This window comes from Bufo bufo, chromosome 1, assembly GCF_905171765.1.
Source record: "Bufo bufo chromosome 1, aBufBuf1.1, whole genome shotgun sequence".
Classification (NCBI taxonomy): Eukaryota; Metazoa; Chordata; class Amphibia; order Anura; family Bufonidae; genus Bufo; species Bufo bufo.
Window position 1 is genome coordinate 430,031,920 of NC_053389.1, and position 72,089 is coordinate 430,104,008.

Sequence of the window (72,089 nt, forward strand, 5' to 3'; positions counted from 1 at the left end):
CTATAATACCATTTCTTAAATAAATAAAGAAAATCAGATTTTAGTGTCTCCATAGTCTGAGTGTCATCGTTTTTTTATTTTTTGGGCGATTGTCTTAGGTAGGGTCTCATTTTTTGACAGCTGAGGTGACGGTTTGATTTATACTATTTTGGGGGACAAACGGCTTTTTGATCGCTTGGTGTTGAAATTTTTGTAACATAGTAACGTAGTATATAAGGCCGAAAAAAGACATTTGTCCATCCAGTTCGGCCTCTCATCCTGCAAGTTGATCCGGAGGAAGGCAAAAAAAAACTGTGTCTATATCTGGGTAGTTGAAGTCCCCCATAATAACCACCTCATTATGATCTGCCACTCTCGTTTAGTATTCGATTTTCTGTAGACTCTGGTATATTAGGTGGTTTATAATAAACTCCTATTAGTATTTTATTATTGTTTTTAGCTCCATGTATCTCTACCCACAGTGACTCCACATGTTCATGTCCCTCATTTACATCTTTTCGGACTGTGGGCTTTAGACAGTACTTTACATAAAGTCAGACCTCTCCTCCTCTCTGGTTTTGCCGATCCTTTCTAAACAGACTATACATTAACTGCCCAGTCATAGCTATCGTCCAGCCATATCTCAGTTATTCCCACTATGTCATAGTCCTCCTCACACATCACTAATTCCAGTTCCCCCGTTTTATTAGTCAGGCTTCTGGCATTAGTATACATGCATTTAAGAGGTTTATGTATATTTTTTACACTACACCTTTCCTTCTGAACTGTTCTAGTCCCTCCATCCATTTCTCCCCCAGTCCTATTACCTTGCCCCGGGTCTCTATCTTACCATCCTATAACGTAATTACCCTCCCCCACAGTCCCTAGTTAAACACTCCTCCAACCTTCTAGCCATCTTTCTCCCCAGCACAGCTGCCCCTTCCCCATTGAGGTGCAGCCCATCCCAACAATAGAGCCTGTACCTGACAGAGAAGTCGGCCCAGTTCTCCAGGAACCCAAACCCCTCCTTCCTACACCAGTTCTTGAGCCACTTGTTAACCTCCCTAATCTCCCGCTGCCTTTCTTCTGTGGCTTGTGGTACCGGTAGTATTTCGGAAAATACTACCTTTGAGGTCCTTGCCCTAAGCTTTTGACCTAAATCCCTAAAATCATTTTTAAGGACACTCCACCTGCCTTTAACTTTGTCATTGATTCTGATATGGACTATGACCGCAGGATCTTCTCCAGCCCCTCCCAGTAATCTGTCAACCCGATCCGCGATGTGTCGAACTCCAACGCCAGCAAGATAACACACCGTTCGACGATCCCGGTCTTTGTGACAGATTGCTCTATCTGTACCCCTAATAATAGAGTCTCTTGATGTAAGGTGACAAAAAATGGCTTTTATTGACACTGTTTTTATTTTTTTATTTCTTACGTTGTTCATCTAAAGGGTTAGGTAATGTGATATTTTTTTAGAACTGGTTGTTATGGACGCGGCGATACCTAATATGTCTACTTTTTTTATTTATTTCACCTTAACACAATAATAGCATTTTTGAAACAAAAAAAAATATTTATGTTTTAGTGTCTCCATATTCTGAGAACTATATTTGTTTTTATTTTTTGGGCGATTGTCTTATGTAGGGGTTTGTTTTTTGTGGGATGAGGTGACTGTTTTATTGGTACCATTTTGGGGGGCATATGCCTTTTTGATCGCTTGGTGTTGCACTTTTTGTGATGTAAGGTGACAAAAATTGCTTTTTTTTTTTACACAATTAAAAAAAAAAAAATTACGGTGTTTATCGGACCGGGTGGATCATGTGATATATTTATAGAGCTGGTCATTAAGGACGCGGCGATACCTAATATGTGTGTTTTCCTTTTTTTTTTTATTATAAAATCAGGGGAAAGGGGTGGTTTTTTTTTCGTTTTTTACTTGAATCTTAATTTTTTTTATTAAAAACTTTTTAACTTTTTTTTTTACTTTATTTCTGTCCCACTATGGGACTTTAACTTTTGGGGGTCTGATCCCCTCTGCAATGCATTACAATACATCTGTATTGTAATGCATTGCCTGTTAGTGTCCATGCAGAGCAGGTTAGAGCACCTTTACTACTTGAAAGCTGGACTTTGTTCTATCTACATGTTCACTAGTGATGAGCGGCAGGGGCAATATTCAAATTCGCGATATTTCGCGAATATTTGTCATATATTCACGAATTTGAAATTATTTTCTTGATTGCGAAAATCGGCAATGTAATATGTGCATATTACGTGCGCAATACAGGCGTAGGTCACTGTTGCTACATTTTTCAAGCTGCTAGAAGTTTTACGAAGTATTCTTGTGAATGTGTTACATCACAGCACTATGTCTGTAGCATGTATGTATGGACAGCAGAACCTGTCACACTACCTAAAACCCTAGACTATATCACGATCTAACCTACACTGACTATCTCCCACTAACTATCTTTATTATATATATAAGATAACTAACTAATGTAATTAAACAGTAAAGCACAGAGCTCTCTCTCTCAGAACTCCATAAAACTGTAGAAAATGGCTGCTGGGGAGGTTCTTATATGCTAAAGGGGTAGGCAACTTTCCTAATGGTTGCTAGGGATGTTGCTAAGCTCAGACAAAGACATTGCAGCCTTCTCATTGGTCCACAAGCAAGAAGGGAGGTTACTGATGAAAAAAAAACTAGAATATTCGCAAAATGGCCTCATGCACACGACCGTTGTGTGTTTTGCGGTCCGCAAAACACGGATGGCGTCCGTGTGCGTTCCGCAATTTGCGGAACGGCACGGACAGCTATTAATATAACTGCCTATTCTTGTCCGCAAATCGCTGACAAGAATAGGACAGGTTATATTTTTTTTGCGGACCACGGAACAGAACAGATGCGGACAGCACACAGAGTGCTGTCCGCATCTTTTCCGGCCCCATTGAAGTGAATGGGTCCGCATCCGAACTGCCAAAACTGTGGCTCGGATGCGGACCAAAACAACGGCCGTGTGCATGAGGCCTATATAGCACTATATTCTAAATCTTCGCGAATTCTTGAAGTGGCGATATTCGCAATTAATATTTGCGATTTGAATATTCGCGCCCAAGACTAATGGTCACATGTTCCCTGCAGCCAATGATTGGCTTCAGCTGTGTTGTGCTGCTTATTTATTTTATGCACTTATATAGCGCTACTATATTCCGCAGCGCTTTACAGACATTATCATCCAACTGTCCCCAATAGGGCTCACAATCTAAGGTCCCTATCAGTATGTCTTTGGAGTGTGGGAGGAAACTCACGCAAACACGGGTTGAACATACAAACTCCATTGTCGAAGTCATCGCTGAAGCCAGGTATTTGCTGTAGAGGAGCATGTGACCATGCCCATACAGCACCGGATGTAAACTGGAACATGGACATAGCAGAGGACCGGAGCTGCAGGGAAGCGGGTAAAGTATGAATTTTCAGTTTCCGGAGGCAGGCTATGGGAATAAGATAAAAAGTAATTATTCCTGAAAAATCCCTGTACTGCCAGCCTGTACTGCCAGCCTCAGACAGTATTCTCAGCATGGATTTTTGCACCTAAAATCCACATGGAAAATGCATGCAATTCACCTACCACTGATTTTAATGACAAAACCACACTGTAATTTACACAGTATGCCCATTATTGGGCCAGACTCCACTCCAAATCCACATCTAGTGTTCCCATTGAAATGAGTCAGCTCAGAACCACATCAAAAACCTGTCAAGAGTGTGCAAGAAATGCCAAGAATTTTTAAGTGGATTCCACAATTATTATTTTTTTTTGCACAGGAAAATGTCAAAGTGAATGCATCCTTACAGTATTTTAAGTCTCTCCAAAATTGACTAATACTGCTAATATATTATGCACTACTCATAATGCAATTATAAAATTACTGAATTCATTGTGCCCCACTTTTCAATTGAAAATGTTGCTTGTGATAGATGTTCCCGAATACAAATGAATTAAGATGCCAAATGTAACATCTTGTGTCAGTGTGTCAGTGGGGGTTGTGCATCTAATTAAACTTTTGAATAGGGTTAATTTAGATAGGACTGTGTTTTCTTAGCCCAATTGTATTGTCACTCAATAAGGTGCCATAGTCTAATAGGGAGCTCCCTGCTGAAAATTAAAAGGTCAAAAGGTAGAACATCTGCATGTGTGTTACAGTTCCCACTGTACTGGAATAGGAGGGCTTTAATTTTCACAAAACCCAACTTTGGGCTGGTTAAAGTATTGTGGGTGCTAGAAATATACATTCTTTATATTCACGCAACAAAAGTCAATTGTATGTCAATTGTAAAAGATATAGGATGTCATTTATTAAGCTGAAATACACCTATATTAGGCGTAGTTCAGACGCAGATTGCGGCGCAACAGCTAGTTGCTCCACAATCGGCGACTTCTCCCGTCAGGTCTAAAAAAAAGTGGGCGTGGCATGGGCTAGGATGTGGACAGGCCGGAGACCTGTCTCATTTACCATTTCAGGTTACCTGTTTCAGGTGTAGAAAAAGGTCTAAATGTAAGGAAGCTGTCTTACATTTTGAACTGGCGGAAGATCCGCCGAAGTTATGAAGAGACCGGCGCCTCGAACCACCGCCAGGGCAGAGCTTTGTGAAAGGTCCTCTTTAATAAAGCTCATTTTTTCTATGCACTGCTCCGTTCCTTGAGAAACACAGCCATCTCCTCCTCCCTATACCAATGGTATGGATTTACATACAGGGCGGGAAACCAGAAAGGGGAAAAACGGAGCAGCACATATCAAAAATAAGAAGCGATATCAGGTCATCAGTATACCCTACCCTGCCAGCTATTTATATGGTAATGTCAGGACCAGTGAAAGGTCTTCTTCGTCTAAAACGCCGGTCTTAATAAATGTGCCCCATAGAGAGTATATATACAGTGGATAAAAAAAAGTCTACACACCCCTGTTAAAATGTCAGGTTTCTGTGCTGTAAAAAAATGAGACAAAGATAAATCATTTCAGAACTTTTTCCACCTTTAATGTGACCTATAAACTGTAGGGAGTTTTATGTTTTACTATCAGCCAAGATGTAACATCTGGACACAGCATTTTCCACTGAAAAAAAACAATAAAAATGTTGCTAAAAGTGCAGCATTTTTGCAAAATAAGATTTAGTGAGAGACCACCCTAAGCCTTGTTCAAATCGGTCTGTTTTTCATCTGTATGCTTGCTTGTTTGGTCCATGTATCATCCATATTCCACAGACACTGCTCAGCTGAAAATTAATATCAAAAGCATTACCCATCACTGGTCAATGAAAAAAAGGACCAACCATGGATGCCATCTGTTTTAAGTCCATGATTTTCACTGACCCATAGATTTCAGTGGGCACGTTTGCTCCGCTTAACGGACCAAAGTAGTGCATGTCTAAGTGACTTTCGTTACTGACCCATAGTCAAAAAAAACACTGGTGAAAACCAGTGAAATATTAAAATCAGTGGGTTCATGAAAAACTTGGATGGCACACGTCAGTAAAAAAAAAACTGACGTGTGAGCGAGGCCTTAGGATAGTTTTACCACTTTCCACAGCTGAGATTGGTGCTGACATACACCATTTTGATCATGGTGTTTTATGGCCCAAAAAACTAAAAAAACACCTGACTTGATCAGTTGTTTTTGCTGCATTTCTGAGTTGTCTTTGCCCTTATACTATATTTTAGCATTTGCCATTTTTTGCATATTTAACATTTTTAGAGAAGACAGTATGTAACCCTTTATAATGCCACTTCCTTTTTTTGAAGCTACAAAAACAAGGTTTATAGAAGTAAAAAATCAGACAATTGGGGGGAAAAATGCCGGAGCATGCGGTCATTCCGAAATCCTAAATTATTCAGGCTATTGTCTGTAGGGATATTACTTCCATAAATTGTATGTAACGGGGAAGGGTAGGGGTTGAATGAACATGGGCACTTCATCATGCTAATTGCCCACATAGCTTTGGATACAGTGCCTTGCAAAAGTATTCTCCCACCTACATTACAGCCTTAAGTTCAATGTTTTGTTAATCTGAATTGTATGTGTTGGATCAGAATACAATACTCTAAGTTGGTGAACTGAAATGAGAAAAATATATAAATAAAACTATTGTTTAGAAATAGAAAACAGAAAATTTGAATATGCAGATGTATTCACCCCCATTTTAGAAGCCCATAAAAAGCAAACCAATTACCTCAGAATCACATAATTAGTGAAATTGATGTCCACCTGTGTGCAATCTAAGTGTCACATGATCTGTCATTACCTATACAAACCTATATTGAAAGGCCCCAGAGGCTCAACAACCTAGCAAGAGGCATCACTAACCAAACCTGCCATGAAGACCAAGGAACTCTCCAAACAAGTAAGGGGCCATTGTTTGTTGAGAAGTACAAGTCAGGGTTAGGTTATAAAAAAAAATATCCAAATCTTTGATAATCCCCAGGAGCACCATCAAATCTATCATAACCAAATGGAAAGAACATGGCACAACAGCAACCTGCCAAGAGACAGCTGCCAACCAAAACTCACGGATCGGGAAAAGGAGGCATTAATTAAGAGGGGCAGCATAGAGACCTAAGGTAACCCTGGAGACTGAGTTATTGTACATAGGACGACAATAAGCCATACACCGCCATAGAGTTGGCTTTATGACACAGTGGCCAGAAGAAAGCCATTACTTTTAGCTAAAAACAAAAAGATACTTTTGTGAGTTTGCGAAAAGACATGTGGGAGACTACCAAAATGTTGGAGGAAGGTGCTCTGCCTGGTCTGATAAGACTAAAATTTTACTTTTAAGTCATCAAAGAAACGCTATGTCTGGCGCAAACTCAACACATCACATCACCCAAAGAACACCATCCCCACAGTGAAACATGGTGGTGGCAGCATCATGCTGTGGGGATGTTTTTCAGCAGCCGGGACTGGGAAACTGGTCAGAGTTGAGGGAAAGAAGGATTGGTGGCTAAATACAGGGATATTCTAGAGCAAAACCTCTACCACTCTGAGGGATTTTGAGGCTAGGGCGGAGGTTCAGCTTCCAGCAGGACAATAACCCCTGACCGACTGACCGGCACTAAGGGAAGGTAAGCCCACATAGTGGGTGATCACCAGGCGTATTTTACTGCCAATCGCTAAGCGATATCTATATGGGAAAGAGGTAGTCATTTACAATACAAATATTGACTTACCCTAGTGAATACCCTCGTCGCATTGTCTGCCTACATCTAGGACAGAATTAAAGAGGACTTCCTTTCCCCTTTTTTCAGGAACTTATATGTGAACACTCATGGTCTCTTTTTCCCTATAGCGGTCATTTAAACAAAATAATATAAGGACCAACATTGAACATTGGATGTTCAAAGATATGATTCATGATATCAATGTATGATTAGCACAATACTGTGTGAAACCATATAACAAATATTCAGTGCTAGTGTATACTTTTATCTTTTTATTCTTTTATGTATGTATTAATAAACATTGTGATTTGCACCTAACCATATGGTCCCATGTGTTGAGAGTGCCAGTCTTCTAGTTATATACAAAACCTCTACCACTCTGAGTGATTTGAGGCTAGGGCGGAGGTTCACCTTCCAGCAGGACAATGACCCCAAACACACTGCTAAAGCAACGCTTGAGTGGTTAAAGGGGAAACATGTAAATGTGTTGGAATGGTCTAGTCAAAGCCCAGATCTCAATCCAATAGAAAATCTGTGGTCAGACTTAAAGGGAGTCTTTCACCTATACTGACCGTTATAGAACACTAACAATTTATTAGCATTATATTGGAATGCTACTTACTGTTTAGCTGTCCGTCGCTTATTTGCTTCAATATGCAAATTAGGTCTGAATGTGCCCAGGGGCGGCGTTCAAGGGGCCGTTGCCCAGGCCCCTCTCTCATCGCTATACATTTGAAACCCCCTCCCCTTTCACCACTCTGGCCCACCCTAGGTTCTTCAGAAATGCAGCGCCGTTCACAAGATGCGCACTTCATTCCCCATTATGGGCAGAGGTACAAGAGCGTTTAATGTGCATGTGCCAGAATGGGGAATGAAGTGCGCAGGCACGGCGAATCTTGTGAACGGCGCTGGCTTTCTGAAGAACCTCGGGCGAGCCAGAGGGGTTTCATATGGAATAGTGATGAGGGGCCTGGGCACCTTTCAGACCTAATTTGCATATGAAGAAAAGGTGTTTTTGAAGAAAATAATGACAGACAGCTAAACAGTAAGTATGTATTCAATGTGGTGACTACAATGCTGATAATGGTGTTAGTGTTCTATAATGGTCAGTATAGGTGAAAGACTCCCTTTAACCACCTCCGGACCGCCTAACGCAGATTCGCGTTCCGGAGGTGGCAGCGCTGCGCACAGTCACGCATATACGCGTCATCTCGCGAGACGCGAGATTTCGCTCCAAGCCGGCCCGCGCATGCGCATCGCGGGCCGGCAAAAGTTAAAGAACAATTCGTCACCAGCCTGCCAGCAACGATCATTGGCTGGCAGCTGGCGATTTTTAAAAAATCCAATCACAAGCCATATAACAGATCATATTAGTAAATATGATCTGTTATATGGCTTCTCTGCTCCTGTGCTGGTCCTTTTCGTCGGTTGGATCCAGCACAGGAGCAGACTGAACTGTGAGTAGCACCAACACTACACCTTAGCCCCAGATCACCCCCCTGCACCCCAATTAACCCTTTGATCACCCCTTTGATCGCCCCTGTCAATCACCAGTGAAAGGAAAAAAAAGTGACAGTTTACACTGATCACTTTTTTTCCTTTCACTAGTGATTGGCTGTTAGGTTTTAGGGATAGTTTAGGCCCCTTGGTTAGGTAGTTAGCGTCAGTTAGCGCCCACCCCACCGCACCGCAGTCACTTTGATTCGCTGAATAGCGTATCGCCTAATCAGCATTTGTACTTTTATAGTATCTGTAAGTGATCAAAACTGATCACGGTCAGATCTATAATAGTATTATGTCACTTTAGTTCGCCCTCCACCCAAAACGCAGTGTTTGCCCGATCAGGCCTGATCGGTCGCCACACGTGCGTTCACCCACGCCCGCCCCACCGCAGTGACAAAAAAATATATATTTTTTGATCACTGCACATTCATTTACACGCACTTGCGGCGATATAAAAATCTGTTTTGATATTTTTTATCAACCGCACGGCCTTCCGTACTTCGCTAGCCTCCCCTTTGTAAGACCAGGTTTGCTTTTTATCTTGGTAGTCTCAGGGAATACCCCTAAATTTAGTAGTCCAAAATGTCAAACAGGGGTATTCTTCTGAAGAGGGCCTACAGGATTCTGACCCAGTCGGATGAGGAGTGGGAACCCTCATCTGACGAATCTAGCGGGTCAGAATATGAACCTGTAGAAAGCAGTGGCTCTCTGACCCAAAGTTCGGACGAGGAGGGTGGAGGTCCCTGGCAGCACCAGGCGTACCCGCCCCATGTCGCTAGACCACAGGTTATGCAGGATCCGCTTCAAGAGCAGCAAGTGGGGCTGTCGCTGGCCGGATCACCGTGGTGAGGCATACACCAGCAGCGCAGCCCTCCCTGGACCTAGTACCAGCACTGCCGTACAACATGGTGACGTGGCGAGCACCAGAAGGGGCAGTTGAAGCTGGTACGGTGGCACGTGCACTAGTTTACCCCGTCGCAGCCACCGCAAAGACAGGCCTGTAGAGCCCCTAGAATCCCTGAGGTGCTGGCAAACCCTGATTGGCAGTCACCAACTTCCAGCCGCACCTGTAGTTCCGCCCTTGCACCGCCCAGTCTGAGTTCGGGTTGAGACGGCTCAAATCGGTTTCGGCCCTGGGATTTTTTGAGCTGTTCTTGACTGCGGAGCTCTTGGACTTAGTCGTGTGGCAGAGACCACCAGTATGCCACACAATTTATATCCGCCAACCCGTGAAGCTTTATGCCCAGCCTTTCCGGTGGAAACCAGTCCAAGTTTCCGAAATTAAAATTTTTTTTTTGGGCCTTCTCCTCAACATGGGCCTGACAAAAAAAGCATGAATTGCGGTCATATTGTCAACGCACCCGATTCATCACATGCCCATGTTCTCTGCTGCTATGTCCAGGGCACGATTTAGGCCATCCTCCGTTTCCTGCATTTTTAGCGACAACACCACCTCCCGTCCCAGAGGCCACCCAGCTTTTGACCGGCTCCACAAAATTCGCCCCTCATAGACCATTTTCAACCAGAAATTTGCAGATTTGTATACCCCCGAGCAAAACATCTGCGTAGACGAGTCCCTAAATACATTGTTACGCAGGGCGCCTTGGCTTCAAACAGTACATCCCAAGCAAGCGTGCCCGTATGGGGTCAAATTGTATAAGCTCTGTGAAAGGCCACAGGCTATACCCACAAATTTCGTGTCTAGAGGGATAAAGATCAGACCCTGGAGCCGGTCGGGTTGCCTGACTACCTGGGGAGCAGTGGGAAGACAGTCCTGGACTTGGTGTCACCCTTATTCGGCAAGGGGTACCATCTTTATGTGGACAATTTTTACACAAGTGTGGCCCTCTTTAGGCATTTGTTTCTAGAACGGGATTTGCGCCTGTGGCAACCGCGCGAACTAGTCGCGTGGGCTTCCCCCAACGGCTTGTAACCACCCTCTTGCAAGGGGGGAGAGGGCTGGCCTTGTGTAACGAAGAACTGCTCGCGGTGAAATGGAGAGACAAGCGTGACGTTTACATGCTCTCCTCCATTCACGCAGACACGACAATCCAAATTGAGCGAGCAACCCGTGTCATTGAAAAGCCCCTCTGTGTCCACGACTATAATGCGCTCAGCGGAGGGGTGGACTTCAATGACCAGATGTTGTCTCCGTATTTAGTTCCCGCAGAACCAGACGCTGTATAAGAAGGTGTCTGTATATTTAATTCAATTGGCGCTGTACAATAGTTTTGTTCTCTACAGTAAGGGCTGGGAGAACACATCTTTCTCCTCAATATCCAGGAAGATATCATCGAGAACCTCCTTTACCCAGGAGGTTCCGTGGCCCCATCCCCCAGTGTAGTTAGCCGTCTACACGAGCGACATTTCCCCAGTGTCGTCCTGGTACCTCAACCCAACCGTCACCCCGAAAAAGATGTCGTGTCTGTAGCAGGAGTGGAATAAGGCGTGACACCCGCTATTTTCTGTCCTGACTGTGCTGACCACCCTGCCCTATGCTATGGAGAGTGTTTGCTGGGAAGTACCACACACAGGTACACCTAGCATAGGGATTGCATCTCACAGGACAGGCACACAGGGCTATTAGGGGCCCTTTTACTCTCAGCTGCTGCAAACCTCTCCTTTCAACCTGGGATAAAGTGCATAACGTACTTCGCCACATCTTTGGGCGATTTGCGCTTTGCACATTGTCCCATGGGGAAGGAGAGGTTTGTTCTATAAAGGTAAAAAAAACTAAACAAAAAAAAAATTACCGTAAGTAAAAAAGTTTAAAAGTTTAAAAAAGTTAATATGTTCTGTTCTAAAGTTAATAAAGTTATTGCTTTGCGGCCTGGTTTTTTCTTTTTTGTTTTGTTTTTTTTACCTTCCAGGTGGACCAACCGATCGACCAGCTGCAGCACTGATGTGCATTTCGGACAGAAGCATTGTGCTGCTGTCAGATTACACGCAAGTCGTGTATGCGGCGCTGCAAGACGAGATTTCTCCTCTGCAGTAAAAGATATGTTTGCCGAGGCATATGAGCTGAGGAGGTGGCGGTGTTCATATACTTTGGCAAACACTTTGTATATATAAAAAAAAAAATCCGGCAATGATTTTATTCATCCACATCGATTGATGTGAATGGAGAAATCTGGTTTGCCAGGCATACGAGCTGAAGTGGGTATGGATGTTGGGCGGAGCTCCTATGTCCTGGCAGACGCCTTTCCCCTCCTTTTTCTTTTTTGGCAGAGATTTTTTCATCCACATTGATCGATGCGAATGAAGAAATCTGTGCCGTTCATTTTTTTCTTTCAGCCCAGAGGCTGAACGGAAAAAAAAAATCTCATTACCCGTATGCTCAATATAAGGAGAATAGCAGAAACTCCTAATGCTGGGCATACATGTAATGATTGCGGAGACCCTCAAATGCCAGGGGCAGTACAAACACCCCACAAATAACACCATTTTGGAAAGAAGACACCCCAAGGTATTCGCTGAGGGGCATATTGAGTCCATGAAAGATTGAAATTTTTGTCCCAAGTTAGCGGAAAGGGAGACTTTGTGAGAACAAAATCCAAAAAATCAATTTCCGCTAACTTGTGCCAAAATTTTTTTTTTAAATGAACTCGCCATGCCCCTCTTTGAATACCTTGGGGTGTCTTCTTTCCAAAATGGGGGTCACATGTGGGGTATTTATACTGCCTGGCATTTTAGGGGCCCCAAAGCGTGAGAAAGAAGTCTGGAATCCAAATGTCTAAAAATGCCCTCCTAAAAGGAATTTGGGCCCTTTGCCCACCTAGGCTGCAAAAAAAGTGTCACACATGTGGTATCTTCCGTATTCAGCAGAAGTTGGGGAATATGTTTTGGGGTGTCATTTTACATATACCCATGCTGGTGAGATAAATATCTTGGTCAAATGCCAACTTTGTATAAAAAAAAATGGGAAAAGTTGTCTTTTGCCAAGATATTTCTCTCACCCAGCATGGGTATATGTAAAATGACACCCCAAAACACATTCCTTACCTTCTCCTGAGTACGGAGATACCAGATGTGTGACACTTTTTGCAGCCTAGCTGGGCAAAGGGGGCCCACATTCCAAAGAGCACCTTTCAGATTTCACAGGTCATTTACCTACTTACCAGACATTAGGGCCCCTGGAAAATGCCAGGGCAGTATAGACTGCCCCACAAGTGACCCATTTTGGAAAGAAGACACCCCAAGGTATTCCGTGAGGGGCATGGCAAGTTCCTAGAATTTTTTATTTTTTGTCACAAGTTAGTGGAAAATGATGATTTTTTTTTTTTTTTTTTTTTTTCATACAAAGTCTCCTATTCCACTAACTTGTGACAAAAAAAAAAAAATTTCCATGAACTCACTATGCCCATCAGCGAATACCTTGGGGTCTCATCTTTCCAAAATGGGGTCACTTGTGGGGTAGTTATACTGCCCTGGCATTCTAGGGGCCCAAATGTGTGGTAGGAGTTTGAAATCAAATTCAGTAAAAAATGACCTGTGAAATCCGAAAGGTGCTCTTTGGAATATGGGCCCCTTTGCCCACCTAGGCTGCAAAAAAGTGTCACACATCTGGTATCTCCGTACTCAGGAGAAGGTGGGGGAATGTGTTTTGGGGTGTCATTTTATATATACCCATGCTGGGTGAGAGAAATATCTTGGCAAAAGACAACTTTTCCCATTATTTTATACAAAGTTGTCATTTGACCAAGATATTTATCTCACCCAGCATGGGTATATGTAAAAAGACACCCCAAAACACATTCCTCAACTTCTCCTGAGTACGGGGATACCAGATGTGTGACACTTTTTTGCAGCCTAGGTGGGCAAAGGGGCCCATATTCCAAAGAGCACCTTTCGGATTTTCACAGGTCATTTTTTACTGAATTTGATTTCAAACTCTTTACCACACATTTGGGCCCCTAGAATGCCAGGGCAGTATAACTACCCCACAAGTGACCCCATTTTGGAAAGAAGAGACCCCAAGGTATTCGCTGATGGCATAGTGAGTTCATAGAACTTTTTATTTTTTGTCACAAGTTAGTGGAATATGAGACTTTGTAAGAAAAAAAAAGAAAAAATAAATCAAAAATCATCATTTTCCGCTAACTTGTGACAAAAAATAAAAAGTTCTATGAACTCACTATGCCCATCAGCGAATACCTTAGGGTGTGTACTTTCAGAAATGGGGTCATTTGTGGGGTGTTTGTACTGTCTGGGCATTGTAGAACCTCAGGAAACATGACAGGTGCTCAGAAAGTCAGAGCTGCTTCAAAAAGCGGAAATTCACATTTTTGTACCATAGTTTGTAAACGCTATAACTTTTACCCAAACCATTTTTTTTTACCCAACATTTTTTTTTATCAAAGACATGTAGAACTATAAATTTAGAGCAAAATTCTATATGGATGTCGTTTTTTTTGCAAAATTTTACAACTGAAAGTGAAAAATGTCATTTTTTTGCAAAAAAATCGTTAAATTTCGATTAATAACAAAAAAAAGTAAAAATGTCAGCAGCAATGAAATACCACCAAATGAAAGCTCTATTAGTGAGAAGAAAAGGAGGTAAAATTCATTTGGGTGGTAAGTTGCATGACCGAGCAATAAACGGTGAAAGTAGTGTAGGTCAGAAGTGTAAAAAGTGGCCTGGTCTTTCAGGGTGTTTAAGCACTGGGGGCTGAGGTGGTTAAAGATCGCTGTTCACAAGCGCAAACCATCCAACTTGAAGGAGCTGGAGCAGTTTTACAAGGAGAAATGGGCAAAAATCCCAGTGGTAGGATGTGGCAAGCTCATAGAAACTTATCCAAAGCGACTTGGAGCTGTGATTGCCACAAAAGGTGGCTCTACAAAGTATTGACTTTAGGGGGGTGAATAGTTATGCACATTGACTTTTCTGTTATTTTGTCCTATTTGTTTGCGTCACAATTAAAAAAATAAAAATAAAATAATCTTCAAAGTTGTGGGCATGTTCTGTAAATTAAATGATGCAAATCCTCAAACAATCCATGTTAATTCCAGTGAATACTTTTGCAAGGCACTGTATTTTCACACAGCCGTATTCTGGTCATTATTCTACATCTGCATTTGCAAGCCAAAACCAGAGGAAAGTATACTGGCAAGATGTGGGCCTCTTCTACATTTTTGACCCAACTCCTGGTTTTAGCTTACAAATACGGATCCCTAGGGTTTAGCCAATCTACACAGCAATGGGAAGATGCACTTCAAAGACTTTAAGGCTAGGTTCACACATGACTGATTAGCTGCAGATTTGATGTTGCGAGTTTTTGTGCAGAAAATCTGCGCGGCATCGTATAGTACCAGCAAAGCAGACGAGAATTTCAGAATTATCATCCACATGTTACATTTAAATAAAAGTAGCAGAAAATCTGCGCCATTGCAAAATTTCAAATCTACAGCTGATCAGTCACGTGTGAACCCAGTCTAAGGGACTCATGCACACAAACGTATTTTCTCTGTGTTCGTTCTGTTTTTTTGCAGACTGTATGCGAAACCAATGGGTCCTGCATGCACAACTTTTGTCTCCGCTCCAAAATAATCTTCTGAGCGGAAACCTAACGAACCCTATTAGTCTAAAAGCTGAACAGTGATGTGAATGGAGCCTTATGCAACTAAGGGTCCATTCACACGTCCACAAAATGGGTCCGCAATTTTGCGGAACGAGTGCAGACCCATTCATTTTCAATGGTGCCGGAATGTGCTGTCCGCATTTGCGGATCCGCACTTCCGTTTCCGTGAAAGAAATAGAACATGTCCCATTCTTGTCCGCGATTACGGACAAGATTAGGCATTTTCTATTATAGTGCCGGCGATGTGCAGTCCGCAAATCGCGGAATGCACATTGCCAGTGTCCGTGTTTTGCGGATCCGCAGAACACTTACGGTCGTGTGAATGATGCCTAAGAATTCTCTAAGGTCTGTAAAAATATGCTGCATTAGTATAATCACAGATACAGTGTGTATCTTTATATAATACTTTGTACACGCAGGGTTTGCAATACCATAAAAATTAGATAGCCACAAAAGAGGTTTCAAAACCCCACAGAAACTGATGGCTAAACCTCAGCTGTGTTTTAGTGAAATATTCAATTCACAGCATTGTTGGGTAAATCTGTAATCCCCCGCAGTGTAATTGCATGTGTATTTGTAAGGGGGAGCAGGTGTGTGTATGAAGGACTCCTTTCAGATGCATGGGAGGAGCTGCATTAGATAATGTGTAGCAAGAACTCCCCAGGCTACTAAGCCTGTCCTTCTGGACAGAACAATGTACTGGTGGGGAAGCAGTTGCTTCTCCCTCAGGACAGTGCTTGCCTTGCCAGGTATTCAGCCAATGTACAGCATGTATCTCAGTGTTAAAGTTGAAAATGGCCAAAGGGTCTGCAGTCGAGGAACTAAACCCCCCACCCATGCCTGGCTACCTATAGATCAATCACAAGCCCCCTGCTTACAGCAAAGGTTCTTACAGTCAGCAAGTCAATCATTTACTTCCCCCATGGAGACCAAGCAAAAAAAAAAAAAAAAAACACCACACATCTAAAATCAATCAAACTTTTTTCTAACACGTCAACTTTGAGAAACCCTGGCTTAAAACAAAGCCATTTTGAACAAGATCAATTTAAAACGAGCAATAACTATAGAATGAATAAAAAGGTATGTTAAATATTAGGCTATTTTCACACTAGCGTTTTTTGTGCATCCGTCATGGATCTGCAAAAACGCTTCCGTCATGAACGGATCAGTTTGTATTATCTGTAACATAGCCAAGACGGATCAGTCATGAACTCCATTGAAAGTCAATGGGGGACGGATCATTTTTCTGTTGTGCCAGAAAACGGATCCGACCCCATTGACTTACATTGTGTGCCAGGAGGGATCCGTTTGGTTCAGTTTCGTCAAGCGGACAGCAAAACGCTGCAGGCAGCATTTTGGTGTCCGCCTCCAGAGCGGCATGGAGACTGATCGGAGGTAAATCCTCACAGCTTACCACAGTGCCTTCCATAGTGGTTGTGCTTGGTATTGCAGCTCAGCCCCATTCATTTGAATTGGATTGAGATGTTCTAAGGCCATGTGACAGGGCCTTGGAAGAGAAGTGGTCATTGAGCCCTCCCAATATGATACTAATGACCTATCCTAGGGATAGGCCATCAATAACAATATCCCATCTCAACACTTATGACATATTATTGGGATATGCCACAAATGTCAGATAAGAGCAGGACTCAGATGTGGGACCCTTCCCCCCCCCCCCCTCCCCTCTCCAAACAGGCTCCTGAAGAACTTTTAGCCCCATAGCGGTGAATGGATAGCAAGCTAAATAAGTAAAACCAGCTCTCCATTCATCACTATGCGATTGCTGTAAATAGTTGAGCCACTACTTCACCATTTTCAAAATTCCCATAGCGGTGACTGCTCTCCCTTCACTTCGGGTGCCACGTTCTGGAGATAGGTGTGGTTCCTGAACCTGTCTTTTGTGGCATATCCTATTGATATGTAATTAATGTTGAGATGGGACAACCCCTTTAAAATTTGGAATGAACTGGTCTGTCAACTAACAATGAGGGAGAAAGGGAGGGGGAAACACCACACAGGTAATAAAGTGCTCACACACAGGCAATAGTTAGTGTGATATAATTTAAATCTTTATATTAAAAGTAACTTTTTTTTACAATATATAAAATAAATCAACTTGAAACTTTTGGTAAACGGCAAAAGAGCATATTCTGTTTTAAATATATCTAGTGTATAAAAGTATTCTGACTGTAAGAATTCTTTAGAGTCCAAAGGATGTTAATATAAAAATACCAGCGAGATAAATTATATGGCTTCTAGGAGAAAAACCATTAACACAAATACTGAAATAAGACTTCAGGTCCTCACTTCAACGAAATGTTTAAGATGACCTATTATAAAGCATTAAAACAGAAACCGGACATAAATATATTTCTATTAGAAAATATGTACAAGCTCTAGAACTGTAAAAACTCCAGGCACTTTAGGGCCACTTGTAATTCCAGATTGCAGCTTGGCATTACAAATGCAGAGAATCTTAACAGGCAGGTAAAGCTATGTTCCCAGCAGCACAGTGCTTTCCAGTAGCTTCCGATGTCCTTGGAACACGACTGGGAAAGGCATCCCGGCTAATGGTAGTCCTTCACATCCACAACATGGCGTTATACTACATATTCGCAGACATGGCTTGACAGAGCCAGTCAGGGGCTCACAGTGCTTTGAATCCTGAATACCGGTGGCTTGAGGGCAGCACCAACTTATTGTTTTTTCTCCCAAGCATAACAGAAAAGCAGCACAGGGTTTCACCAGTGTCTACAAAACTAGACATGGTTGACGTCTCTTGAATAAATTAGGATCCTAGGGAGGGTATGTGTAGTATTTATAATGTCCATACTACCCCATAACTTTTTCAGGTCCCCATATGAGAATGAACATTGTGATAACTGAAGACGTAGGAAGGAGTTTGGACAGGATCATGGGTGAACACCGAGTCAGAAGAGGAACATGTGCTTGCAGTGTCTTCACAGGAGGGAGAATACTGTTCAAAGGGCATTGATAGGTCCAAATACTGAGCAAAAAGAGAAGGGAAAGACCAGTCAGTGAACCAGGTTAAATATACTGTACATTTAACACAATTGTTATGCTATATTACAGTGAATATGAAGTGGCCAAAACTGTTGCACTCCTGCCACTCAGACATTTGTAAGGACAGCCTCTTCACAATATACCTAGCACAGTGGCTGTGCTTGACATTGCACATCAATCCCGCTCACTTTAATGGGACTGAGAAGGACAAAGGCCATGTGACATCACAGTCCAAGGAAGAGCCTACAGTATTCAAAGTGCTGTAGCACCTTCAAATAGCTGATCAGTAGATGTGCCAAAGGTCAGACCTCCCCACTGATCAGACATTGATGACCGATCCTGAGGACGGCTCATCAATATTTAAGTTCCATAAACCCCCTTTAACTATCCACCATTCCCTGCAACAACACTTTGAGGGAGATTTATCAAAACCGGTGTAAAGAAAAACTGACTTAGTTGTCCATAGCAACCACTCAGATACCACCTTTCATTTGGAGCTCTGAAAAGTGAAAGGTGGAATCTGATTGGCTGTTATGGGCAAGTAAGCCAGTTTTCCTTTATTTCCCCACTATATATTTAGATTGACATAGGAAGGGAAAATGAACATACAGTCTATGAATAATGAAATGTAACCTTACCTCCTCTGACACAGCTGTAAGAATTCGGTCAAGATGTTCTACTAACTGCTTGAATGTCGGTCGTTGTGATGGGACAGCATGCCAGCACTCTCTCATCAACATGTACCTATAAAAGTGGGCATTCATTCATTAATAGGAGACATTCAATTCTAGAAGATAGTTACCAGGTCACTACTTTGTCTTGCGTTCTCTTACGCTTACATTTTCCCACTAAAATTGCACTGTTTTTTACAGCCCAATTTTTCCAATATATATCCACTCTTCACAAGATACCAGAATTGCAATCTGAACATAACATATGTATATAATCAAGTTTAGAAAGTGTGAAATAGTTGCTTACAGTTCATGAGTACAATTTGACGGTTTATCCATTCTGTGTCCTTCTCGTAACAGTTTAAACAGCTCTTCCACTGGAATACCAGGATAGGGAGAACCCCCAAGAGTAAATATCTCCCAAGTTAAAATTCCAAATGACCATCTAGAAGAAAAAAAAAAAAAAAAAGTCAGATCAATCCTTTACATCTATTTAGTGTCATAGTTCACATAAACATATGTAGTTCTATAAGGCTCTGTTCACACTGCAGTCATATTTTGGGTAATGGTTACACATATACTAGAGCTTGCTGCGATTTTCACGCAACGCACAAGTGATGCATGAAAATCACCGCTCATGTACACAGCCCCATAGAAATGAGTGGGTCCGGATTCAGTGCGGGTGCAATGCGTTCAACTCACGCATCGCATCCGCGCGGAAAACTCGCCCGTGTGAAAGGGGCCTAATGGTGTACCATCTCAAACACACACCATATCCGCTCAAAATGAAACTTACATGTCACTCTGATGGGTATAGACACGGTCAAACAGGGCTTCTGGTGCCATCCACTTTACAGGAAGTCGACCCTGTTTGAATAAATAGCTTGGATTAGACTTCAGAAGATGGGCAAGAAAACACCATAATCCAACACAGTAAAGAGGAGGAAAAATAAAATATTATATTATAATATAAATACATATAAAATAAACTTACATTGCTAGTCTTTTTGTAGTAATCAATATCATGAACACCTCGAGCAAGTCCAAAGTCAGCAATCTTCATAACATTATCTTCAGCTACTAAGACATTTCTGGCTGCCAAGTCTCGGTGTATGCACTATATGAAGGAATAAAAACAAATGGTCAAGGAATGCTCAAAAGTTGCAAGGTCAAAATACAAATATACAAAGTATTAAAAGGCACACACACAAAATCCTCTCGAAGACAAACGCATAGTGTCAAAAACAAAGCAAAGGAATTAAAAAGTAAAATTTTCTTCATCAAAAGTGCAACTCTGTGACTTACCTTTTTGGATTCTAGGTATTCCATGCCACGGGCAACTTGATAAGCACAGGACACAAGATCCTTAAAGGACAACAGCTCTTCAGGCACCTTGGTTACATCAAAAGCATCTTCTGGTGTAGGAGGCCGTCGGGCACGCAGGAACTCGCGCAAGTTTCCCTTAGAGGCATACTCCACAACAACAAAGAGAGGACCTGAGCAGAGACATAGTAAAAGTTTACATTACTAGAGCTTAAAAAAAAAAAAAAATCCATCAGTCCACATACCATATTAGCAAAGTAGGCTGACACATGATGTCCCACTTACCTTCTTGAGTACACACACCAAGCAGGTTGATTATATTCTTATGCTTTCCAATAACTTTCATCAACTCCATCTCAGAGATGAGATCAGACAAGTCTTTGTCATTGCCGTTATCTAAAAGAAAAAAAATGTAGATTTCGCTAATTTTTTATTTAATATTAGGTCTACAGTATTTTTTCTGACAATTACAAAAATAAAAGACTGCTCTGTCATTCAACAGATACACATCAATATTAAAAGAACGCATTTACTAAAACGATTGGGCAGTTTGCGACATTGCATGTATATTGGCTCAAAGACTGGTTTAGGTTATGTTCTTTGACTTCCATCAGTTTTGATGGCAAGAATAAGTGCTGTATGCTGTGCTTTTCTTACAGTCAAAGCTATAGAAACTCTACCTCAACATACCACTCTTCTTCCATTATAAATGGCAGCCATGATGCCAGCGTGAACAGTCTTACTAGAAATCTAGTAATGAGCCCAATACGTAGAAGGGGAGGACAGGACCAGATCCCCATGAGACACCATGGAAGTGCTCTCTTGACCTCACAGGACTGGATCTGAACTGGGTGTAGTCTCTAAATATATGGTCATGTGCACTGAGCCTAAGGCCTCTTTCACACGGCCGTTTTTTTTTTCCCGTTTACTGGCCGTTTTTTTGCGGTCCGTATACGGTCCGTATACGGAACCATTGATTTCAATGGGTCCGCAAAAAAAACGGAATGTGTTCCGTATGCATTCCGTTTCCGTTTTTCCGTTCCGTTTTAACATAGAACATGTCCTATATTTGGCCGCAAATCACGTTCCGTGGCTCCATTAAAGTCTATGGGTCCGCAAAAAAAACGGAACGGATACGGAAGTGCATCCGTATGTCTTCCGTATCCGTTCCGTTTTTTGCGGATCCATCTATTGAAAATGTTATGCCCAGCCCAATTTTTGCTATGAAATTACTGTATACTGTATTTGCCATACGGAAAAACGGAACGGAAAAACGGAACGGAAACGGAAACACAACGGAAACAAAAAACGGAACAACGGATCCGTGAAAAACGGATCGCAAAACACTGAAAAAGCCATACGGTCGTGTGCAATAGGCCTAACAGTAACAGCAATTCAGTTCTCACCTTTAAGCATCTTTACAGCTACGGTTACAGGTTTTTCAGGGCGATCTTTGTCAATCCCATAAGCCTCAGCTCTCACTACTTGTCCGAAACAGCCCTCTCCTAAAGGTTTCCCTAAAATAAGCCTAAATGGGAGAAAAAAAAAAAAAAAGTGAGCAACTAAAAGTAGTGAAAACAAAGCAATTATCCAACAAATCATTTCAAGATAACCTGTCACTGAATATGCAGTGCAATCTGCAGGCAGCAGATTATACAACAGTAGGAGCTGAGCAGATTGATATATAGTTTTAGGAGAATAGATTTAATAAAACATATACTGTATTTTTCGCCCTATAAGACGGAAAAGTGGGGGGGAAATAGCAGTGCGTCTTATGGGGCGAATGCTGAAATTTACAATGATACACAGCCGCCGCGATGCCGCATGGAGCGGTCAGCGGGTGTATCAACTGAGTGGGAGGAGGGGCTGGGGGCCGGCATCTGGATTAGGAATGACAGCGGGGACCGGTGCAGTCCCTGTATTCTAATGCACCGGCACCGCTCACTGTTGTATAATCTTATCTAACCTGCATTGTTCAAATATAATAATCATGTGTAATCCAGCTGTATTACTTACAACATTAAGTTCCGTAGCAGAGACGCATGTCATGCGCCTGCGCTGCCCACTTTATGAATGAAGCAAGTGGCACGGGCGCCTGTGGATGGCACACAACATAAGATGCTATATATGTGTCATCCACAGATGTTCCCATAGCAGTGCCATCCACAGATCCCCCATAACAGTGTGTCATCTTCAAATCCCAAATAACAGTGTCCTCCACAGATCCCCCCCATAAACAGTGTGTCATCCACAGACCACTATTAGTTCAAAACCCACCAAAAGCAAATCTTTTGGTTCAAAATATTTTTCTCATTTTCCTCCTCAAAAACCTAGGGGCGTCTTATAGGGCGAAAAATACAGTAATTTGTTCATTTAAATCTCAGCTTTTCTGAGCTGAATAAATGGTGAATTTTGCCAAATCATTTCCCCTTAAAACTATATACATCATACTGCTCAGCTCCTCCTGCACTATAGCCTACAGGTTACCTTTAATATTATAAAAAAATATTTAAAAAATTACACACACACACTAACCTGTCTCTGGCGAACTCCCATTTGGCATCTAGAGGCAGCTCCACCTCCATTACACCAGGGAGCATAGGTGTGCAGCTAGAAGACAAGCGTGTGATGCGGATCAAAGGGGCAGTGGACTTTCCGGAGGAACTTGACTCCAGGGAAAACTGGTGGGAGGAAAATACATTTCATGAATGGTCATCCAAACTTACGGTATATAATACAATGTAACAATGCTTTGGAAAAAAAATAAAAAATTTGTATATTGTTTTCTAGTTTTCCAAATTCTTACCTGTCGTATGAGAGGGAACTTTGTAAGCTTATGCACAGTTGGAGGCTGTAGGGTTTGCTTGCTGTGAGACGTTTGCATACGGCAAAGAATTACAATTACAACAGCCATTGCCACAGCAAAGAATCCGGAAGTATATATAATTATATCCATATATCTGGACTCAGCAGGCTCTGCCTCCTCTAAGAGGTCTTCATCTGTGGGGGGAGAAGAAAATAGACAGGGTCAGTGCCGCATCTGTGTCCTTGACCTTCTTTATGGCCTCTGTCTCCCTTCTTAGCTATTCCCATCTGTTATCCAAGTCTCACTCACACATTTCCTAGGATTTCAAGCAATTTCACAACTTGAGACTATAGCTCAAAAGACTTCCTTTACAGATGTGTCTTAGCTATAGTTACAATAGTATCTTTAACTACTGCAAACTATACTTTAGACACAGTCCCCCACTGAGTATGGCACATGTTCACAGGCGTTCTATACTTACTAGGCAGAACAGTCAGCCAAGCAGACTGATAAGAGAGGCCAATTGAATTCCCTGCCAGACATGTATATTCGCCTGAATCTTCCATTGTGATATTCCGCAGATGAAGCACCTCTACTTCTGAAGTGTTGATATCTGCAGTCTAGAAAAATAAAATGCATAAAAATAATAAATGACTTAAAGTGTCCAGTGCATCCAATAAACAATATAATAAAATTGGCAACTTCATGAAGAAACATTAGTAAAAGTATGTGGTCTGTTATCCATAAAAAGATCAATAGTCTTGATTTTTTGAACGTTAGGCTAGTTTCACACCTGCGGTAAAGCTAAAGGAACAGCCTGCCAAAGCTCATCACATCTAGCCTAACCAGATACTTCTGTGCCCCGTCAGACCCCCATTGACTATAATAGGATCCAGCTAGCTTCCAGCAGCAGCACAGGATTTCGGCTGGACAAAAAAATAAAAATAATGGTGTGTGTGCGCGCACACCAGTTGTCTGGCCGAAACCAGCCGTATCCCATTATAGTCCTAACTATAGTAATGGCTAGGCCGAATCCGGTGAAATCCAGCAGGCTGCTCCTCTGACACTTAACCGTAGGTGTGAAACTAGCTTTAGTAATCACGTTAGGGAAAGAAGACTGAATGGATTATAATCACAAGACAGGAAGTATTGTCTACACAACTATCTGGGCCAGGATACACGACAGCATCAAGTGCCAGTCAGGATGAAAAGTTAGCATATAACATTTTTCAGACAGAATCCAAATCGCTAAACATAAATTGACAAGTAATCGCAGATTCCCATCTGCGTACAGTTGCAGGAACAGAAAAAAATAAATAAAATTTGAGAGATATAGATAGAGTCTCTCTCTCTCTCAGGGCCGGTGCAAGGATTTTTGCCGCCCTAGGCAAGATAAAAATTGCCCCCCCCCCTTATCAGATGATCTGCCAATATCATGACATCACATATGTTCCACCCCTTTCTCAGCATTTAAATTAAAAGAACTGCTATGTTTCCCTTAGGGTTAATCCAGCTTCTTGTAGCTGTCTCCCTGACAGCCGCTAGAGGTGCTTCCGCGATTCTCACTGTGAAAATTACAGTGGGAAGGCGCGGAACATAGTTTTGAATGCGTGCGCATGCGCATTCGCATTCGCAGCTGAGAGGAGGTTCGGGGAGAAGAGTTCCCAGTGCCGGCGCTGGAGAAAGGCAAGTGGCTGAATGGGTTTTAACCCCTTCAGCCCAGTGGGAGGGGGACACGAGGGTGCCCCACTCCTAACAACTATATAGTGCCAAGAAAATGAGTTTGTTTTCCTGGCACTATAGTGCTCCTTTACCACCAGTACTGCACGGTGTCTTTTCTCTGCAGGAACAGGCTATAAACACCAGTACCACTACATTAAACTGTAGTGGTTCTGGGGCTATAGTGTTCTTTCAGGCTCCATTCACACGTCTGAAATTTCGTTCTGCATTTTGCGGAACGAAATTGCGGACCCATTCATTCCTATGGGGCAGCACGATGTGCTGCCCGGACACGGAATTGCGGATTCGCACTTCCGTTCCGCTCTGTGTATCCGCAAAACACGTTGCGGATGTGTGAATGGAGCCTTAATGTGAGGTAAATTAATTTCCAATGTAGTATTAATAACTAAACAATTACATAACAAACATATTGCATTGTCTACTTACCACCAGGACAATAAGATGATCTGGTCTCTGGGGACTCCCTTGTCACTCTCATTTACTTCCCCCCCCCCCCCCTCCCTTGTCACTCTTATTCCTCCCCACCCCCTCCCTTGTCACTCTCATTCCACCTCTAATGTAGCGTGGCCGAGCTCTCTTCGGTCCGCGGTACAGGAGCATTTGTTTCCTGTACCCGGCCGGACTGAAAGGAAGTGCACACTAAAGCTACTTTCACACTAGCGTTCGGGGCTCCGCTTGTGAGCTCCGTTTGAAGGCTCTCACAAGCGGCCCCGAACGCATCCGTCCTGCCCTAATGCATTCTGAGTGGACGCGGATCCGCTCAGAATGCATCAGTCTGCCAGCGTTCAGCCTCCGCTCAGCAGGCGGACACCTGAACGCTGCTTGCAGTGTTCAGGTGTCCGCCTGGCCGTGCGGAGGCAAGCAGATCCGTCCAGACTTACAATGCAAGTCAATGGGGACGGATCCATTTGAAGATGACACAATATGGCTCAATCTTCACATGGATCCGTCCCCCATTGACTTTCAATGTAAAGTATGGACGGATCCGTTCAGGCTACTTTCACACTTAGAAATTTTTTTAAACTATAATGCAGACGAATCCGTTCTGAACGGATCCAAACGTCTGCATTATAGGAGCGGATCCATCTGAGCAGAAAGTAGTGTGAAAGTAGCCTAAGTGAGCACTTCCTGACAGTCCGGCCGGGTACAGAAAACGAAAGCTCCTGTACTGCGGACCAAACAGAGCTCGGCCACGCTACATTAGAGGCTCTTCCCTCCTGTCAGTCCCTCTCTGGGCAGAGCGGTAGCCGCCCGGTGTGGGGGAGGGCCCACCGCCGCCCGCCCATACTTTAGACAAAATAAAAAATAAAAAAACTTGCAGCAACGCTTTTTTTTTTAACCGCACGGGGCCGGCGCCCCCTGCTAAATTGCGCCCTAGGTGGCTGCCTAGGTCGCCTTACAGGTGGCGCCGGCCCTGATCTTTACACAAACTGCACCCTCTGAATAAAAGGGGAGCCTTCGGGTTTCCGTCATTTTCTGAATTAGAGCCTTACCATGATCTAGCACAAATTTGTTAAATTATATATATATATATATATATATATATATATATATACATATACACACACACACACAAACCTACCTTAAGTACTTGTACATAGGGTGCGTCATCGGGGCCAAAGCGGCTTCCATTCAGTTCAATGTGCTTGAGCCACTGGATGTGTGGTTGAGCATCGCTGTACACCTTACACAGGAACTCCACATCACTGCCCACACGAGCTGTCGTATTTGCTGGGAGTCCGGCTTGCAAGATAGGTCGATGTGAGGACCTCTCTTTAGGGACAAAGACAAAAATGGAAATGAGTGTATAAATCCTGCACTGAAGGTATGACCTCATGGGTTTCCATTTAGAAACCTCCTCAGATCACCCTTACAAAAGTGCTCTTTAAATGACAGTTCTCAAAGTCTACAGATAAATTTACACTTATAAAAAGAGTTAGTAACATGACTCGTGAAGAGAAACCGCCTACAAAATCTAATGTTAGCATTAAGACGAGGACAAACAGCCATAAAAGAAGTACTGTCGTACAGACAGTATCTCAAAGGCAGATAGTCAATAGACAGTTGTAGTAGCTACTCCAAAAGCCTGGCGGCTGGACAGCAGATAACGACCCTCATTAGGTTTATGACACAAATAGTATTTTATTGACTTTGAAGTTCCAGAAGGTCTAAGTAGAGAGCTAGGACACCAGTTATGTTAGAGATCCCTGCTCTCACGTGTACATACCTATTCTGCCATAAACACCATGGAAACTACAGATGTCCTAACTAAAGAGCAATATAAAAATAGCATGCCTCCCACCCAAAGAAAATCTGTACAAAATAATGAAGTGCACAAGACCACTTACCAAGCACATCCAAGATGTATGTATAGCTGATGCTGCCCATCTTGTTCTCCACCACACAAGTGTAGTTGCCACGGTCTGAAGGGACCACGCTCTCCATGACCAGACTCCAATGCTGGTGCCTTAGCTGGATAAAAGTACAGAATATTTTATTTCTTACATGGAAACTTTTAATAGTTTGCAGTATGATCTAACTAGTTGTTACTATGTGGTCATTTTTCAATTGATTCTATAAGCTCACCTGAATACCCCCTATACGATGCTCCCCTCTGAATTCTTTGCCATTTTTCAGCCATCGAATGGTTGGCAGGGGACTGCCGCCAGCTGCACAGCGAAACTTCACCGTATTTCCAGCAGGTAAGGCGTACAACTTTTTCTCCATACGACGTGGATGGGTCCAATATGGCGCTGAAAGACAAAAACAGTCATAAGCAACTATACCTATGCATGATGATGAAACAGGTACACGTATACTTTCAGGACTGTTCCAGACATGATATGTACAACAGTGAAATATTGAAAATATGACGTTGCTTGGAAGTCAGACTCTGGTCTGCTTATCAGTAATGCACAGGGCATAGGTCAGAGGCATTTTCCTCATCTCTCAGGCCATCCCAGACAGTCTGGTCTTTGGTATGTGGAGAACTTCTGCTATACACTGAGATTATAGTTTATTGCCTTGATGGGTGGAGGTCATTAGAACCTCTAATTAGTCATTCTAACAGAAGAGCGCTCACCTTGGTAGATATAAACAGGCTTCTCACTCAGATCCCCCTGAAAATCCTCCCTGCGGCCATCCTCATCATCTTCATCCCCAGATGCTGCAGAATCTGCAAAACACACAATCATATGAGGAACTAGGAGCCTCAAAGGCATTGTTCTCGTCAGCCTAATATTAGTACCAACAAAGCATAATTATCCATGGCTTTACAGGTCATGAACATCCTGATCGTACAAATTAGTGCTGCCTTAGGGGCACAAATTCAGTGAGAAAGGCAGGCCTGTATACAATGCATGACAACATTTTCTAGTAATGCCACTGATACACATACTACCACCTGCAGGTTAGCTTGGTATAGGGAAATACACAGAAGTCTTGAGCATGAGAAATAGGAGGGAATGAAAAATCCTCATAATACTTACCAACTATAGATATTGAGAACCGTCGCAGGATCTGGCCAGTACCCCGGACCACACATAAATACAGTCCCGAGTCTTCGTAGGTTACATCTGTCATTTCCAAAACATGGCCTGCTAAACGAATTTTCCCTCCTGCCTGCAGGCGGTCTTGTTCTCTATACCAGTTAATATTGCTACTATAATTGGAGTCACAGGAAAGACGTAAACGGTTTCCGGGATCAAGAAGAAGGAGATGTTCTTCAAGCTTAGGGGTTGACTCTGCTGGAAGAGAGCAGACTGGTATTGAGCTTTTCCTCTCCTTAACAATATGACAGTTAGTGCTACACAGCACATATACTCATTTTCTCCAATACATGGAATTATGCTACAGGGTGCAGCCCAAAAAAAAAAAAATCACACAAATAGGGACATGATTACAGGGATGCCCTTTCCTAGCTTTCTCTTGGGTTGAGATGCCTGACAAAGATGACCAGTTTGGGGAAAAAAAAAATATATATATATCATATTGCATTACTTCTGTCAGGTGTTGTAATGCAAAAGTTTCATTTATCAAAGCTGGTCATCTTGTGCCACCAGGAAAGGTAAGGAAGGAAGGACACATCTGTATTGTGCCAGTAAAGACAATGCTTCTGTCATGTGCCAATAGTTAATCTGTTGCAGCTACGGAACATGATCCAATGGCTTAACCCCTGTAGGGCCACTCCCAGAAAACGCTCATTTATTTATTTAACCGTTAGATGAACTTTGTTGCTTTTTGGGGTCTCGGTGTGAAAAAGACACACTCCAGAGGGGTGCCGTTTGTCTCACCTCAGCCACTTTTACCATATTGAACTTGCATTTTGACCTGGCGGTCACCTTTTGACCTCCAAAGAATCCATCTCTTGGCAGGACACTATAGGACAAGTGGAAAATACCTTCTTATGTTTGCAAAATGACTTGCTGCACCATAAGGAAGCAAGATATTGGCCATTTTATGCGCATTTTGCATTCAACCGTGGAAACAAATAGCCCGTTTCCTTTTTGCTTTCCATATTGTAACCATCGCACAGAATATAAGGAAGTTGTGTAACAATGAAAAGTTAATCTATTGAATATAATAACACTTCTTGCCCTCAATGGGAAACTTTGAGAAAAAACAGCAATGCCCATTGTACTAATTCACAGGAAATTCTTCAGACTGCCTAATGAATGACTTTCCATAGGTGGTGTTTTCTGGGCAGCTTCCAAGTAGGTTTAGGGTACAGTCACATTCACGTTTTCTTGATGCAGTGTTGGAAGCCAAAGTCAGGAGTGGATCGTAAAAGGGGAGAAAGTATAAAAGGAAAGATATGACTTAATTCACTAGCTAAGGCTACTTTCACACTGGCATTTTGGTTTCAGTTTGTGAGATCCGTTCAGGGCTCTCACAAGCGGTCCAAAACGGATCAGTTTTGCCTTAATGCATTCTGAATGGAAAAGCATCCGCTCAGAATAAATCAGTTTGCCTCCGTTTCGTCTCCATTCCGCTTTGGAGGCGGACACCAAAACACTGCTTGCAGCGTTTTGGTGTCCGTCTGACGAAACTGAACCAAACGGATCTGTCCTGACATAATGTAAGTCAATCTGGTCTCAATAGAAAACGGATCCGTCCTCCATTGACTTTCAATGGTGTTCAAGACGGATCCGTCTTGGCTATGTTAAGGATAATACAAACGGATCCGTTCTGAACGGATGCATGCGGTTGTAGTATCTGAACGGATCCGTTTGTGCAGATCCATGACGGATCCGCACCAAACGCGAGTGTGAAAGTAGCCTTAGCAAACTGCATCAGGAAACTTGACCGTGTCCATACCCTAAAGCCACTGGATCCGTGATAATCTGCCACAGAAGTAAACATTATCTTTAAATAACCAAATGAGAATAAAAAAAATTTAAAATAAAAAAAGTCACTAAATTCTTTGGTATTAAAGCTTATCTCTTCTGACCAGTGGAAAATTGGCACAGTAGAACAGGCTGGGTACAGCCACACAGGATGGAAAAGTTGCAGACTCTGCTTCAAAACGCCACTTAGTGGTTTACCATCCATGAGAAAAACACACGAGGGAGTAGAAATGGAAGATTTCCCATCATTCCATTAGGTCTATGGTCAACTTTACATCTGTGGAAAAACTGGTGGGAGAACGTTGAGGATGTGCCACCAGGACTTCCAGACACAGGGCACCACACTTTCCAGATCATTTTATCTCGTTTCTGAAGACTGCATCAGCCAGGAATTTATTTATTTTTTTCTTCTTCTCTTAATTACCTTTCAAACGTTCTCCCTCTGGAGTTGCTGGTCTGCATGATGTTATGGTGATGAAGGCCAGAAGACAAATCAGACACCCTCTAAAGCACTGCATGGTACTGACTTTATAAATAGTCTTGACAGGACACGTATGCTCCAATGAAGGGTGGATAGGCTGAAAGAGGACAATGCAGAAAGGAGTAAGCTTTAACCTAAACAAAATCTGACAATTCATGCTCAAAAGCTCTAATTATTTCCAAGCAAACAGAAGATATTAGAATAAACCTAATCTAAAATACATATATTAAAAATAATCAAAATGACATCGCGTTTTGACTGGACCAGCACAATTAACATGACGTTCTACAACATGGGACACCAAATGTCACGTAGACAGACTAAACACCAGAACTCACATCATAGGCTCAATCCCAGCCGGATTTCATCTGCCAGACTAAGGAACATGGGTAGAAGATTATGCCATACACTCCGATCAGGTTTTCCTATCAGACCGCGAATAATACTATTGGTCCAGCAGATCATGGAGCCAAGTGATGGAACATGAAAATCAGGGACTTAAGAAATGAACCGTGTATAGGAGGTGGAAGGAAGGGGGGGGTTAAGTCCTCCCCAGCAGTCCTTACATTCCAAGGGATATCAATGTGTAACTAGCTGCAGGGACCCTGGGCTCCAGCTTAATCTTTGAACACAAAACCACAAAGGCCTTTGTGTGCCAAGGCTACCCTGGTTATAGATTTACAGAATAGTTATGGTACCAGAGGGAGAGTTTACACAGAGCAGCCCAGCTATCAGCAGAGATAAGGAAGGAGTAAACAGAGGATCAGACAAGGAGAAACAAGGCGCAAGAAGTCTCAGATAGCAACAAACAGACCCCAATAAGAAACCCGAAAAACTGCCAGACTCTGGACAGTGTCACAGCGGCTTCTTCTGGATCCACACCAGACCCCATCAGATGGGTTACCCTGGATTTAGTCACAGTTCTTACTATAGGGTTACAGAAGCTTTCTAAAAAGGAGAAGAGCCTCAGCTACTCAAGAGTGGTCACCTCTCATCTTCTGAACCCTGATCTCAAAGCCCACCACCACCCCTGAACTATCACGTGCTCATCCCAGCTCAGGACAGGGTGGTCTTCACACCGCACGTGCTCCTCACCTGATAGCAGCAGCAGCTCACTTATAGGGTCTCCCCATCCATGCCAAGTGTGGGAGCAGCCACCATAAATCCTTCAAAGGACAGTCCCCAGTATGCGGCTCCAGTGCGGCAAAAATCCTGCGCCTCCGTCCCCAAAGTGCAATCCAGTAGTGTGAACGCAGCCCGCCTCAGTGTCCATGCAGGTCGCCGCTGCCTGCGGTAACACATCCGACCCGTCCACCAGTAACAATGGACTATAAGGGTGCAATGCTGCAGGGAATCCCGCTCCAAACACCGCCCCCGGCCCGCTCCCCTCCCTCCTCTGGGCTCATTCACTACCCTCCCCCCCCCTTTCTCCTCACCCTTTCACACTCAAATTAGCTAACTTCTCCCCCAGCTTTGTGCGGGAGGATTAGACTGCTTCACTTTGCTGTCCAGCTCAGGGCTTTCTGAATCCCAGCATGGCTCCAGCCTCTCTCTACAATAGCCCTGCACCTAATGATGACATTCCTAGCAGTTATGTGAGGAACCAGGGTGTCCTATTGTCACAGCTCCACAGACGCCTCCACCTGAGGTATCAGGGGCTCCTGTCACAGACCCTCCATATCAAGAGCCCGGCCGTTACGCAAAAAGATAGGACATGTTCTATCTTTTTGCGGGGGCAAAACCCCACGGAAGCACTCCGTAGGGTTCCGTGCTTCCGTTCCGCATCTCCGGATTTGCAGACCCGTTGAAGTGAATGCACACGGAACGGTGCCCGTGTATTGCGGGTCCGCAATACGGCCACGGCGCGCACACCTTCGCGTGAAAGAGGCCTAAGGCTGACTAGATTATTTTTATGATAATAATTATCATCGTTTTACTGTTAGTTCTTATCTGTATGTTTAGCTATAGACGTGTATTACTTCTAAGGCTACGTCTACACGACGACATTTGTCGCGCGACAGATAGGGCACAACTACACTGGAACATTGTCGCGTTGCAGTCGCGCGACAATTTTTATAATGGCAGTCTATGGCAGCATGTTGCAGTGCAACACCATAGACTGCCATTATAAAAATTGCTGCGCGACAAATGTCGTCATGTAGACATAGACTAAATCATTCATTATGCTTTTACAATTTCTCCGTAAAAAAAAAAAATGTTGGTTGTCTGTGATTTTGAGATAAGTTGTCCAGAAAAAAGAAAAATTCAGGTTGGCAACCCTGAACATCATGACGGCTGATTTCACACACAGCACTTTGTAGAAAAACGCCACATTTTTCAAGTGTTTTTTACAGCATTTTTGTGTTTTTACCATTTTTTTTTTTACATGTATACATATTTTTTACATTTTTTTTACATGTAAGACTTGAAAAGTTGCAGAAAACACGTATTACAAATGAAAATTCTAGCATTCATCACTGACGGGCGAGAAAAAATATATACAGTATTCCGACCAATGGAGCAGATTTCCATCGTCGAAAACGGAGCGATTCTAATTTCATTGAGAAAATGATTATAATTAACAATAATCATTTTATCTGTGGCCAGTTATAGTCAAAATGCCTCACAATAAAGTCCTATGGAGCGGGACTGTCCAGGATTAGAAAAACATGGCTGCTTTCTTCCAAAAACAGCACCACTCCTGTTCACAGGCTGTGTGTGGTATTGCGCCTCCTCCCTATTCACTTCAATAGAGCTGGACTGCAATGCCAGACACAAGCCATGGACATGTGTGGCAGTGCTTTTGACAGAAGCTCGCCATATTTTTCCAATCACGCACTGCCCCTTTCAGGGCTCATACACCCTCTTGTATTATGGCTCCATTTTGTACTGAGCGGTAAGGATCCCTACGCACACAAATTAGCTGCGGCCTTTTTGGTTCACTCAGAAAAACGTCATTGCGCTTTTTTCTACCCTGCATGCGGATTTCTGGCATTTTTCGGCTGCAGTTTTTTCTAAACGGCGTGAACCTCGTTTTTTTCTTTGGCTTTTTTTTCTTATAGAGAAGACGTAAAAACGCCCAAATAAAAACCCAAACATCTCAATACTCAGTTTTTTTTTAAAACGCCACAGACCAAAAAAATACCACCTAAATAATAAAAACACCAGGAGCCCCAAAAAAAAAAAAGCAATGAGTGCATCCGTATTTTGCAGATCCACTGCAAAACGGATAGGGTTGTCTACAGAAGGCCTTAAACTAAAGGGTGTAGTTAGAAGTGGCGGTTGAGGTGCGGTTAAAAGTCGCGTGTGGTTTTGCCACTATTTTAGATTTGGTTGTCTCTTTTTACAGATAAAACACTTTTAATTTTCACATCGTATCTGCAACGTCTGAATATGCCCAAATAAAAGTGTTAAAAGCAGTAATATGATTAAAAGGAAATTACCGTCCTTTTTTTTCTATTCATCTCACAAACGGATGAACTTTTATTTGCCTTCAGAGGCTAAACCCTACTGGACATTGATAACCCCTACTGTATAGCAGGAGTCATCCTTCCCCGCTTCATGTCTGCCATTCTGCCATTGTGCCTTCATTTATTCAATCACATTCCTGTTTTTGATGTGCATTGAAGTTAATTAGGTGTTTGGCTAAAACAGTCAGAATATGCCTGTGAAAAGATAACACACAATTACTTTTACCCCCTACAGTCTTGTCTCTACGACCTCACCTACCAGATTGAGTCTGGCTGAATTTTAAAAGGCGTTGAGATTAGATAATGAAGCCAGGGTTGATACTGCATTTGAGAGACAAAGAGCCACTACACAATATTAGGAGTTGTAATGCTAAAGCTTGTTTATGTTGGTTTTAAGCACTGGTGCCATAAAGGTGGCCCTACACATTAGGCTAAAAGTCGATCAAAATGGACGATTTCAACCAAAACGTGCATTCGTCGGTTAAAATTTAGCAAGGGACGACCAATGACAGAGCATTATCATCTAAAAAAAAAGTCAGTCGTCTTCAATATTTTCATCTCACAGTTGGACGAAATATCTGAGTGAAAGATTGTTCTTTGAATTAACATTTCCAGAAAGATCTTTCGGCCGTCGCTCGGTTTCACGGAATGTCTATGGGCAGTTTGAACAATATGGACTAAAACGTGTATGGCCGTGTCTGTAAGGCTACATGCACACGACCGTATGTGTTTTGCGGATCCTCAAAAAAAACGGATGACGTTCCGTATGGCATCCGTTTTTTTTGCGGATCCATTGTAATAACTCGAAAAAAATAGGACATACACAATTTTTTTTGCGGGGCAACGGAACAGTGTGCTGTCCACGTTTTTTTGCGGACCCATTGAAATGAATGGGTCCGCTTCCTATCCGCAAAAAAAACTGAACAGGCACGGAAACAAACAACGTTCGTGTGCATATAGCCTAAAACGAAAGTTCACCAGATGATTGTTCAACTGCTGTTCAACCAACCATCAAACAACTTCTATCTAATGTTTATGGTCACCTTAAGGCCTCTTTCACACGGCTGTGTGCGCCCGTGGGGCAGCCGCAGCGGATCGCGGACCCATTTACTTGAATGGGTCCGCGATCCGGCCGTTCCGCAAAAAGATAGGACATGTTCTATCTTTTTGCGGAACAGAAGTACGGGACGAAAGCCCATGGAAGCACTCCGTAGTGCTTCCGTAGGGTTCCGTTCCGTGCTTCCGTTACGCACCATTCCGCATCTCCGGATTTGCGGACCCATTGAAGTGAATGGGTCCGCATCCGGGATGCGGAATGTCCACGGAACGGCACCCGTGTATTGTGGATCCGCAAATGCGGTCCGCAATACAGCAGCGGGGCGCACACGCCCGTGTGAAAGAGGCCTTAGGCCCCTTGCAGACGAGCATTCCTCCAGCAGCGAGTCCGCAACGCAGCTCCCGGCCTGACCTCCCAGCACTGACAGGATTCACATAGGATTATATTGATTTATCATGCTATGTAACCCTTACAGTTCTGGAATGTATTGGATAAGATTGGCAGCATTATGTCAGTGTTATCCAATACATTCCAGTACTGTAAGGGTTACATAGCATCATAAATCAATATAATCCTATGGGACCCAGTCAGTGCTGGGAGGTCAGGCCGGAAGCTGCGTTGCGGACTCGCTGCGGGAGGAACGCTCGTCTGCAAGGGGCCTTAGAACTATATGCAGGTACCACAGACTGCATTGGCTGGAGAGCATGTTGACTACTTATGTGTGAGATGCCGTCATATTGGAAGTTGAAGTAAACTTGGGGTTTGAAATCATTTTATACGCCATACTGGGGAATTTCATTATAAGCGGGTTCACATGTGACATATTTCTGGTGATTTTTCAGTATGAATACATCTCAGGACTGTGCTGATGCATGGAGCTGTCTGCTCTATCTTCTCATGCCTCTGAGGTCATTCTGTGTTCATTTTTCAAAACTGTGGTTGCTCCATCATATGTTGTAAGTACCTATTGGTTCTAGAAAAATTCTATACAGAGTCCACTGATGCTTATATGGCAGTGTACAGAGGCTGCAAGGCTCTATTTTAACCACTGAATGTTAACAGTTACAGCCTTAGGCCGAGTTCACACGAACGTGTGTGATCTGTGGCCGTATTGCGGCCCGCAATACACGGCCACAGTTCCGTGTGAATTCCGCATCACGGATGCGAACCCATTCACTTCAATGGGTCCGCAAATCCGGAATCGCGGAACGGCCGCACGGGACGGGACCCCTCGGAAGCACTACGGAGTGCCTCCATGGGGTTACGTCCCGTACTTCCGTTCCGCTAAAAGATAGAACAAGTCCTATCTTTTTGCGGAACGGCCGGATCGCGGACCCATTAAAGTGAATGGGTCCGCGATCCGATGCGGCTGACCTACGGCCAGCGATCGTGCATTGCGGCCCGCTATTTGCAGGCCGCAGCACAGGCACGGGTCACACACGTTCGTGTGAACTCGGCCTCAGGGCTCATACACACGACCGTTGAATGTTTTGCAGTCCACAAACTGCGGATATGCAAAACACAGATACCGACCACGTGTATTCCGCATTTTGTGGAATGGCTGGCCCCTAATAGAAGAGTCCTATCCTTGTTCACAATGCGGACAATAATAGGATATGTTCTATTTTTTTTGCGGAAATGCTATGCGGATATATGGACACGGGATGCACACGGAGTCAATTCTGTTTTTTTCTGCGGCCCTATCAAATGGAATGGTTCCGCATACGGGCCGCAAAAAAAAAAAAAATACGTTTGTGTGCATGAGCAGGCTTATGGGCTTAGTCCATAATAGGAAAAAATGTAAAAAATAAATCTATGCAAAATTTTCCATTTTTTTGTAACCTTGCTCCACCCAAAAAATGTTTCAAAAGTGATTAAAAAGTTATATATCCCCATAAATGATACAAAAAAATAATAATATAGCTCGCCCTGCAAAAAAAATAAGCCATCGCACAGCTCTGTACACAGCAATATGTGTCAGAATATGATGATGCAAAGCAAATTTTAATTTTTTGTAAAAAGTAGTAAAATTAAAAAATACAAATGAAAAAACTCCAGAGTGTGCTGAATTAAAAAAAATTTGCTACTGACACAAAATAAGCAAATGAAAAAAAACACTGTGTGTACTGCATTTCTAAATTCCCTTCAATAAAAGCTTTAATGCATGTCAAAAAATTGCAAGCGCGGCTTAAAGTCAGCAGAAAAAAAACATATGTCAATCAAATGTTAGCGAGGTATTAACCATGTATGTTCCTATACATTAACAGTAAACTTCTGGCAAGAAAAACACCAAACACAATGAGACGTGCACACTGTGTGAATCAAAGCTGGTTTATAGGTTGATGACAGTACAGGTAACTATCATATGATATAGTGCTTTACAGTATACATATATCTTAGATACATGTCTGCAGAATAAGCCAATCATCTAATGTGTAAGGGGGTCACCAGTCTCACCCCGACTTTTTTTATGGGTGATAAGCCCCTGCCTGGCAGTAGTTTATTGCCATTGAAAACATATGCCAAGCCATGCTTGTATATTTATAAGTGATTCAGGCGGGATAGCTGTCATACCATGAGCATTTGGTCAACAGCTACTGTATCTAAAGTGTATGGGTTGCTTAACGCCTTCAAGACTGGATGATTTTCCATTTTGTTTTTCATTTTTGTTTTTTACTCCCAGCCTTCCCAGAGCCATAACTTTTTATATTTTTTTTCATTCACATAGCGGGGTTAATTTTTTACAGGACAAGTTGTACTTTCTAATGGCACCACTTACGGTTGTAAGTGGGAAAAAATTCCAAATGGGGTGGAATTATTTAAAAAAACACACAATTACGCCAGAGATTTATGGGCTTTGTTTTTACAGCGTTTCCTATGCTGTAAAACTGTCCTGTTACTTTCATTCTCCAGGTCGGTGAGATTACAACAATACCACATATGTTTAGTTTTTCGTGTGTTTTAATACTGAAAAAAAAAAAACTTTTGAAAAAATCTTATTTTTATGTGTGTGGAGCTGTGTGAGAGCTAATTTTTTGTGGGGTAATCTGTGCGTTTCATTGATACTATTAGGGATGAGCGAATTGACTTTGGATGGTACATTTGAAGTGGATTCGCAAAAAACTTTGTTGTATTACTGTAAGGAGTTCCCAAGGTACCACTAGGAACCGAACCCGAGTTCTGTACCAAGGTTTTTTACAGTAATAATTCTTGTAGTTATTACATGAAGGCTCGCGCGACTTCGTGAAGTAATAACTTCAGCTCATCAGAGCCAATACATTCTAATACTCTACGGAGCAGAAACTCCGTACAGTATTACAACAAATTTTTTTGCGAATCGACTTTGGATATACCATCCAAAGTCAATTCGCTCATCCCTAGATACCATATTGGAGTGTGTATGACTTTTGATCACTTTTTAATGAATTTTAGGAGGGGATGTCAAGCGCCCAAAAAACAGTGAACCGACCATTTAAATTTTTTTTTTTACAGTTTCACCATTTGCCGTATGGGATAAATATTAATATTTTTAATAGTACGGGCGTTTTCACACACGGCGATGCCTATGATGTTTATTTTTCAATTGTTTATGTTTTTTATTTTACGTTTGCAGAAAGGGGGGTGATTTGAATTTTTATATATTTTTTATATTTTTAAAAACTTTTTTTGTTTGCAATTTATAATAGTTTTCCTAGGGAACTTGAAAAAGCAATCATTAGATTACTTTTCTCATAGACGCCCAATGCATTAGCATAGGCATCTACGAGAATTACACAATGCTCCTATTGAGCTCTGCCACAGGCAGGTTCTCTATAGGAACTTATGTGTGGCAGACTCGGATTATTCAGGAGAAGTAAGGCTTACAGCATCCCTTTCCCCCGAGCCTTGCTAGGCTACCAGTTTACGATTGACACTATCATGTATGCAATTGACGTTATCATCGATTGCATATATTACCCCCGGATGCTTACTGTTTACTCGCAAGTAGGCCTCATTTATGAATACCCGACCGACAATGTAAATTTATGTGAAACAGTCGGCAAAGGATTAAAGGGAAATTTACATTTACAATATATTATCATGTATACATCTAATGTCTACGTTTTGCTGCATGGCTGCTAGCACTCAAGAGCAGTTTCTATTAGAAACCAAATTGGAATGAATTATAAGTAAATTGGAGTCCAGAATATCTTAAATAAGGAAAGAATTAGTCATTTGCTCTTGTATAGCCGCCATATGTGGCTCCTACATTTCTGGAATCTATTGACATTTTTCGTAATAGTCTCCAACTAGTCTAGTACCAAAAGGCTTTCAGTGACACATAAATCACTTTTCATTTTAATGTCCCAAAATATAAATCACCACCATTGCTGTAATTGCATCAAGAAAATGACTTGTTTCTGTAGACGCCACCTGAATCCTGCCTATGGCTGGTTAAAAGGAAGCCTTTGTCTTTAAGAGTTAGAAAACTAACACCTGGAACACAAAGAAAGAATAATCTACCAGAAGACAAGAATGTAATTTATTAATAAGGCAGACAGAGTAATTTAATCAAATGTCTCTCTTGCCCCTAGTCTATTCAAGGTAGTCATGTAGCCATACCAGTATTTCTGAACTGTGAGATTTCTATTGAGCAAGGTGTCACCAGGATTAATCATTGTACTTTGCTATAGTTTCATTTCTTTTATTAAATTATTTCAGTGTAAATGTAGAGATAAGAGATGATTGAGCAGTTTCATATGAACTATGAAAGGGACAATGGGTGTGGACCCACTTTGCCAACTAACCAGTTTGACTTTGATCTAAAGGGTGTTGTCCTGGCATTTCCCTGGTATTCAACCTTTACCCCTATTCAAGGATCTGGCCTTAGCTGCAGGGAACCCACCAGGCCAATACCTCCTAGAATAGTCCTGGTGTAGTTGCCCGCTAACCCACCGTGGTCAGGGATACCAGTGTCAAGCACCAAGGGGTCAGGCAAAACTCATAGTAAGGAAACTAGCCGAGTTTGGGGCAGGCAGAGTTCGTGTGAATCCATAGAACAAGTCAAAGATCTGGGCAGGCAGCAATGGGTCAGAACAGAAAACAGGACTAAACACCTAAGCTTAGGCATCATTTCCTTGGGGAGGCTGCCTTATATATCTAGAGACATCTAGCCATTAGTCTGGGAAGCATTTGGCTGCGCATGTGCTGACCCTTTAAGAGGCTGAGAGTGAATGTGTGTGCCCTAAAGAACAGGCCGGGAGGCCTAAGCAGACACACGCAGCTTGGAGAACTAAGATGGACACTGGCGGCTGAGAGCACCACTGGCTGAAGAGCAAAACACAGTATGAAGGTAAGTCACGCGGCATCCGTGCCTGCAGGGCAGCGGCGGACACAAACTGCTGGCAAGAGACACCATATACACTCATTGAGAAAAGAATATAACGCACCAAGAAGGGGTTGTTGGAATTGAGTGAAGCTTTCTATGTGTGACTGTAATGATGATATATGTAAGTGATTACAATATTAGAGTGAAAGTATAAATTTCTTGGGGAAAACTGTACAATTGAAAGGAGGCTCTAGTACACTGTTGGGCCACCTCTAGCTTGGATACAAGATGAGATATGGTTGGGCATGAAGGCATACAGGTTTCATATGGTATCCTGCAGCACATTTGTCCACAGATGTTGCAGCTAGGCCTATAGATCCTGCACACTCGTAGGTTACCAAAGCTGGCATCTCAGCTGGTCCCATAAACGTGTAATTGTCGATCCGGCAGGCTAAGGAAGTGTTCCAATCTGGGGGAGACATTCCTGGAAAAACCCATATTGTGTGGAGGGGAGCACTATATTGCTGAAATATGCTAGTTTGGAGCCCTGCCACGAGATGCAACAAGTGGCTACAGGATGTCCTACATAAATGGCTGAGCTGTTAGTGTTCCTGGTATCATTAAGAGGCACTACAGTCTAGGCACAATTGGCCTGCACCTCATCACAAATTAGGCACTGTAAAGCACCAGTCTATGAAACATTCTACTCATTGTGTATAGAAGTTCATCTGTGATCAAAGTTAATAGATTTCATCATCAGTCTATGTAGTTTAACCACCAGGAGGAGACACCCAGCAAAGTCCCACCAAAATTGTCAGATTTGGCAAACTTTTAAGAGCGTATCTAGTTGTCAGTAGAAATTTTCATTCTACTAATATATTTTCTGTATTTAAATCTAAAAATGTATGTGTACTACAAAGAGGAGAAAAGTCAGCCATGTTTAAAATTTTCATCCATTATTTTCTTTAAAACAACGATTCCAGAAAGATATTGTGTCTCTTAGCATTAGGGTTCAATATGGCCAGTTTGAACAACTGTAACAGCCAAATTAGACTAATATGTGTCTGACTGTGAAACAAAAGTTCAAAAGACATAGTTTGTTCAACAATTGTTCAACCATCCCACTACTAACCACTAATGTGTATGGCCACCTTTAGAGGTTTGTGTGGCCATACACCTTAGATTGGTGTTGGCTGAAGGTCCGTTCAGCTGAAAGCTATTCATTCCTACCTCCCATACACATGCACCTCTGATGATAGCTTATCTCCTTGGGGGCAAAAGAATCAGACATGCACCCTTCTTTCTCCCAGTAACTGCCATCAGGGGAGAGTCGGGACATCCCTACACACATTAGATTGTAGATTGTCTGTCCTTGCAGAAATCAGGCTCAGTGTATTGCCACCTATAATTTCACCTTGACACTTCTAGGTAGTAGTGATGAGCGGCAGGTCCCATATTAGAATTCGCGAATTGTGCTATATATTAGTTTTTAGAATATTCGTCATTTTTTTCAATCTGAAAACATGATTCCTCCCTGCTTCTTGCTTGTGGGCCAATTAGTCATTGGCCCACAAGCAACTTAATCAGGAGGAAATCATGATTTAACCCTTTTATGACCAAGGGTCATTGATGCCCCAGTGTCCAGGTCAAAATTTACAAATCTGACATGTGTCCCTTTAGCCTAGTTCTACACGACGACATTTGTCGCGCGACCATAGGGCACAACTACACTGCAACATTTGTCGCGCAACATTTTGTTGCACCAATGTCGCGTGACAATTTTTATAATGGCAGTCTATGGTGTCGCACTGCAACATGCGACATGCTGCGACTTTGACGCGACAGTTGCAGAAAAATCCATCTCGAATGGATTTTCTGCGACTGTTGCATCGCAGTCGCAGCATGTTGCATGTTGCAGTGCAACACCATAGACTGCCATTATAAAAATTGTTGCGCAACAAATGTTGTCGTGTAGACCTAGCTTATGTGGTAATAACTTTCTCGTGACACATTGTACTTCATGACTGTCATAAATTTGAGTCAATATATTTCACCTTTATTTAGGAAAAAATCCCAAATTTGCCAAAGATTTTGAAAAATTTGCAATTTTCTAAATTTCAATTTCTCTGCTTTTAAAACAGAAAGTGATACCTCATTAAATAATTATTACATAACATTTCCCATATGTCTACTTTATGTTGGCAACATTTTGTAATTGTCTTCTTTTTTTTTTTTTAGGACGTTAGAAGGCTTAGAAGTTTAGAAGCAATTATTACAATTTTTAAGAGAATTTCCAAAACCCACTTTTTAAGGACCAGTTCAGTTCTGAAGTCACTTTGTGGAACTTACATAGTGAAAACCCTCCATAAATGACCCATTGTAGAAACTACACCCCTCAAGTTACTCAAAACTGATTTTATAAACTTTGTTAACCCTTTAGGTGCTCCACAAGAATTAAAGGAAATTGGAGATGAAATTTCAAAATTTTACTTTTTTGGCAGATTTTTCATTTTAATCCATTTTTTTCATGAACACATTGAGGGTTAACAGCCAAACAAAACTCAATATTTAATACCCTGATTCTGCGGTTTACATGTGGTCGTAAACTGCTGTATGGGCACACGGCAGGGCGCAGAAGAAAAGGAACGCCATATGGTTTTTGGAAGGCAGATTTTGCTGGACTGGTTTTTAGATGCCATGTCCCATTTGAAGCCCCCCTGATGCACCCTTACAATAGAAACTCCCAAAAATTGATCCCATTTTGGAAACTAGGGGATAAGGTGCCAGTTTTATTGGTACTATTTTGGGGTACATATGATTTTTAATTGCTCTATATTGTATTTTTTGTGAGGCAAGGTAACCAAAAAAATTGCTGTTTTGGCACCGTTTTTATTTTTTATTTTTTTACAAAATTCATCTTACAGGGTAGATCATGTGCTATTTTTATAGAGTAGGTTGTTACGGAAGCAATGATATCAAATATGTCTACTTTCTATGATGTTTGTTTCAGTTTTACATAATAAAGAATTTTTGAAAAAAAATTATGTTTTTGTGTCTCCTGTTCTGAACGCCATATTTTTTTTATTTTTCTGCTGATCGTCTTGTGCAGGGGCTAATTTTTTGCAGAAACAAGGTTGTTTTGGAACAGTTGTTATTTATTTATCTTTACAGCATCTTTAGATCATGTGACATTTTTATAGAACAGATCGTTACAGACGTGGCAATACCTAATATGTATACTTTTTCTTATTTATTTAAGTTTTACACAATAATAGCATTTCTGAAAAAAAAAAATTATATTTTAGTGTCTCCATAGTCTGAGAGCTATAGCTTTTTTATTTTTTGACCGATTGTCTTAGTTAGAGTCTCATTTTTTGCGGGATGAGGTGACAGTTTAATTGGCACTATTTTGGGGGGCATATGCCTTTTTGATCACTTGGTGTTGCACTTTTTGTGATGTAAGGTGACAAAAATGGCTTTTTTGGCACTGTTTTTATTTTTTTTTAAATTACGGTGTTCACCTGAGGGGTTAGGTCATGTGATATTTTTATAGAACAGGTTGTTACGGACGATACCTAATATGTATACATTTTTTTATTTATTTCACTTTAACTGAATAATAGTATATTTGAAATAAAAAAAAAATGTTTTAGTGTCTCCATGTTCTGAGAGCTATAGTTTTTTTTATTTTTTGAGCGATTTTCTTATGTAGGGTCTCATTTTTTGCGGAATGAGGTCACTGTTTTATTGGTACCATTTTGTTCGACGGACCCCTTTTTGATCGCTTGGTGTTGCACATTTTGTGATGTAAGGTGACAAAAATGGCTTTTTTTGACACAGTTTTTTTTTTTACGGTGTTTACCTGAGGTGTTAGGTCATGTGATATTTTTATAGAGCAGGTTGTTACGGATGCGGCGATACCTAATATGTATACTTTTTTTTAATTTATTTAATCTTAACACAATAATAGCATATTTGAAATAAAAAAATATGATGTTTTAGTGTCTCGATGTTCTGAGAGCTATAGTTTTTTTTATTTTTTGAAAGATTTTCTTATGTAAGGTCTCATTTTTTGAGGGATGAGGTGACGGTTTTATTGGTACCATTTTGTTCGACATACGCCTTTTTGATCGATTGGTGTTGCACTTTTTGTGATGTAAGGTGACACAGTTTTTATTTTAGTTTTTTATGATGTTTATCGGACGGGGTGGATCATGTGATATATTTATAGATCCGGTCGTTACGGACGCGGTGATACCTAATATGTCTATTTTTTATTTATTTTTCATTTTTTATAGGAAAAGGCAATTTATTTTATTTTTAATTAACATTTTTATTTTATTTTTTTATTTTTTACTTTTATTATTTTCACTTTATTTTTTTATCAAGTCTCACTTGGATCTTGAAGATCCAGTGGGGCTGATGGCTGTACTATACTTTGCAATGCTCTTGCATAGTAAAGTATAGTACTATCAGGTAGATGGCAACACAGGACGCCTTTGCAAGGCGTCCGGTTGCCATGGCAACCATCAACCACTGCCGTCGCTGCGGCATCTAAGGGGTTACAGCAGAGTGTCAGCATACAGCTGACACTCGCTGCTGATGGCGGCGGCTCAGGAACGGAACCGCTGCCATCAAATAAAGCAGGGGGACTGCATCGGGGGCAGAGGGCACAGATGGGGGCAGGGTGCACAGATGGGGGGGACCGCATCAGGCACACAGTTGGGGGCCAGATACATGGGTGGGGCCTCAGGGGCAGGGCCGGAAAGTAGGGTGTACCACCAGCATGGAGGGGGCACTAATGGGACAGATGCCGGGACAGAGCGCATGGCAGGCGAATAGGTTGGAGGCAGGGTGCACGGGGGTTGGGGGGGAAATTGATGGACAGATGATGCAAGGGGCACAGATCGGGGGGCATGGAGCACACACTACCTGATTTCAGGCTCTGATCTGCAAAATGCAGATCAGAGCCTGAAACAGGCACTTTTACACTGCAGCGATCCGATTGGATAGTCTGCACAGACTAATCAATCGGGTCGATCTCCAGCAAGGGACCACTCTGATTGGTCCCTTGCCGGCATTACTGCACTGTATGCTGTCCTTGACAGAAGCAGTGCAGAGACAGAAGCTTTAATCCAAGCGTTTTGCAGCTCTTGGATTAAAAAGCTGCCATGACGTCCATACACGTGCTAGCTGCACAGGGCATGTGCAAATAGCACGTATATAGCCGTATGGCAGTCGCGAAGAGGTTAAGAAGGAAAAAAAATAAGAATATTCTAAAAACGAATATATAGCACTATATTGAATATAGTGCTATATATTCGCTATATCGAATATTTTTCTTTTTTACCACAAAATACGGAATGCACACGGACGTCATCCGTGTTTTTTTGGGATCCATTTTTCGTGGACTGCAAAATACATACGGTCACGTGCATGAGGCCTTAAGGTGAATTTATACATCCAGATAATAAGGCAGAGTATTGGAAATGGACCAAAATGCTCACTCATCGTGTGAAATAATCATTAGTGCAGGCACAATTATTGTTACTGGACAGCAATGAAACAACGCAGCTGTATCTTAATAGTGATCACTCGTCCTCATACTGTGGAGGTGGTCGCTGCATATAAATGCAGCACTTCACCCCCATTGATTAAGCAGCCAACTGTCAGGAAGAAACGCTTCTTAAATGCACATTTAGGGGGTCATTTGAAAGACGCCTAAATTAGGCATATTTTAGGCGCAGATTGTGGCGCAATGGTTAGTGACTGTAACTTCTCCCCGCTCACACCAGGTCTAAAATTGTGGGCGGAGAAGGGGACTGGCCGGCATGCCCCTCTCATTTACCATTTTTCTACGCCTATATTTTAGGCGTAGAAAAATATCTAGGTGTAAGACAACAAGGAAGCTGTCTTACATTTAGAACTGGTGGAGGATCCGCCGAAGTTATGAAGAGGCCAACCTCTTCATAACTGCTACGGATCCATTGCCAGCACAGGGTCTTATTAAGACCGGTGTCTAAAACGTGGTCTTAATAAATGTGCCCCTTATTATATCCTACACTCAATAGTTCTAAATATCTGATGCTCATCCTTAGGCTACATGCACACGACCGTTGTCATGTGCATGCAATTTGCGGAACGGCACGGACAGCCATTGATATGGACAAGAATAGGACAGGTTATATTTTTTTGCGGGGCCACGGAACGGAGCAACAGATGCGGACAGCACACGGAGTGCTGTCCGCATCTTTTGCGGCCCCGTTGAAGTGAATGTGTCCGCACCCGAGCCGCAAAAACTTCGGCTCGGCCCTCTGTGGTGGCGCTGCAGGGGGACTGAACACTTGCGGCTAGGTTCCGCCACAGGTTACAGCTGATTTCTGGGTGTCCTAGAAGTGGGGAAACAATGCTTATTTTAAGATCCCCTTCTAAATAAAATGGATTGTACAAACATGATGCCACATATTTGGTAATCCTGTATATACATTTTTTGTTCCTCTTAGGGTCCATTCAGATGACCATATTTTTGGGTCCACATCCATTCTGCAATTTTGCGGAACGGGTGCGGGCCCATTCAATTCCATGGGGCTGCAAAAAATGCAGACAGCACACCGTGGGCTGTCCTCATCCGTATTTCTGTTCCGTGGTCCACAATCACGGACAAGAATAGGCATTCTATCATAGGGCCGGGCATATGTTTTGCGGATCCGCAATTTGTGGACCGCAAAACACATACAGTCGTGTGAATGTAGCCTTAATTTTAGAATTACTTGCCTAAAAGTAGAAACATGCTGAAAAAAGCAGAACTGTAATATTAGTGCGTTTCAGTCAGTATTTGCTACTAACACCCTCTCTGTCTAGTAAATATCCTTTATCCATCTTTTCACTATCTGTGGCTCTCCATTTAATTTCCTCCTGTGCTGTCTCTGTTGCTTATACTGTGAGACTGGCTGATGTTTTACTCTCTCAAAGACTCTATTCAAGGTTTGTTTGCCCACAACTTATATACCAGGCTTGTTTTTTTTTTTTCCACCAGCAGAGCACAGAGGAAAGAAATTGAATTTCACCTAAATTATCCAAAGCCAGGAACACCTCAATCAAACCACACAGACGTACATGTACCCAGCCTGAAGTGACAGGAATACACAACACTCTGAAGGAAATTTATGTGATGGGAAGTTTTTATTTATGAATAAACCATTCACAAGGCTTGCTGTACTTTTCATTGGGCTGTGGTACTATACAAAAAAGTTAAGCAAGAATTAGAAATGCAACAATCCTGCCTTTCATTGAAGTCTAGAAAACCTACACAATGAACAGACTAAGACCTCATGCACACGACCGGTTTTTTTTGCAGTCCGCAAAACGGATTTCCGTTGTTCCGTGATCCGTGACCGTTTTATCTTCCGTGGGTCTTCCTTGATTTTTGGAGGATCCACGGACATGAAAAATGAAAAAAAATAAATCGAAGTCAAGTTTGCCATTGAAATGATAGGAAAAAACAGACACGGATCATGGACACGGATCACGGACGCAGATGACAATCTTGTGTGCATCCGTGATTTTTCACGGACCCATTGACTTGAATGGGTCCGCGAACTGTTGTCCGTGAAAAAAATAGGACAGGTCCTATTTTTTTCACGGCCAGGAAACACGGATCACGGATGCGGCTGCCAAACGGTGCATTTTCCGATTTTTCCACGGACCCATTGAAAGTCAATGGGTCCGTGAAAAAAAACAGAAAACGGAACCACGGACGCGGATGCACACAACGGTCGTGTGCATGAGGCCTAAGGCCTCTTTCACACTACTGTTTTTTGTTTCCGTTTTGCGTGCCGTTTTTTGCGTTCCATATACGGAACCATTCATTTCAATGGGTCCGCAAAAAAATGGAATGTACTCCGTATGCATTCCGTTTCCGTATCTCCGTTCCGTGCAAAGATAGAACATGTCCTATATTTGGCCGCAAATCACGTTCCGTGGCTCCATTAAAGTCAATTTGTCCGTAAAAAAAACTGAATGCATACGGAAATGCATCCGTATGTGTTCCGTATCCGTTCCGTTTTTTGCGGAACCATCTATTGAAAATGTTATGCCCAGCCCAATTTGTTCTATGTAATTACTGTATACTGTATATGCCATACGGAAAAACGGAACGGAAAAAAGAAACCAAAACGGAAACACAACGGAAACAAAAAAACAGACCGCAAAACAATAAAATAGCCATACGGTAGTGTGAAAAAGGCCTAAGGCCTAGTTCACACGAACGTATGGCTTTTATAGTTTTTTGCAGTCCGTTTTTCACGGATCCGTTGTTCCGTATTTGAGTTCCGTTGTGTTTCCGTTCCGTTTTTCCGTTCCGTTTTTCCATATGACATATACAGTATACAGTAATTACATAGAATAAATTGGGCTGGGCATAACATTTTTAATAGATGGTTCCACAAAAACGGAACGGATACGGAAGACATACGGTGCATTTCCATATGTGTTCCGTTTTTTTTGCGGACCCATTGACTTGAATGGAGTCACGGAACGTGATTTGCGGGCAATAATAGGACATGTTCTATCTTTCAACGGAACAGAAAAACTGAAAAACGGAATGCTTACGGAACACATTCCGTTTTTAATGCAGAACCATTGAAATGAATGGTTCCATATACGGACCGTATACGGAACACAATAAAACGGCCCGTACACTCGCAAAAAAAACGATCATGTGAACTAGGCCTAAGGCCTCCTGCACACGACCGTTTTTTTTCCCCCGTTTACTGGCCGTTTTTTGTGTTCCATATACGGTCCGTTTCCATCATTCCGTTTTTCCATTCCGTTTAAAGATAGAACATGTCCTATTATTGCCCGCAAATCACGTTCCGTGGCTCCATTTAAGTCAATGGGTCCGCAAAAAAAACGGAACACATACGGAAATGCATCCGTATGTCTTCCGTTTCCGTTCTGTTTTTTGCGGAACCATCTATTGAAAATGTTATGCCCAGACCAATTTTATCTATGTAATTACTGTATACTGTATATGCCATACTGAAAAACGGAACGGAAAAACGGAACAGAAACGGAAACAAAAAAAGGAACAACGGATCCGTTAAAAAAAGACCGCAAAACACTGAAAAAGCCATACGGTCGTGTGCAGGAGGCCTAAGTCTACATTCACATGACCGTAAGTGTTTTACGGTCTGCAAACACAGATGCTGGATGTGTGCGTTCCACATTTTTCAGACCGCACATGGCCTGCGCTATACAGAAAATGCCTATTCTTGTCCGCGATTGCGTTCATGAGGTTCATGAATATACTGTAGAAATATTAGATTTGCTAACTACATCAATACAATTAATGCTGACTTTTGTAATTACAAAAAATAAAATTTACTAAATACAGTATTTGATGTCTGGACATTCGAGTACTGACTAGCCCTTTTCTACATTTTGTATACCGTATTTTTTTGGGCGAAAAGTGGCAGTGCGTCTTATAGTCTGAATGCTTCCATTATGGAACTGGACATTAGCATGCGGCACACAGGGAGGTGAGGGTAGCACTTCAGTTACTGTACTTACCTTTCCTGGACTTCTTCCGGGCCCCGCTGTGATGTTCTGACTGCGCACATATGCAGGATGTAGTGCACGTAGGAGCATACTATGAACTGACGCTGTGCGCCGTCAGGTCACAGTACACATCGGGACCTGGAAAAAGTGATGGAGCAGTGTGTCCAAGCTTTGACGCTGAGTGGGGCTGGGGGGTGCAATCTGAGGCAGATTGGAGGTCTGATCTGAGTCTGATGGGGCTGGGAGGTTTGATGGGGGCTGATTTAAGGCTAATGGATGCTGGGTTGGTCTGATGGGGTCTGATCTGAGACTGAAGAAGGTTGGGGTAGGGTTTCATGGGGGACGGATATGAGGCTGGGGGGTCTGATGGGAGGCTGATCGAGGTTGGGGGTCTGATGGAAGAAAGAAGAGACAGAGGGGATATGATAGAAACTTTTAAATACATAAAGGGAATCAACTCGGTAAAGGAGGAGAGCATATTTAAAAGAAGAAAAACTACCACAAGAGGACACAGTTTTAAATTAGAGGGGCAAAGGTTTAAAAGTAATATAAGGAAGTATTACTTTACTGAGAGAGTAGTGGATGCATGGAATAGCCTTCCTGCAGAAGTGGTAGCTGCAAATACAGTGAAGGGGTTTAAGCATGCATGGGATAGGCATAAGGCTATCCTTCATATAAGATAGGGCCAGGGACTATTAATAGGATTCAGATATATTGGGCAGACTAGATGGGCCAAATGGTTCTTATCTGCCGACACATTCTATGTTTCTATGTTTCTATGATCAGAGGCTAATGTAGCTTGAGGGTCTGATTTGAGGTCTAATGAAGAATGGGGGTCTGATTTGGGGGTCTGATGAGGGCCTGATGAAGAATGGGGATCTGATTTGGGGGTCTGATGAGGATTCGGATTCTGATCTGAGGTCTAATGTAAAATATTTTTTCTTATTTTTCTCCTCCAAAAAATGGTCCGAAAAATGCAATAAGTAAAAACTATTAAATTAAATATGCTCCTTAAAAAGAACCTTTAATAGATACAGGAAATTTATTTTATATTACAATGACTGAGCAGTGCTAGAACTGTCTGTGGTCTGGGCAAAAAAAAAACCTGGACCTCTCAGCAAAGGATTAAGCTGGATATACACATGAGACAATTGTAGGTAGATCTGTCCTGCAATGTCTGCCGCAGGTGTAGTGTAGCTCTAGTGTGAAACTAGCCTAATAGCATTTCTGTAGCATCTACAATGCATTCAGAAAGTCTTTAGACCCTTTCACTTTTTTCTCATTTTGTTAAGTGGCAGCCTTGTGCTAACATAAAGAAAAAAAATCAAGATTTCCTCCATCAATCTGCACTTAAAATTTATAATGACAACATGAAAACTGAATTTTAGAAGTGTTTGCAAACTAAAATTTCACATGGACATAAGTATTCAGACCCTTTACTATGACACTTGAAATTTAGCTCTGGGCCTCTCATTTCTCTTGATTATCTTTGAGATGTTTCTAAACCTTGATAGGAGTTTGCCTTTTGTAAACGCTGTTGATTGGACATGTTTTGGAAAGACACAGCCTTGTCTATATGAGCTCTCAAACTATCAATGCATATCAGAGCAAAAACCAAGCCTTGAGGAGAAAAGAACTGCCTATAGAGATCAGAGACGTGCCTGTGTGGAGGAACAGATCTGGAGAAGGATAAAAAAAAGAAAGAAAATCTGCTCCACTGAAAGTTGCCAAGAGCACTGTGACCTCCATAATTCTTAATGAAATGTTGCAGAACTTCTAGAAGTTTATCACATTTGTACACAGGATCTTTGGAGCTCAGCCAGAGTGATGATTAGGTTCTTGGTCACCAAGGCCCTTTTCCCCAGATTACATAGCTTGGTAGGGCAGCCAGCTCTAGGAAGAATCCTGCTTGTTATTGTCGCGGATGGTTATGCAGAAAACTAGAAGTCACAAATAAAGATCCAACTGACTTGATCCCAAACTAAGGAGCAAATGGGTGAGCCCTATAAAATCCCTAGAGCTCTCCCTGACTGCTCAGCCCATGCAAAGATCTTTATGATAGAAATTTGCATGCCCCCGTACCTAGACTGAGTGACACCTGAAAACCCTATAATAGTGAGGGGACACGACCACCGGCTCCCTGCACTCAATACGGAGGGAGTCAGGGTCACCTAGAATCAAGCCAACAGGAAAACACAAATAAAGGAATAGACTTATCTGAGGAACCAGCAGTTGCAGCATCTAGCAGTGAGCACAATCCAGGAAGTGGTATAAACCGCAAAGTGAAGCAGTATGGGAGGGGATATAAAGGGAGGCGATCACTGCTAAAAGATGATAGCTGGGAAAGGGAGGAGAGAAGACAAAACGAAACCAAAACAAAAGAACATCATGCAAGAGGTACTGAAGAACGTCTGTCAGAACTTCTCAGAGATCTGGCGGTGACAGTTACAAATGCCTTCCATTTAATCTTAGCGGCAGAATTACCAAATACAAGCCTCTCCTTAGTAAATGATGCATGAAATGGCACCTAAAGGACTCTCAGATTATGAGAAACAAGAGTCTCTGGTCTGATGAAAACAAGATTGAACTTTCAAGCATTGAAAAGGGTGAAATCTACAATCTCCACAAGCAATTGACATATTGCAGATTTCACAATATGCACTGCAGGTCAATTTCCATGTGAAAAATATCCACACTGTGTACATGAGATTTTGAGTGTGCCTTCACACATAAAAATCCACCAGAAAAGCACCACTTAAAGACTTGCCCTGTGTTATCCTATTGAGTTGAAAAAATGTCAATCCCTGACTTATGTTCCGCTGTGGAATAACATTCCGCTGCGTAAATAATGATATGTTCAGGCTTTTCTGCAGCAGAATATCTCCATTCATTTAAATTAGGGATCTAATCTGTTTAGAAATCTACATAAGAAGTCGCAAAGAAATCCGCATCCTAATCCGCACATAAAAATCTGCACCAAAATCCACACCATTGTAAAAATCCGCAACTGCGTATTTTTGGGTGGATGTTTCCATCATGTGTGAAGGCACCCTGAAAATCTCATCTACTTAGCTGATGCTGTATTAAAATCCGTGTGTAATACTCATCGTGTGCATATACCCTTAAATCTCTGTTCTTTCTAATCTTAATAGCGCCCTCTGCACAACTATCACTGACTGAAAGCTATCTATGTATGCATACACAGGGAATACTATTAGTCCACAGATAAGATGGCCCCCATGTACAAGTGAAGTCAGAAAATATATAAATTTATAAATTACAAGTTTTGAATCTTCATCCACAAAACTATATATCAATCTCCTCAGCTCCTGGCCTTTTGATTGCTTTTTATACCATTTTTACGTGAGGTAAGGTGACAAAAACACCAATTCTTTAATTTCTTTAAAAAAAAATAATAATATGACGTTTACCTGCAGGATAACTAATATGATCCTTTTATAGATCAGTTCATTATGGATGCGGAAATTACAATTATCTGTAGTTATTTTTATTTAACCAACTAAAATGAATTGTTATGGGAAAAAGCAATTTTTTTTAAGCTTTTTTAAGTCCAACTTAGGGACTTGAAGGTATAGTGGCCCGATCGATGGTACAATACACTGCAATAGTCATTTATTGCAGTGTTTTGTACTTGTTAGTTCTAAACCGATACTTGGCTCCATCAGAGCCGGGCAGGATCGATGCCTACACTGATCTTTCCCCTTGCAGCATAGTGCCAGTTGTATTTTATAGCCACTGCCATCCCCATGTTGTAATTAATATACAACATGGTGAGCAAACATAAAGCTTGTATGTTTATGGCATGGTGCAGGAAGGTGCTTTACTAATTCTCTTCCCACAAAAGATTCATTAATCTGCTCAAATCCTCCTACTATATGACTTGCTGCCTGCAGGTTGCACTGCACATTGAGGTGACAGGTTCTCTTTACATGGAGGCACCAGTAAAAATAAATAAATCGCAGTTTCTCTATTGTAATTATTTGGTAGGAAGTCTTTTAGACCTCTTGAAACATATTTTAACTGCTATGTTTCCAAACTGGTGCCCAAATACGCTTGTAACTAGGCAAAGACATTAATTGACTGTATTTTTTGGAGCTTAGCATCAGATTGGAATTCCTTGGGGCTACTAGAGGAAATGCATCTAAGAGATCACCATCCACTTTTAGTTACATGATAAACATAGTTGTCATTATTGCACTAACAACACATATTGTCAGTAAAGTCTCATAGGTTATTTGTGAATCACGTCATAAGAAATAGACCTTAGTGCAGTGATGGCTAACCTCCGGCACTCCAGCTGTGGTGAAACTATGACTCCCAGAATGCTCCATTCATTTCTATGGAGTTCTGAAAACAGCTAAGCAAGTGTGCATCTTGGGAGTTGTAGTTTTACCACAGCTGAAGTGCCGGAGGTTAGCCATCACAGCCTTAGTGGAATAGACTAAAAGAAACTAGATAAATATAAATAGATAAATATGAATATATATATAAATATTTAAATAGAGTAGTCTTCTGCTGGACCTTTCGTGGGACCACTAAAAGATCCTGTGGTATTTGGTGGGCAAGTTTGACCTTGGTGGAGACCCAATTATAACAAAGCAGATGTGGGTCAGCTGTGTCACTTGAGCAGATTTCGTTTGGGCTATTTCTGACAGTCCAAAGTCAGGTCAGGCAGAGAAAGGTGAAATCCGGAAATATGTACACAGGCAGACAAACAAGGAACATTACAACTTTGCAAGAAACTAGAACCTAATGCTCAGGCACCATCCGACACGGGAAAGTGACTAAAGTACCCCAGGGGGGCCAACCATTGTCTGGGGAAGATCAGAATGCACAAATTTGAACTTTAAGTGTTAAGTGCATACATGCCCTACTGGCACAGCAGGAGACAGGCCTTAGGCTGCGTGGAGATGTATGGAGCAGCACTTCACCAGCGGCTGGGCCCGTCTGGAAGGAGGAGGATGCCAGGAGGTCCAAGCAGCTAGAACTCAGGAGAAGTGGTAGTGGGCACAGACCACTGATACACTTGGTGGGGATGAAAAGGGTGTTGAAGGGACATAGCGCTGGATTGTGAATTTCCTATTGTTTTGTTTCTTAACATTCAGTATTGCCCTGCCAGCTGAGGAGATTCTTTAAATCTTTGTGTGTGCTTGTCATATGTGTGAGAAAGCCTATACGTTTTGAACTATGATTAAAAAACATATATTCAGACTTAACTTGATACATAGTTTCCACGATTAAAATGTAACAGCATGAAACTGAGACTGTTCTAGGCAAAACATAATGCAATTATGTATAGCTCACGTACATCTGTCCACACTGCAACATACTCATTAAGGATGGAAAATATGAGACAAATGAAACCTTTTCTAAGTTACTCAAACTAGATATACATCATTTCGGCGCAAAGCAAACAACATCTGTAGCTGAGCAAGGGGAAACATGACTAGGAAATGACAATTAAGACTACAGTACATAGAACCATAGTGTCATTTTAATTATCCCTTTATTGTTTTATTATGCGGGTTATTATAGCTTGGAAATAAAATTTCCTTTTTCACGTGGAAAAGCATCTCTTACGTACCTATATTTCCTTATCTGATGTCCTATTCTTACTAGATAGCCAAGATAGTGGATGATAATCATCTTTATAACATGGATGATAATATCTTTATAACATGGATTTTAATGAGTGCAATGTGGCATATATATGGTATATACAACACTGATCCTCCAAAAATGTTATTTCTACGTGTGTGTCCAGGGCTGCTTATAGATAAATTTTGTATTGAGGTGATATATATATTTCTAACTGCAGTCGTTTTCTAGTCATATAGTATATCCAGTAGCTCAATGAATGCCTATAATACATTTACTGGCTTGATTGAATAAAAGATGACTCTATTTTCCTCAGACTATTGTACTTGTTGCAAAAAAAAAGAGTCAGTTGGCCACCTTTGTAACATATACCAGGAAAACATGTCTTGGTCTGGCAGACGGTGACTGATTTCTAAAGGACCACCCCTGCCACCTGCAGTGTCTTAGCTATTCATGCTCCTCATTAAATCCTCTCAGGACTGTGCTGTGTTCAAACAAACTTTACATTCCTAACCTTCTTCTAATGAAAAGAAAACAAAGGGATCACATTATGAAAATATTACACCCCAACACACACTGCCCCCTGTTTTTCTGTCATTAACTTTTTCAGTGTCAGACAAATACCATGGATGTTAAATCAGTTCCATATGTAGAGAAGATTGGGCTTGAAATTAAACCAGAATTTATTGATTTAATAGAATATCTCCATGAAAACATATGGGGGAAATGTATCATTCCCCCATGCCAGTTTTCTGGGGTTAAAAGTTGCACAAAATGTTGCAACTTGTGTTTTTACATCTGCTTCACCAGTTTCCGAAAAGGGGGGCGTAGCAAAGTTGGGGCAAAACCATCTGCTCCGGGACATTTTATTATCATTTACGCCAGAAACTGACATAAATAATGACTGAAATGTATGTCAGCTAAAGAGCTGCAGATTTCAGTCTGGTGCATGGACTGCCGGAGGAGGCATTTACATCATGATGAGGCCTGCGCTTTGTTATAAATTAAATGCCTGCTTCGGCAGCGCAGGGCTCATGAAGACCGGCATAGCACATGCCAGTCTTAATAAATCAGGGCTTAAGTTTGTGGCAATTAAAAAACTGAGTACATGTGACAACAGGACAGTCACCAGTTTTATTAGATTTACTAAATGTTACAAGATATGTAACATAGTAATATACCACCCAACTCTTTGGACAGTCAGAAAAGGACACTTACACCTCAGTGTGTGAAAAATGCAATCACTGGCTGAGGCAGGTCATCACTGCAGCTGGTGATTGGCTGAACACATTCACAGCTATTTCCTGCCACGTCAAGACAGTTGCAGGAACTGGAATGAAGCAGAGACCCTTGCACTGTCGGAACTGCTGTTATTTTTTACTGCATGTGCAGCACCTGAGACATTTTTATTTTATACTGCTCTGGAATTCCCCCTTAAATATTAGCACACAAACCATCTGATAGACATTTTTAGGTCCAAATTAAAATTTGCACAAAATAATGAAAAAAGTTGAGGAGTATACAGTGAGGAACAGAAGTATTTGAACACCCTGCGATTTTGCAAGTTCTCCCAGTTAGAAATCATTGAGGGGTCTGAAATTCACATTGTAGGTGCATTACCACTCTGAGAGACAGAAAAAAATAAAATAAAATCAGGAAATCACATTTTATGATTTTTTAAAGAATTTATTTGTGTTGCACTGCTGAACATAAGTATTTGAACACCTGAGAAACAGCAAGAATTCTGGCTCTCAAAGACCTGTTACTGTGTCTTTAAAAAGTCCACCTCTACTCGACTCATTAATCTAACTTAGTAGCACCTGTCTGAGCTCTTTAAAGACACCTGTCCACCCCACAGTCGGTCAGATGCCAACTACTACCATGGGCAAGACCAAAGACCTGCCAAAAAACACTAGAGACAAAATTGTGGACCTCCACAAGGCTGGAAAGGACTACGGGGCAATTGCCAAGCAGCTTGGCGAAAATAGATTAACTGTTGGAGCAGTTGTTAGAAAATGGAAGAGGCTAAAGACGACTGTCAGTCTCCCTTGGACTGGGGCTCAATGGAAGATCTCACCTTGTGGGGTATCACTGATGATAAGAAAGGTGAGGAATCAGCCAGAACTATAAGGGAGGAGCTGGTCAATGACATGAAGAGAGCTGGGACCACAGTTTCAAAGGTCACTGTTGGTAGAACACTACGCCTTTATGGTTTCAAATCATGCATTGCATGGCAGGTTCCCCTGCTCAAGTCATCACATGTCCAGGCCCGTCTGAAGTTTGCCAATGACCATCTGGATGATCCAGAAGAGGCATGGGAGAAAGTATAACTTTTTGGTCTAAACTTCACTCGTCGTGTTTGGAGGAAAAAGAAGGATGAGTTGCAGCCCAAGAACACCATCTCTACTGTGAAGCATGGGGGTGGTAACATCATGCTTTGGGGGTGCTTTTCTGCGAAGAGGACAGGACGACTGCACTGTATTAAGGAGAGGATGAATGGGGCCATTTATTGTGAGATTTTGAGCAACAACCTCCTTCCCTCAGTGCACTGAAGATGGGTCATGGCTGGGTCTTCCAACATGACAACGACCCGAAGCACACAGCCAGGATAACCAAGGAGTGGCTCCGTAAGAAGCATATCAAGGTTCTAGAGTGGCCTAGCCAGTCTCCAGACCTAAATCCAATAGAACATCTTTGGAGGGAGCTGAAACTCTGTGTTGCTCAGCGACACAAAGGCTTCTGTACCAAATATTAACACTGATTTTCTCAGGTGTTCAAATACTCAGCAGTGCAAGACAAGTAAAGTCTTTAAAAATCATACAATGTGATTTCCAGAATTTTTTTTTTTTTTATTCTGTCTCTCAGACTGGGAATGCACCTACAATGTGAACTTTCAAAACCGCAAGGGTGTTCAAATACTTCTGTTCTGCACTGTATATATACAGGAGCAGGGCCGGTTTTAGACAAAATGTGGCCCTGGGCAAAAGTACAAGTCGGGCCCCGACTTCTGAAGTATTGCACTATCCATCACATTCAGTCGATTCCAAAAAATATATGATGGTTGCTAGGAGATGTAGATTGTTATTCTTCAGGTTTTTTTTTTCACATATCTGAAAAACTCATGACAACTGATTGCATCTGTGTGAAAAAAAAAACGGAACCACTGAATGCAATTGCAGACAAAACTGACTGTATTTGCGTTCAAAACCATCAGCTTTTTCCTGAACAGATCTGGACACAATCCGTATAGTTTGTTTGAAAGGGGCCTTAGGGCTAATTTTTTTGTGCAGTGATGTGTATTTTTTTTTGTTTACCATTTGAGAGTGTGTATGCCTTTTTGATCACTTTTTATTCTATATTTTGGGGAGGTGAAGTGACCAAAAAACAGCAAATAGCCCATTTTGGTTTTTTTCATTATGCCATTCATGGTACAGGATAAATTATTTTATATATTAATAGTTCAGGCATTATGGGACGTGTGATACTAATGATCTTTATTTTTTTATTGTATTCTTGTTTATTATATTTTTAAAACCTTTTTTTTTTTCACTTATGTTTACCCCCTTACTGGTTTTGATCATGCAATTTGACTGATAGCTTCTCCCATAGACTGCAATAATTTACCATTGTAGCCTATGGGAGATTCACTATGGGGGTCATTTATTAATGCTGGTGTTTTATACGCCAACCTTAATATCTCCTATATCTGGCAGTGGATCTTCTAGAGTTATGTAGAGACCCCAGCCTCTACATAATTTTGGCGAATCCACCGCTGCTTCTAAATGTAATACAGCTTTCCCACTATTTTAGACCTAGCGTGAGCGGGGAAAAGTCACAGATTGCGGTGCAAAGGACCTTTGTGCCGCAATATGTGCCAGGAATACACCTACTATAGGCATATTTCTGGTTAGTAAATGACCCCCCTTGTTCCTATGGAACCCTGCCAAAGACAGAAGGCTGAGGTTGCCATAGCAACCTAGCAGCTCCTGCAATCCCATTGTTGAGAGCCATTTGGTCACCGGACCGCAGGGCTCCCAGAATTTGGCTGCTTAAATACTGTGGTCACAATTGAACACAGTATCTAAGGGGTTAACGGCCTGTGAACAGACTCTGCCACCGGGTGTTTGTTGTATAAAACAGCAGGCGCTCGATGGTTATGACGCCGGCTTAGCTCCTAAGCAGGCGCCATTATCAAAGAACTGATGACTGCCGTTAGGGTGGCCAGAGGTCCGGTTTCAGGCCGGGCAGTCTGGTTTTCAGACTCCCTGTCCTCCGTCTGAAGCAGGGCCTGGACAGACACATGGATATCCTTTTGAACAGCTTACACTCAGACAGCAGCACTGAGCTGTTCGAATGTGAGCTGCAGGGAGAAAGTCACCCTCCCTCCCACCCCTGCAGTTCATTTAAACCCATCCGTTGTGGAGTCATTTTACCCCGTCTGCTGTGGAGTGGGAGGGGGCATGGCCTAACTGGATCCGGGGCGTGGCTTAGCGGAGCTGGAGGTGGGGTTTTACAGTCCGTCTTTTCAGGATGGCCTGAATGGCCAGCCTAACTGCGGTACATATGGGGTTAAGGGCAACTACATATACAGTACAGACCAAAAGTTTGGACACACCTTCCCAGTCAAAGAGTTTTCTTTATTTTCATGACTATGAAGGCATCAAAACTATGAATTAACAAATGTGGAATTATATACATAACAAACAAGTGTGAAACAACTGAAAATATGTCATATTCTAGGTTCTTCAAAGTAGCCACCTTTTGTTTTGATTACTGCTTTGCCCACTCTTGGCATTCTCTTGATGAGCTTCAAGAGGTAGTCCCCTGAAATGGTCTTCCAACAGTCTTGAAGGAGTTCCCAGAGATGGTTAGCACTTGTTGGCCCTTTTGCCTTCACTCTGCAGTCCAGCTCACCCCAAACCAGCTCGATTGGGTTCAAGTCCGGTGACTGTGGAGGCCAGGTCATCTGGCGCAGCATTCCATCACTCTCCTTCATGGTCAAATAGCCCTTACTTTCAAAGTTTTCCCAATTTTTCGGCTGACTGACTGACCTTCATTTCTTAAAGTAATGATGGCCACTCGTTTTTCTTTACTTAGCTGCTTTTTTCTTGCCATAATACAAATTCTAACAGTCTATTCAGTAGGACTATCAGCTGTGTATCCACGTGACTTCTCCTCAACGCCACTGATGGTCCCAACCCCATTTATAAGGCAAGAAATCCCACTTATTAAACCTGACAGGGCACACCTGTGAAGTGAAAACCATTTCAGGGGACTACCTCTTGAAGCTCATCAAGAGAATGCCAAGAGTGTGCAAAGCAGTAATCAAAGCAAAAGGTGTCTACTTTGAAGAACCTAGAATATGACATATTTTCAGTTGTTTCACACTTGTTTGTTATGTATATAATTCCACATGTGTTAATTCATAGTTTTGATGCCTTCAGTGTGAATCTACAATTTTCATAGTCATGAAAATAAAGAAAACTCTTTGAATGAGAAGGTGTGTCCAAACTTTTTGTCTGTACTGTATATGTTCTTCTTATGGCAGCTAGACCATTGTATATATTGATTTATTTAAAAACAAAATTGATACTTGCCCCAGAGTGCTTCAGTGCTCATTCTTACCCCTCCATTCCTCCTGCACTGCTGCTCAGCACTTGACTTCTCCTTACCTCACTTCTGTTTCTCAACTTCTCCTGACCTGATGCTGCCAACCTGGTCAGGTAGGTGATGCTGTGAGTGTGAGCAAGGGGCCCTTTGAAGGCTCTGTGAAGTGAGCAAGGGGCCCTTTCTGGGATGGGGGCCCTGGGCAATTGCCCAGTTTGCCCCCCCCCCCCCCCCTTTAACGCTGGCCCTGTACAGGAGTGAACCAGACATTTTATGGGGAAGTTCAGTAAGTTTATTAATGCAGGGGCATTTAAAGAGCAAAGTGGGACTGAGGGACATGGGTCCATAAGAGGGACTGTCTGTCCAAAGGAAGGACACTTGGGCGGTATGTGGTAACATAGTTTGTAAGGTTGAAAAAGACACATCTGTCCATATAGTTCAGCCTGTCATTTTGCAAAGTTAATCCAGGGGAAGACTAAAAGAAAACCCATGAGGCAGAAACCAATTTTGCTCATCTTAGGAAAAAAATCCTTCTGATTCTAATAAGGCAATAAGTATAACTCTCTAGCACAATGACCCTACTCCATAACTCTACTAGCCATAACCTGTAATTTTATTACACTCCAGAAATACATCCAGGCCCCTCTTGAATTCCTTTATTGTACTCACCATCACCACCTCCTCAGGCAGAGAGTTCCATAGTCTCACTGCTCTTACCGTAAAGAATCCTCTTCTATGTTTGTGTACAAACCTTCTTTCCTCCAGACGCAGAGGATGTCCCCTCGTCACAGTCACAGTCCTGGGGATAAATAGATGATTGGAGAGATCTCTGTACTGACTTCTGATATATTTATACATAGTTATTAGATCTCTGAGTCGTCTTTTTTCTAAATTAAGTAAATCTAATTTTTACAATCATTCTGGGTTATGTAGTCCACCCATTCTAGTTATTACTTTAGTTGCCATCCTCTGAAGAAAGTGTACCCAATACTCCATGTGCGGTCTGACTAATTTTTTGTGAAGTGATAGAACTATTCTCCTCTTATGCATCTATACCCTTTTGGATGCACCCCAAGATCTTAATAGCCTTGGCAGCAACTGCCTGACACTGGTTGCTATAGTTAAGTTTGCTAAAAATCCCTAGGTCCTTTTCCATGTCAGTGTTACCCAGTCTTTTACCATTTAGTATGTACTAGTGATATACATTTTCCCTTGCCATGTGCATAACCTTACCTTTATCAGTGTTAAAGGAGTTGTGCAGCCAGTACATATTGATGAACTATCCTCAGGCCAGGTCATTAATATCTGATCGGTGGAGGTCTGACTCTGGGCACCTCATGATCAGCTGTTGGGAGAGCAGGTGGTGCTCTTACAAGCACTGCTTCCTCTTTAAGATTACACTGATTACAAATCTCGCTTGCAGCGGCAGTGAAGTGTAATTACAAGTGCTCGCCCCATTCAAGTCAATGAAACAAGTACTTATAATTAAACTATGCTGATGAGTTTTCCGAGATGACATGCAGCATTATCTCGAAGAGGAACAGCGCACACACAAGCTCAGCCTCCTCTTCAAACAGCTGATTGGCAGGGGTGCCGGGATCGAACCCCAACTGATCAGATATTAATGACCTAGCTTGAGGTTAGGCCATTCGTATATACCGGATGCACAACCCCTTTAAACCTCATTTACAGTAATAAGGGGAAGTATGAAGAAGCAAGCACAAATGTTGCTTCGTATATCATAAGTCAATGCTGAACTCAGTGGGCCTCGCTTGCTTATAAATATGTAGATGTCTACAGGCAGAGATCTTCATTCATATCAGGAAACCCCTCTGCCATCCCCAAAAGATATGGGTTTGCTAATAAACAAAACTATTTGCATGAACAAAACATCTCCAGATTTTTAAATGGGACAACATTTGTATATTCTCCATCCAGTGACAGAGAAAAAATACATTTTAGAGTTATTTTCTGTCAGTCCTCAAGCTAGCCATACACATGACATAAAAGTTGACCAACTGTCATGTGTAGGTGGACTTTCCAACAGGATATGTAAGAATAAAAAGAAATTGAACAAGTGAGATTCCTTCAGCAGGAGAGAAACTGCTTCAGAAGTGATTGGCAGCAGTTTATTCCATGTCACCGGTGTTGTCATAGGATTTATCTGGTATTAGGATCAGCATTTATATACCTAGCACTGGTATTGTATATTACTGTCTAAGAAGTTTATATAACATACATTAGGCACACGCAAGTGAGCTTTTTTACACTGATCTAGTCGGTTTGTGTGCTGCAATTACAATTACTAGTAATTGTACATTTGTAATATATGATAGTGTTTGTTTTATATGTATTTTAGATCGTGAAGGGACTGCCCCAACAATTGTTTTTTTTTTGTTTTGTTCTAAATAAAATCCATCATATTCAGGACCCATCCCTCCTCATGTTCCAATGATTCCTGGTCCATCGCTGGTCTCTAATTCCCGTTCGATTTTGACAAACAGGAACAAATATCACTAGCCACAGCAGTAACCCAGCTCTGCCCATGATTGCCAATGGACATTTGTTGGTTTTCTAATCTAATCACATATAATTCCTTTACATGGGTGTGTGCTAATTTTAAATAATATTTGTATCCGAGAAGACATGGGGCATTCTATGGTTGGTTTCTTGATAGTCATAAATCACATCAGTATATTCAAGCACTAATGAATAAATCCTGTGAAATTGGACACGTTTCTGTGTTTATCACATGTTTACATCTGTGTTCTGTATTAAGCTCATCTTGCACTGAATGGGTTAATCAAGGGCTTATTACCTTAATGTTTATCCCAAAGTGTACCCTCCCGTCACTGTTCTTGCAGCCTCCTACTTTGCATTATGTGCTAACTTGGCCACATTAAGTTACTGTTTTCTTTCTGCATCTTCTGGTAGGGAGTGTAGCCTGAGTAAAGTCACAATGTGATTAAGCTATTCCACTGTGCTGTTATTTTTACTAATGGACCAGGTTCCATGCAGCTCTATTGAAATTGTAATGAGTCCCAGACAAAAGCAGTAATCAGTTCTAGGTGTGGTAAGCAGATCCAGGTGGGGGAGGGGAGGCATAGTAAGTTCCACCATTATTAGACAAAGAATGAGGTCATTCATCTTCCAAATTTCCTAACCACGAAATGCTCCATTCCATGTCCTTCTGAGTAGCGGTTGCTCATGTACAAAGTATATATGTCTAACAGGTGCATATAGGTTTTGAGGTACTGGGTACTCAGCATGCAATGAAATATGATATTTGACCTAAAAGACCTAAAATAACTCCATAAAAACTCCTATAGATACAGACTAATAACTCAAACTATAACTCAAACTATGTTTCAATAAAATATTTTGACATATTTTATATAATATCTTTTGGTTATTTGAGTTTAGGCTATTAGTCTCTATCTATAGGAATCTTTTGGTCTATATTGCTAGGCCCTTTATTTGTTATTATTTGGCTGAGGTACTGGTTTAACCAAAATTACTCCATACCAGGAAGTTATTAGTCACAGACACGTTTAAACTATAAATTTATTTTCACATTTTTTATCTATCATCCAGAGGGAAGGCACAACCATCCATTCCACCAAAGATCTCATAAACAAATTCAGCAGAAAAAGAGCACCACAGCAAAGTCTAGTTTCACACTAGCGTTAGCGAGATCTGGCAGGCTGTTCCGGAAGTGAACAACCTGCCGGATCTCTCTGGATCCAGCATTGCCAGAAACTACATGATTGTCATCCGGCCCCATTAACTATAATGGGGACTGGCAGAGATCTGGCCGCAACCTGGCAAATATGCCCGCTGAGATGTCTTATGTATATGACCAGTATTTCAGGAATTACAACATTTTGTTGATTCTAATAAACACAGCACATGCACCTGGTACATTTTGGCTTCACAGCCTTTTATGAAGTTCACTTATAAACAGCAGAACACAATTATGACTGCAGCTCTGAACAAAAAGATGCTTTTACTCAAAATTAGCAAGTAATGCAATACATTTCCTATTACTTATCTTTTTTTGTGCAAATGATGATTGTATACAGGACATACGCTTTTAGATACCTATGTGACAAAAGGAAGACCAAGTTCCACTGCTGTACTCTTTGAAAGATAAGTGGATTCTTTTTTTCTATACCTATATCCAGAAAATAAAATATAATGAGGCTAAATACCATATAAGAAAGTAATTAAAAGTCTTGTCCTATTTAGACTCTTTCTATACACAGCTAACTTGATGATCACCCCAGTGAACATGGATATTACCAGTGGGAGCTGCATTGAAATTAGTGGAGGATACACGCTTCCATAAAGTCCTCCAAAGTGGGACCCCTATTCTTACATCTTTGAGTGGAGGATCCTTTCTGTGGTGTCCATTTTTCCGATTAAGACATATGGAAAGGGGTGGTTCAAATGGGACGAGCCCTTTAAGGAATATACATTTAGGAAGACTTGTAGAAAAATATATCATTACCACCAGCCAAGATTAGGCCACATGCTTTGTGCATTTACTATAAAATAAAGAGACATTCACTATATTCTCATCATGCTTTGCATGTCTTCTACAAATAAATCTAAATTCCTTTGGGTAGACTAAAATCCACCACACAGAAGCATATTCTGTCCAATTTGGCTACATATGTAAGCACTGTACTCATTTTACAATTACACATTCAGTTTTAATAGCTCCCCAGCTCAAAATTACAGTGTTTGAGGGCAGCTTTAGGAATAAAAGAGTTATTCCTGATGCAGCTAGAAGAATATTGTGAAAATTAACCAGACATCATGGTGAAATCTTTGAAGTGATTATGGTATCCAACGTTTATGAATATGTTTAAATGTTCTTCACGTGTCCTTCTTATAAGATCATTTGTTGTTAACTTCATTTTTTTGTTAACATTTATTATATTCATTATACTAATCTTTCTTAAAATGAAATCAACATATTCAACATAGCTGTAGAATGTGACTGCAGAATCTCGTGGTAAAACTGTAAAAATTGCATTTTTGGACAAGGGCATGAAATCTAGATTAATAAAGGGGTTCTGCACTTTGTTTTAACTGATGATCTATCCTCTGGATAGATCATCAGCTTCTGATCGGCGGGGGTCTGACACCCGGGAACATTCAAGTGAACAGAGCTTAGCCCCGCCCCCACGCTAGTTGATACTAGTCGTGACGTCACTCGGCCAGCGGTAAACAGTGAGAAGGCCGCGGCACTGCTGGAGTGCCGCTGCTTTCTCAAACAGCTGAGTCCCCCACCGATCAGAAGCTGATAATCTATCCAGAGGATAGATCATCAATTGATCATCAGTTAAAACAAAGTGCAGAACCCCTTTAAGGATAGATTCATATTTGTTGTGGAAGTTCCGTTAGATGCCTCCATTGCAGATTCCAGCAAAAAAGTAGGACAAAATACAGCTACATGCAGAATTGCAGAACTGCAGCAGAAACCTGACAGACCTGTAATGATCCATGGGGTCAATCAGCACCGTTGGTGTCTGACATATATGCAAGAACAGGCATTTCTGGGGGCTTTTCCCCACTTTTTTGTTTCTTTACTGGAACATAAAAACAGCACCACAAATATGAACCTAGCCTTACTGTAAATAGTTTGCATATAATGAATGGATGATTGAATGAATCAATTGTTTTAGTTACTCATTAATTACTTCAATAACCCTGCTCATTCTACAAAGGCACAGAGACTAGAACATTGCCTTGCCTCTTATGAAGCATGGGGTGCAAGGACTACTAAAACAGCCTAAGACATCTAACTAAAATGGCATTGACTTGGCTTCCAGTGCTGCTGTCTTTGAGGAGCCTTTCACATTACCGTACTAGAACATGCTACATCTATATACATTTTTGTGAAAAAATAAATAGTATAGTAATAGCTTTCTTATTGTACAGTCGTGGCCAAAAGTTTTTAGAATTAGATAAATATTGGAAATTTGAAAACTTGCTGGTTTAGGGCTCTTTCACACCTGCGTTATTGTCTTCCGGCATAGAGTTCCGTCGTCGGGGCTCTATGCCGGAAGAATCCTGATCAGGATTATCCTAATGCATTCTGAATGGAGAGAAATCCATTCAGGATGCATCAGGATGTCTTCAGTTCCGGAACGGAACGTTTTTTGGCCGGAGAAAATACTGCAGCATGCTGCGCTTTTTGCTCCGGCCAAAAATCCTGAACACTTGCCGCAAGGCCGGATCCGGAATTAATGCCCATTGGAAGGCATTGATCCGGATCCGGCCTTAAGCTAAACGTCGTTTCGGCGCATTGCCGGAGCCGACATTTAGCTTTTTCTGAATGGTTACCATGGCTGCCGGGACGCTAAAGTCCTGGCAGCCATGGTAAAGTACAGTGGGGAGCGGGGGAGCAGTTTACTTACCGTCCGTGCGGCTCCCCGGGAGCTCCAGAGTGACGTCAGGGCGCCCCAAGCGCATGGATCACGTGATCGCACGGATCACGTCATCCATGCGCATGGGGCGCTCTGACGTCATTCTGGAGCGCCCCGGGAGCCGCACGGACTGTAAGTATACCGCTCCCCCGCTCCCCACTACTACTATGGCAGCCAGGACTTTAATAGCGTCCTGGGTGCCTTAGTAACACTGAAAGCATTTGGAAGACGGTTCCGTCTTCAAATGCTTTCAGTACACTTGCGTTTTTCCGGATCCGGCGGGCACCTCCGGCAACGGAAGTGCATGCCGGATCCCAACAACGCAAGTGTGAAAGAGGCCTAAATTTTTATAATAGCAATTTGCATATACTCCAGAATGTTATGAAGAGTGATCAGATGAATTGCATAGTCCTTCTTTGCCATGAAAATTAACTTAATCCCAAAAAAAACTTTCCACTGCATTTCATTGCTGTCATTAAAGGACCTGCTGAGATCATTTCAGTAATCGTCTTGTTAACTCAGGTGAGAATGTTGACGAGCACAAGGCTGGAGATCATTATGTCAGGCTGATTGGTTTAAAATGGCAGACTTGACATGTTAAAAGGAGAGTGATGCTTGAAATCATTGTTCTTCCATTGTTAACCATGGTGACCTGCAAAGAAACGCGTGCAGCCATCATTGCGTTGCATAAAAATTGCTTCACAGGCAAGGATATTGTGGCTACTAAGATTGCACCTCAATCAACAATTTATAGGATCATCAAGAACTTCAAGGAAAGAGGTTCAATTCTTGTTAAAAAGGCTTCAGGGCGTCCAAGAAAGTCCAGCAAGCGCCAGGATCGTCTCCTAAAGAGGATTCAGCTGTGGGATCAGAGTGCCACCAGTGCAGAGCTTGCTCAGGAATGGAAGCAGGCAGGTGTGAGCGCATCTTCACGCACAGTGAGGCGAAGACTTTTGGAAGATGCCTGGTGTCAAGAAGGGCAGCAAAGAAGCCACTTCTCTCCAAAAAAAACCACCAGGGACAGATTGATCTTCTGCAGAAAGTATGGTGAATGGACTGCTGAGGACTGGGGCAAAGTCATATTCTCCGATGAAGCCTCTTTCCGATTGTTTGGGGCATCTGGAAAAAGGCTTGTCCGGAGAAGAAAAGGTGAGCGCTACCATCAGTCCTGTGTCATGCCAACAGTAAAGCATCCTGAGACCATTCATGTGTGGGGTTGCTTCTCATCCAAGGGAGTGGGCTCACTCACAATTTTGCCCAAAAACACAGCCATGAATAAAGAATGGTACCAAAACACCCTCCAACAGCAACTTCTTCCAACAATCCAACAACAGTTTGGTGAAGAACAATGCATTTTCCAGCACGATGGAGCACCGTGCCATAAGGCAAAAGTGATAACTAAGTGGCTCGGGGACCAAAACGTTGACATTGAGAACTTGTGGTCAATCCTCAAGAGGCGGGTGGGCAAACAAAAACTCACTAATTCTGACAAACTCCAAGAAGTGATTATGAAAGAATGGGTTGCTATCAGTCAGAAATTGGCCCAGAAGTTGATTGAGAGCATGCCCAGTCGAATTGCAGAGGTCCTGAAAAAGAAGGGCCAACACTGCAAATACTGACTCTTTGCATAAATGTCATGTAATTGTCGATAAAATCCTTTGAAACGTATGAAGTGCGTGTAATTATATTTCACTACATAACAGAAACAACTGAAACAAAGATCTAAAAGCAGTTTAGCAGAAAACTTTGTAAAAACTAATATTTATGTCATTCTCAAAACTTTTGGCCACGACTGTATAGTGATATTTGTTCCTAGGTAAATTAGCAGACTACAGTCTTCTGTGGTATTTCTTTTTGAAGAACCTCTGATTTAAAGTGTACTTCCACTGTTAACTATCTTCTCACATGTCATTGAGACATGTTAGAAGACATCATGAGTGGGAGTCTGGGCCTTTAGAGAACAGTAAAATATAAGTGATAAGGGCCAGGGTGCCTCTTCTAGGCAGTGTCATCCTAGTGTGTTCCACTGAGCTTAAAGGGGTTCTGCAGTTTTTTTAAACTGATGATCTATCCTCTGGATAGATCATCAGCATCTGATCGGTGGGGGTCCGACACCTGGGACCCCTGCCGATCAGCTGTTTGAGAAGGCAGCGGCGCTGGCAGTAGTGCCGCTGCGTTTTTGCTGTTTACCGCAGGCCCAGTGACGTCACGACTAGTATCAATGGCTGGGCGGGGCTAAGCTCCATTCAAGTGAACAGAGCTTAGCCCCGCCCAGGCCATTGATACTAGTCGTGATGTCACTGTGCCTGCGGTAAACAGCGAGAAGGCCGCGGCTCTACTGCCAGCGCCGCTGCCTTCTCAAAATGCTGATCGGCAGGAGTTCCGGGAGGCGGACCCCCACCGATCAGATGCTGATGATCTATCCAGAGGATAGATCATCAGTTTAAAAAAACTGCAGAACCCCTTTAAGAGACCACTCAACGTTAATTTGTTCTATCAGTCAATAAGGGGGACGGGCAGCTCATCTTGCTATATTTGCCTGATCCTGCTGCTGAAATCTGCACTTCACATCACATTTGGCCATATTTTAAGCACTAAATTTATAACTAGTTTGTGTGCTTAGCAAAATATATACGATGAACCCAAACAAGTTTACTTTTTTAATTTTTTTAGACTTTTGGTGTTCAGCTGTTATTCAATTTAAGAGTGTTTATCAGAAAGAATATACCGGTAATCCATACACTAAGGAAAAGTCCCAATAATCCTGTTCAGTTGATGTATAAACATACCACAGGCCACAAAAATAAGTGACAACAATAAAAATACAAATGGTAATGATAATAATAGCTAATTTAAAATTGAAACTTATGCAAAGAAAATGGTAGTACAGTATTTTGCATATTTATAGACAAGCATTGGAGAATTTCAGAAATATTGGATTCTACAGACTGGATGCCAATTTAGAAGTAGCTTCAGGTCAGGTCACAAAATGGCTCCACTCCTAGTCAAAAGTGGCCACATTGATTTGAGTGATCACATCTGAAGATTACGGTTTTTAACAGGTAATTAAACTTAATTTTGGTAGTAACGTTTACTGCCTATCCAAAGGAAATTTGGTTTACTTCAGCGAGCCTGTAATTATCTCACTTTAACTGTGTCCTGCAGGGGGTACTTGGGGGAAAAACAGGAAAAAAAATGCTTTAAAAGGATAAATGCATGAAGAAACATCTGGAGAAGGTCAGAAAAAAGAGAATAACTTACCTGAATATAAAAAGTAGATCATTAAAACATGTCAACCCCCTAATTCTGAAAGGAGTCAAAATGATGTGTTAGCAGATGGTTGCAATGTACATAATGAAGCAGAATGTCCTTGGCAGCACTACTCACTGAAGAAAAATGCTCCTTCATCACCTCTACTGAGTTTATACAGAGATGGAGAACTACTATAATATGTTACACTTTGCTATCTCGTACTATCACAACAAGAACATCTACTAAATAATTGGGCTTTAAGCAATTCTCCATGTACTGGGAAAATGCTACTCCAAAGTTTCAAAGCACTTCATAACTGGCCACAGAGATATCTTTACTCGATGTGCATTGATGTCCATGGAGAAATAAGTAGCTCCCTCTGATACTGATAATTACAGGGAATATAATAATCATCATGGAAAACCTATATCAACACACACATAAGGAGTTTGTTGGTAGCTTTCTTCAGGATACCCCTAAGGTGCCTGGTATTTAAAGAGGTCCTGAGCTGGAAGCTTGAGGAATAAGCATTGTCACTGGGGTCAGGATTTACCAAATGTAAGTATTGTATGTGTGAGCTGTATTTGTATTTTTGGCTATTTTCAGCCAGACAGCATTTATTGGGCCATTATTTCCTGTTTATACCACTCTCCATCTAAAATTTAAAGTGAACCTGTCACCACAAAAATGCAGTGCATGCAGACTGTTCTAGATATTATAGCATGTTATAGATCAGGAGGAGCTGAGCAGACTGATAATAGTTTTATTAGAAAAGACCATGCACCTGTATTTTTTCCATTTAAAGCTCTGCTCTATATATGCTTAGGACTGTAGGGATGAGCGAAATCCGAACTTCACAGGGTTCGGGTTCGGTGTTCTGGTGAGTTAGGAAAACGATATATAACGGAAGTCTTTAAGAGGCATTTCGCTTTGATCCGTAATAATAGACGTCTATGATCAAGAATAACTGACCCATCTGGTTTTCGTTATGCAAAACAGAAAAAAAAAGCCATTAACAATGATAAGTACAGAAATTTCAAGAAAGATAGAATCCCACTTATTTGTAATCACTTTGATTTGACAATAAAAAGTTATTTTACTGTTTGAAATG

General features: G+C 41.8%; 1 protein-coding gene across 2 annotated transcripts; it reads right to left on the reverse strand.

Moving 5' to 3' along the window:
* Window positions 1–17,342: 17,342 nt before the first annotated feature.
* On the reverse strand, window positions 17,343–31,979 carry FGFR4 (fibroblast growth factor receptor 4). Of its 2 annotated transcripts, none has more exons than XM_040406627.1 (18): window positions 31,766–31,979; window positions 30,614–30,767; window positions 28,333–28,587; window positions 27,927–28,019; window positions 27,431–27,597; window positions 27,193–27,316; window positions 26,427–26,617; window positions 23,586–23,724; window positions 23,105–23,298; window positions 22,834–22,979; window positions 21,705–21,826; window positions 20,584–20,694; window positions 20,281–20,471; window positions 19,970–20,092; window positions 19,772–19,842; window positions 19,283–19,420; window positions 18,943–19,048; window positions 17,343–18,287 (listed from the first exon to the last, which is right to left on the reverse strand). In XM_040406627.1, the coding sequence occupies exons 2-18, from the start codon at window positions 30,705–30,707 to the stop codon at window positions 18,129–18,131; spliced, it is 2,424 nt and encodes an 807-aa protein (XP_040262561.1). In that variant the 5' UTR covers window positions 30,708–30,767; window positions 31,766–31,979; the 3' UTR covers window positions 17,343–18,128. The 2 variants fall into 2 exon arrangements, with proteins under 2 accessions (XP_040262561.1, XP_040262552.1); XM_040406618.1 differs by having other exon boundaries at window positions 28,333–28,590.
* Window positions 31,980–72,089: the final 40,110 nt, after the last annotated feature.

What these genes read in the sequence shown, in the direction of transcription:
- FGFR4 (XM_040406618.1), bottom strand. Translation starts at nt 30,707, where the DNA reads ATGCAGTGCTTTAGAGGGTGTCTGATTTGTCTTCTGGCCTTCATCACC. An exon ending in GCCTGTTTATATCTACCAAG is followed by an intron (nt 27,598 to 27,926) that starts GTGAGCGCTCTT and finishes TTTGTCTTTCAG; the next exon opens with CGCCATATTGGACCCATCCA. An exon ending in CCTATGTACAAGTACTTAAG is followed by an intron (nt 23,725 to 26,426) that starts GTAGGTTTGTGT and finishes TTATTTTTCTAG; the next exon opens with ACTGCAGATATCAACACTTC.